The sequence below is a fragment of the Lates calcarifer genome, linkage group LG5 (assembly GCF_001640805.2).
Source record: "Lates calcarifer isolate ASB-BC8 linkage group LG5, TLL_Latcal_v3, whole genome shotgun sequence".
NCBI classification, from domain to species: domain Eukaryota; kingdom Metazoa; phylum Chordata; class Actinopteri; family Centropomidae; genus Lates; species Lates calcarifer.
The window spans coordinates 20,850,157-20,911,013 of record NC_066837.1 but is presented as its reverse complement, the minus strand read 5'-3'; the positions used below and the strand labels follow the sequence as shown (position 1 = coordinate 20,911,013).

General features: G+C 39.8%; 2 protein-coding genes across 3 annotated transcripts; both read left to right on the top strand.

The window, feature by feature from the left end:
• The first annotated feature begins 1,510 nt into the window (after positions 1 to 1,510).
• Positions 1,511 to 16,166, top strand: shoc2 (SHOC2 leucine rich repeat scaffold protein). 2 transcript variants are annotated; one of them, XM_018679721.2, is made up of 9 exons: positions 1,511 to 1,621; positions 5,653 to 6,715; positions 7,132 to 7,269; positions 7,410 to 7,540; positions 7,790 to 7,978; positions 8,878 to 9,000; positions 9,621 to 9,758; positions 10,292 to 10,409; positions 12,291 to 16,166. In XM_018679721.2, exons 2-9 carry the CDS (start codon positions 6,013 to 6,015, stop codon positions 12,497 to 12,499), a joined length of 1,749 nt encoding a protein of 582 aa, XP_018535237.1. In that variant the 5' UTR covers positions 1,511 to 1,621; positions 5,653 to 6,012; the 3' UTR covers positions 12,500 to 16,166. The 2 variants fall into 2 exon arrangements, with proteins under 2 accessions (XP_018535237.1, XP_050926698.1); XM_051070741.1 differs by lacking the exon at positions 1,511 to 1,621 and adding an exon at positions 1,698 to 2,153.
• A 2,350-nt stretch (positions 16,167 to 18,516) lies between these two features.
• On the top strand, positions 18,517 to 24,856 carry LOC108885386 (alpha-2A adrenergic receptor-like). Its single transcript, XM_018679720.1, is given in 4 exon segments — positions 18,517 to 18,590; positions 22,280 to 22,690; positions 22,871 to 23,863; positions 23,866 to 24,856. Coding segments are annotated over 2 exon segments (1,260 nt in total). The 5' UTR covers positions 18,517 to 18,590; positions 22,280 to 22,690; positions 22,871 to 23,077; the 3' UTR covers positions 24,340 to 24,856.
• The last annotated feature ends 36,001 nt before the right edge of the window (positions 24,857 to 60,857 follow it).

Genomic DNA, 60,857 nt, shown 5'->3' with positions numbered 1-60,857 from the left:
ATTTATTATTATTATTATTTATTTATTTTTTACCACAGTTCATTTGCTAAAAGTGAGAGTCTTTGCAAAACTGTCACAGTAACAATTTCTGACCATCTGATATCACCTTTTTATATATATATATAAAAAGAAGATTCATTGTTATCTATGAAGCAGGTCTTTCCTGCCTGCCGTTGTCCGACTCTACAGCAAGCACTCCTCCTAGTAGACCACACAGTCACATGGACCATATCACTAGGTTCTGCACTTTAATCCATCCTAACAAAACAGCTGCTATCAGTCATTCACTGTGTGCAATATCTATATTTAGTTCAATCTGTCTCTATGTATATAGTCTTGTGTATATTCCTCCTTTGTTCATATTTTTATTACATTGTCCTGTTTATACTGTTCTTATGTTTAAATTTGTATAATATTATCTTGCTCATACCTTGTCTTTTACTTATGTTTATGCCTTTTTTTCTATCTTTTCAATATCTGATGCTGCTGCAACAATGTAAATTTCCCAGTTGTGGGACTAATAAAGGATTATCTTATGTTATCTTATCTTAAATTACTCAACACTGCATAAGAAGTTAAAAATAGCCCCTGCTCCACCAGCTTCAATGTGAAAATGCTACTTACAAGTCAATGCATCAGCAATAACATTCCAATAATATAATATATAATAATGTAAACCTCTATAAAGGATCATTGTGTCCAAAGAACACTTTTACTTTTGACACTTTAAGTATATTTTCCTGCCAATACTGAAGGCTATTTTCACATTAATTTGCTGAAGGAGGAAAGTGTATCTATGCTCACATCACATGTGAGTTTAAAGCATGTACATACTGTATATGAACAGGATTTTGCAAAATCTACTTGTTTGGACATCAGTCGTGAGCCAATATTCAATTTACACATATTCCTGTAATCAGGATTTTTCAGCAATGGAGAAGGAGTAGGTTTAAGAAATTTTAAGGTAAAAGAACTGTATCGGTGAGGTACTAATTCTTATTCCAAGCAGGGTAGTTCTAGGGTAGATCTTTAAGCACAGTTTTGAAAGCAGGACTTTTTTTATTTATTTATTTATTTTACTAGTATTGAGATTAACTAGCAGTGTTACTACTCTTACTTAAGTAAAGCAATTATCATATAACTGCTCAGTTCACTATTATTATTAGTATTATTATTATTACCATTACTTCTACTACTACTGCTGCTACTACTACAGTGTCTGAGAATGGTGAAATAAACTATAAAAGGTTAATGTAATAGGTTACTTTATATACATACAGAAAGTGGTTATGTGCATGTACACACGTCTATGCAGTATATAGCTACAGCCTGCTTGTATTTATATTTGACCAATGATGCATGATATGTACATGTTATTGCATGATCTGAGTTTATTGTAACACAATATTTAACAAAACAAGTCCTTCATTTGTTTAGGGTGTATGTATGTAGGAATGAAGCCGGAGTTTATCCAGGATTATTTGATTGTTTCAAAGTCTCGTGATAACAGTGGTAAGGCGTGCGAATGACGCAGTTTGGTGTCAGGGGAGGGAGGGGAGTAGAGCAGCAGTGTAGGAAAAGAGGAGGAAGCAGCAAGGATGGCGGAGTCACACCTCTGAAGGTAAAACAGTTATATTATCACATTAACAGTGGACGTTTTACCCCTTCACAGCACCGTAACGCATCGCTCTAGAGACAAAACACTCGCCAGTCTGTTGTTACGACGTGTGTAACGCTAAAGTGTCATTTTGCGGTAGTGAGTACGAACGCACTCTTTTGTTCAGCTTCGGAATGGCCGCTGTTTTTCACAGTGTTTTCTTTTTTTCCTCGCCTAATATTCAATACGGGAACAGCGCTTAGACACTGTGTTGCAGTTAGTCGTCAGCTCGTGTGCCTTCAGTGGCTGCTCTGCAGGGATTCAGGGTGCCTCCACCGGCTGCGCTCCTCGGGTGTCTGCTGCCCGATTGCGCTCAGCTGGCTGCAGCAGAGGTTTCCCCTCTCGGTCGGACTCACGGCGGATGGGTCGGTCCGCGTCCAACAACCGTTTTGCTCGGGCCTACACACACAGTTAGCTGTGTTTGAGAGAAAGCTAACCGCCGGGTGTGAATAAATGTGCTAGAAGAGAAGCCCACACCCTTTGCAACGCCTGATAGGTATAATAAAAGCAGTTTGTTTCACTATTTCATCCTGACCGTGATGTTACTCCTCTCGTTTGATCGCTCGCTAAAATGCAGTTAGCTGGTGGGCTAACTTGTCCGCTAGCTGACGTTAGCAAGTTAGCAGTCTGGTATAACTGACGTTTGCTCTGCTGTTGACGTTTAGCTTATCTGTTTTTAGTTCCTGCCTTGTTGTCAGTCGTTTTAGTTGGCTTAGCCAGTGTGTTTTTCTCTTTTTGATGATTAGTTGCTAGAGATATGCATCGTAGGTATTTTTTCTCTGTCAGTTTCAAAGCTGGCTTGGCTAACATCAGACATTTTTAGCCTTCGTGAGTTGGCTAACGACCGCTAGTTAGCTAGTTGGTGATAGGTTAACAGTCAAAACGTAACGTGTAGCATTAGGACTGCTCGCGTCCAGGTATGCTATTACTGTCACACCGATATCCGTACAGTAGCAGCAGTCCTGGTGTGTTTTCCTCAGGTGTTCATATTATGTAAATCAATTAATCTCAGAAGGCGACTTGACTTCCCGACCTGGTACCGTTTTGTCGGTAATCTGTTTCCAAGGATTTGTCATTGGTTCACGTAGCCATCGAGCTAGCTGCGTCCCGTGGAGTGCTGTGTAGTAGCAGTAGCTGATAGCTGCCACCTCACCTCTGTTTTGCAATTTTGCCTCAAACATTAACGCTTCACGGATACCCACTTGAACTGACAGGCCCAGATTCCTGGTTTGTTGTTTCTCTTATTGGAGGAGAAACGCGCTGTCAAGCAGAAACACAGGCACTTCATTTTAGATATTTCCTGAATCTGTATTTGTAGTCCATTTTGCCATATCATAGCATTTCAATGCATTTCCTTTACGCACGTGCTTTATTGTAATCTCTGATTAGCTAACGTTGATGCATTTCTAATTTGACTCAAAATGCATTGTAATGGATAAACAAAAGCTGGAGAACATTACACAGTTCTGCTTAGGACTAAATGCACTGGCATTATGAGATGGGTTCAAGATACCCTTAATGGAATCTTCATTAGTCTTTGTGTGGGTTGTATGTGCCATGAAGTCCAAGTGTAAAGTTGCACTCTATGGTGGTGGTGCTAGTATTGATGGATGTGCATTAGAATTTCTACAAAGCTGTGTACAAATTGAGCCTCATATTTACATCAACTAAATGATTAGTCCTAACTCAATGGAACTCACAAAATGAATGCAAGTTTTGTCACAGCTGCATAATTTGGCTGTCAGTTTTACATTATCCCATAACTGTAGCTAGCATACACCACAATGACAGCTTTAGAATGATCCCCCCACACCTTTATAGTACACAGTTGTGTGAATGGACTAGAAAAGGGCACTGAGTGCCCATCAATAGTCCCTTTTCTCATCAGAAGACATTTAATTGTATGGCCGCTGAGTGATTCCACTGTTTTGTGCACAACTGATATTTACATCTCTGCATATCCCCTGTCTTTTGCTCAGACTGCTGAGGCAGTCCAGTCATTACATTCATGAACAACAAGTGGGCACTTTCTTAAGCTTGTCAGGGATGGAAAAGTTACGGGATCTCACGAACCTCTGGTTCTGTGGTTTTCTAATATACTTATTACCCACAGTTTTTTTCTTCCTCCTTTCATTCTTGTGAGGCCAGAGTTTCTTTGGTCACCTGAATATTAAACTGCTTTGTTGTTTTGCAGAAACCACAGCGTTCATTTGAAAGATGGAGCTAAAAACACGTCTGCTTTGGTTTGGTTCATATTTAGTTTTCAGGACCTGGACAAACAAACACAAATAGTTCTTGCATGAGCAAAGCTTGTTATCTTCAATAAAAATGTCAGTATTAATATGATACTTAAAAATGTAAAAAGTTACAAATAGTAAAAATTAATTAGGTAATGAACTTGCACAGTAGAAACTTTTCCTGAGCTCCCACTTGGCCTTTCATTAGGTTTAAGAAAAAGACATTAGTTTTTAAATACAGAGTTAAGGCTATATAGATAACGTTTACATGCAGTTTGTTATAAACAGAGTGATGGACCAGAGCAGGGACAGAGTACGACCATAAAAGGAAGTTGCTTGCACAGTTTGGTTTAGATGGCCCCAGCAATTGGGTTGGCCTGGCTATTCTCATTTTCTGTTAATAATTATTTTGTACACGGGTATGCCTATTACAGCCAGTGTTAGATGTTCATCTTCTTATTTATGACAAGTAAGTGCATGGATACCCTTTTTTATTTACAGAACACACTGTCAGGCATTCTATCATGTAAGGGGTGCTGCTATTGACCCAACATTTCTTTTACCCAAAAGGTCATATGACCTGTTGTTGTGGGGACTTCATGCTTTGAAGGCCACTTCTAAAGATTACTCTCAGCAGTCCTAACCTTTTCACTTAGCTCTGATCCTGAGCCAAACCTGCCTCTCTTTTTGCCACAGCTTAGCTTGTACTACTGCTGGAGAGTTTTACACAGTCACTGAGGTACAACAGCAACAGAGACTAAACAGAGACAGGCTGCCACAGACATTCTGGCTTGGTTTGTCATGTAAAGATCCAAAGGGCTGTGTGTTTCATCTGGCTGCGTTTTGAGACATAAATATTCTGTGTGATTGTTGCATTGAAGACTTTATAGGAGATGGCTAAATAGCTGAATGCATGTTTAGGTGGGGCTGTAGGCTTACAGTAATGTCAACACCCGCTGGGCCATGTTTGTTTAGTAGGAGTAAGTTGGTGTGAGGTTATGCTTAGGACATTCATCAGATTTGCGTGGACTGGCTCAGTCAGTACCACATATCTCATGATAGTGACAACCCACCAAACCTGTTGCAGTGTTTTTTTCTTTGTCTCAGTGTATAAGGAATATTGTTAAGTCTCTTGTTAACCATATTTGTAATTTTTTAATTTTTTGCTACAACAGGGAGTTAGCATTGCACATTTACCCTGCAGTTGGCCCCCCTTAAATCTAGTTCAGTAAATAGATATACTGATAGCATTTTGTATAGAATGCTATTATGCATACTATCTGTTGAGAGAAGAGTTTCACTGAATTTATTGTGGAGGGAAGACTTGAACAGGTTTTTTTCAGGTTCTCTTTCTTTCCAGCATAAAAAAGCCAACAGCAGTACTTTATAGGTGTGGTTTTCCTGCAAAATTTTCGCTGAAACAGATGCAAAAATGAGGAAACTGCAGACCACGTGTTCCTGCATACATTGCCTCCTGCCGCACATTATGACTCTTCAAGTATTTGAAATTGCTCACTTCTATTTGATGTCACTCACTCGTCGTTCTAACTGTGCCATACCAGATTTTTAATAGGGCAACGTGGGGAATTTTTTAATGCTGCCAACCAGAGCAAACAGGATCAGGCTTTAAGACCAGAAACTTTTTTAGGTGGACCGCTGAACTGTTGAAATTCAAAATACTGAGAATGTTTTTAAAGTGTGAAATTGAAATAGTAAATGTGAACGAAATTTCTCTTTTACTCCCCCCCCCCCCAACAGCAAATCTTCGAGGGATTAAAAAAAACCTTGATGACCTTTGCAGCCTGAAAGAACCTCTATCCTGGGATTGTATGCAGTTCAAACACTTAAGCATGTGGCCCATGGATGCCACAATCCAGCTACTTCAAAGGATTTTTTTTCCCATGGCATTTTAACAAAGGAACAAAGTATCAAAAGTATCCAAAAAAACCTTTGGATCACAAGGCCTTTATTTCAAGGATAATCATAAATGTGTGGGCCTTCACAGGGATGTTTTCTTTAAAAGCCTCCTTGCCTGTCTGTGTCTCTTATTTCCCAAATAAGTAACCTGACAAGAGAGACTCCCATGAGCAACTCTGCAGGAGGCCCGATAACGTCGACATGAGTAGTACTTTAGGCAAAGAAAAAGATTCGAAAGAGAAGGACCCCAAAGGTGGTCCAGCGGGGAAAGAAAGGGAAAAGGAAGCCAAGGCTCTGGCCAGCTTAGTCAAGGATGGTGGCAAAGAAACGAAGACCAAAGGGAAAGATGCCAAAGATGGAAAGAAGGACACCAGCAGCTCAACACCAGGTGTTGCCTTCTCTGTTGACAACACGATAAAGCGGCCAAACCCGGCACCAGGTACACGCAAGAAGTCCAGTAATGCCGAGGTGATCAAAGAACTTAACAAGTGCAGGGAGGAGAACTCAATGAGACTGGACCTATCTAAACGGTCCATTCACATGCTGCCCACCTCCATTAAGGAGTTGACGCAGCTGGCTGAACTCTACTTATACAGCAACAAGCTGCAGAGCCTGCCAGCTGAGGTGGGTTGCCTATCAGGCCTGGTCACTTTGGCCTTGAGTGAGAACTCCCTGACCAGTTTGCCTGACTCCCTCGACTCCCTTAAGAAGCTTCGCATGCTCGACCTCCGGCACAACAAGCTGAGAGAGATACCCGCTGTCGTCTACCGGCTGACATCTCTGACCACGCTGTACCTGCGCTTCAACCGTATCACAACAGTAGAGAAGGACATCCGAAACCTATCCAAGCTCACTATGCTCAGCATCCGTGAGAACAAGATTAAACAGCTGCCTGCAGAGATAGGTGAGAAAAACTGATGCATTAAGACAGGACGAATTCCTCAAATTTAGGTGGGGCAAGAGGCAAACCATTCTGCCTAGTGGCCACAAGTTATTGTGAGTTAGTGGGCTACCACTATCCAGAGTGCAGGTCTTCTTGTACTCATAATGTCATCATTCTCATAATATGCATAACTGTGAATCCAGTCAGACATAGAAAGAGAGAGAGTTCTAGTTATAAAACTTGGTAAACTGTGCCAAGCTCTGCATAGATACCACCAAGACAATCTCGGCGTTTGCTACATACAAGTCAGTATTCTGATTTTAGAAATTAGAAATGAAAAATATTAGTTGGCATCTTAAGTACTGAGGATGGGACACTGAAAGCAGTTTCATCTTGAATGAGCTAAATATTTGAATTTTGTGTGCTTCTTTCTTCAGGGGAGCTATGCAACCTTATTACTCTGGATGTTGCCCATAACCAGTTGGAACACCTACCAAAAGAGATTGGGAATTGCACACAAATAACCAACCTCGACTTGCAGCACAATGAGCTCTTGGACCTCCCAGAGACTATAGGTAACTTAGAACTTAAAAGCAAACGTATTGTGTCCTTGATAATGCATAATGTATATTTTTAGTTTTATTATACTAGTCTGACTCAAGCTATATTTTTATAAATGTTGCAGAGGTAAACAACATAACTGGTGTCATTTCAGGGAATCTGGCCAGCATAAATCGTTTAGGTCTGAGATATAATAGATTGTCAGCCATCCCCAGATCTTTAGCCAGATGTCGAGAACTGGAGGAGCTAAACCTGGAAAACAACAACATTTCAGTGTTGCCAGAGGTAAGTAAAACTGGGAATTTAATCTCCCATGTAAATGCAGACTAACACAATGGGAATGATAATTGGTTTCGGACTTATTTTTAGTTAGCATCAGTTGTTTCCTGCATTGCTTTTGAAAATGTTCTCTGGAATACTTGTTGTTTATCATGCATATAGGTTAGCCACTTAAATTCCTGTGTGTGTGTGTTTAAATCACAGTCTATAGTGATAGAATCCTCTTCTCATCATATGGTGTCTGCACTTTACCAGGGCCTACTTTCAAGTTTGGTGAACCTGACAAGTCTAACACTGGCGAGGAACTGCTTCCAGTCGTATCCTGTTGGTGGACCATCCCAGTTCTCCACCATCTACTCCCTCAACATGGAGCACAACCGTATCAACAAGATCCCGTTTGGTATCTTCTCCAGGGCCAGAGTGTTAAGCAAGCTTAACATGAAGGTATAAACATGTGCATGTTCATCTCTGTGTGATAAATTATTCATTTAGCTGTTTTTAAAATTTCTGACACGTGAAGAAATGATCAAGAGACATCATGTCATGATACCTTCTTGACATTGTCTGCAGTATACTTATACTTATATACTTGCATACATTTCTTCTTCTTCTTTTTATCACGGCATCACATTAAAATCTGTGAATCACTATTTTTAGTGATTTTCCTATTGTGACATGTCAAAATATTTCCTGTGAAAAGGGACTGTGGGATTGAATGTGCTTGAATTAAACCATTGTGTCATACCTCAACCACACTGTGTCAAAAACTAAAACTTCCTGAGTAATACAGAAGTTTTAAACATATCATTGTCCTGAGAAATCCCAGGTGGTAAATCCATTGTCTTGTTGATCTTCAGCATTTTGGCCTTGAATACATTTTAATATAACTGAGATGGCACTGTAAAGGTTGATATAACCATACTCTCACATAGAACAAGGTCCATGTAAGCTGCATCTCCTGGTCTATGTGCAGTGTTTATAGTAACTCTTAAATTCAGTTCTGTAGTGTGGAACTGCATTGAGACTATAGAATCCTATTCATCACAACCATTGCTCAGTGCTAAGACTGTCTAAACAACACTTCCATCAAAGCTTCTATTGGTCTCTAACTAGACATGTACAGACAGGCCTTAAAAGTCCTCAACTTTTTACTTGCTGTATTTCCACACTGGATGTAGTTTTAGATTTAAAGCTCCATTGGAAACATTTTATCCTGGTGCCAGGTAACATAGCAGGCATAGTCCACTGGTCTGCTCAGCCTCTTGAACAGCACTGTCCTTGTGCTGATCCTGTGAATTGTCAGTTATTTTGCTATAATAATGGTATGCCATTGTCTTCCTCAGGACAACCAGTTAACGTCTCTGCCATTGGACTTTGGCACATGGACTAGCATGGTCGAGCTTAACCTAGCCACTAATCAGCTGACAAAGATCCCAGAGGACGTCTGTGGTCTAGTCTCTCTGGAGGTGAGACTTGCACACATATATATTGTAGGAATTCAGCTTGCCAGTGCAATATCCACTGAGTTCAGTGAACAAGTATAAAGTCTCAGTAAGTAAGAATAGAAGTGACTGAGCCATTGTGTCTGCACATTACAGCCCTCATCTTGTGAGTTAATCCTTCAGGCTAATGGCTGGTGTAATAAGCATGGATAGCCAAAGGATTTTACTTAGCAAATCTTACTCATGGTAGCAAGTTTTGGGTTCAAAACATAAGCGATCAAACTGTTGTTTGAAGATAGGGTGCTGCAAATATGGCTGAAAAGTTTTACGTTTGTCTCAATGTGTTTTAATCATTATTGTTAAACATGAACATCACCATTGCAGTACAGTGGGTTAGTACACTGTGATGTAGCATACTTGTAGTCTATGTTTCAATGCTTTCACTTGAATATTTTTTTTCCAATTTCATCATGGATTATTTGACATTTAAAAAAAACAGTGTCATAATTTTGAGTCAGGAGTGATTGTTTGATCGCCTTGAAAAAAAACCTGAAAGAAAATTATTTGATTTGATTGTTTGTCATGATGCTGCAGTTTATCTTCAGATCTGTTCCTTAATATGAACATTTTAATTGTCTTCACAGGTGTTAATATTGTCCAATAATCTTCTCAAGAAGTTGCCACATGGTATTGGGAATTTGAGAAGGCTACGAGAGCTCGACTTGGAGGAAAACAAGTTGGAATCTCTACCTAATGAAATTGCTTATCTTAAAGATTTACAGGCAAGTTTTCCAGACATGCAGTTATATCCATAATACTAGTGGCTCTTTGTTGATGGTTTTTATAGAACTCCTATGCTGTAATTTTTTCATTTTTCCAATGTTTTGGGTTATTCTTCCTCTAACAACAGACCAAGAATTACAACCAAGAACTACAGTGAACATGAATCAATAAGGAAGTTAGTTAAGTTACTATCTGTATAATATAAATGTTAGCCAACCGCTACAGGTTACAGGTTCAGGAGTTTTTTCCCCTCTGTGTATTTGCAAATGATTTTTGCTTTAAGGAACAAGTTACTAGACAATGCTGTTATATATAACTCGATGGTGAATGGTTTGATTGCATTAACAACCAGAGGGATAATTTTTATGTCCACTGTATGTTTGGTAACTGGGATTGGTAAATTAATGCCTTCTATCGAAAAACTGTCACGAATCACATCCTGCCTTGCTGATTTTTTTTTAATGCAATATTCAGACTTTGACAGAGTAAGAAGTCCTTCCAAAAACATTCTGTGCTCTCACTCTCTCATTAGAAATTGGTGTTGACAAATAATCAGCTGACTACATTACCCAGAGGCATCGGCCACCTCACCAACTTGACTCATCTGGGTTTGGGAGAGAACCTGCTGCAACACCTTCCTGAGGAGATTGGTAAATGCTCATTTCATTAACTACTTTACTTATATCAATGACGTGCTCAGGGCTGCAAAAAAGTTATTTGACTGCTCACTGCTTCACACACTATTGCAGCAGCCTCCCTCAGTAATAGTGGGGAACCAGAACTGATCCTGAGATGCTTCACTGTGAGTGAACTTGATTCTGAATCTGGGAGATGAGTTGAAATGGAATTTCGGACACCTTGGCTGTTTGTCTAAAAACACAATCTTGACTTTTGGCCCATAATTCTGTCAAAACTGATTATTACTTAACCATACTGTACCATTAAACTAAACAGAAAAAAAAATTCACATTGTCCTTTAAAGTCTTCATTGCTCGGGGCAAACTGAACTAATCAGACTACATACAGCCAGTTTTCATTTTATTATTTGTAACCATTGGCTTTTAGCTCAGCCAGTGAACTGTGTTTGTGTAAAACATGCTGGGAGACTGTGGTCAAAACAGCTGAAAATATCGCTTAACTTTACTGTCCACCGCAGCCTCTCTGCTCAGCTGATCACTGTTTGTGTGTGTGTGTGTGTGTGTGTGTGTGTGTGTGTGTGTGTGTGTGAGAGAGAGCGAGCGTGAGTACGTGCGTGCGTGCGCGCACTTCAGAGATGTTACAAGGGACTGGACCTGAGAACTAGAGGGATTTGCCGTACTAATGCTCCTAGTTATAAAACTTGGTAGCACTATCTCCAAAATGGTCACAAAATGCAACTAAATGGTCACAGTCTGGAGCCCTGATGTTGTAGCTTTTTTAATTTAAATGTAACATTGTTTCCTGATAAAGGCTAAACTTAACCATTGGGAATTAAGAGCTTAACAGTCCACAGTATGTTGTCCCACCTCTGACCCTTCATCCAAGTGATTGGTCCAACCCAGCTAGGCTGGTTACTGCTGAGGTTAAGAGTTAAGCCAAGATTAAAATGGTTGGAGGAAGGAGCTAAAGGTGGTTGTATTTTTAGAGTATTCAGACTCGGCCCAGAATTGAATGCGTCCTGCGGTCTGGAAGTATTTGAGCTGCCTTCTAAAAACACTACAACCCAGTGCATTTTTAGTACGACAGTAGAAGCATCGTCACTAATTCAAAGTTGTTTTTTAAAATTTGTATCCTTACTGATAATCTGAGATGTACCCGAATCCATAGAAAGACCAATGTGGTGTCTCCAGCATCCCCTTAGGAGCATTAAAGGTTCCCTTTGACTGATGCTGTAGTTTAGCTTCTTAAAGATCTCATCCACGCAGCCTTATCATGTCTTTCCAGCGGTGGGACAAATAATTTATACAGCAATACAGTAAATTAGAGCTAAAATGATTAGGTGATGGGCAGAAAGTTAACCACAAACAATACTGACAGCCAGTTAACCAACTGAGTCACTTTTTAAAGCAAAAACCTAAACAGTCAAACTTTGGCAAACTAAATATATTTAGGTTGTGGACAGATAAAACAAGTAATTTGGGCACATCACCCTGGGTTTTGAGAATTGTAATGACCATTTATTCACAAAGCTTTTTTTCATACAATAGACTAAAAGATAGATTAAGGTAAAAAGGCAGAATAATCAGTGGTGATAATCATGATTTGCAGACCTAAGTGTCATGATTCAGTAAATTCTGTTGTGATGCATTAAGATGATTGCTATTTTATTTGTGTTATAACTTCCTCAAAGTTTATGTTTACAGTCATCAAATTGCAGCAAAATTTAGTGTACCTGTAGAATTAAGAGTGGTGAGGGGAATTTTCTCATTCCAGACAATCCCAGTTTATTGACATGTATTGTGTGGAAGATGTATATGTCAGAGCGTTTCCCTGGATGACCGCATCAGGCACAGTTAACACCTTAACTAACACCACCTGATGTCTGTCGTCAGGTACACTGGAGAACCTGGAGGAGCTGTACCTCAACGACAACCCCAACCTGCACAGCCTTCCGTTCGAGCTGGCCCTCTGCAGCAAGCTGTCCATCATGAGCATCGAAAACTGTCCCCTCAGCCACCTGCCACCCCAGATTGTCGCGGGAGGCCCCTCCTTCATCATCCAGTTCCTCAAGATGCAGGGACCATACCGTGCCATGGTCTGAGCCAAGAGCAGCTCAGTCCCAGTCCTACTTAACTCCAAAAACCTTCCACTTGCTCTGCACCCTCTCGCCTGCCGGCCCCCATTACGTGTATCATACACTGTAAAGAAAACAGACTCACCACAATCAGTGTCGGGGGGGGGGCAAATGAAAGGAGGAGGAAGAAGAGGAAAACATTTCTTGCATTATCCTCGGCCAGAAACAAGGTGAATCTTTGGAGACTTGACTTCTGAGTTGCTCCACAGTCGATCACGGTCGTTTTAGGACCCCAGCCACCCCCCACCACCGCACATCTTTCATTCCGAATCATACAAGAGGAAAATATTTCCATCTCTTTGCCAAAACTGAAGATATATAAAGTTATATATATTGAGTAACTGTGAGCTAAGTGGCAAGTCTTTTAACCATATAAACCATGCTCCCATTGCCAATGTATTTACAGTAATTACAAGCATCTATTATGTGAGCAAGGATACAATTGTATGCAAAAACAAACAAAAAAGTCTTTTGAACTTCACATTTACTGCTGCTGCCGTAATTTTAACTGTCATCTTGTTATATTTTCTTTTGATATTCCCTTTTTTATCATCTTCCTCAAGATAACTTATGTTAATTGCTTCTTGACCATAGAGAACAAAGGTCTAATGATGGTGTGTTTATAATTTTGTATTTTTTATTTTTACCTTTAATGTTTTTTTTTTGTTTTTTTTTAAACTGTGCCTATGTTTAGAGTGATCCAGTGGTTCATTTCTAAACACAATTGTCCATGAGAATACAAAGATATAAATTATTTCAATAATTCTTTTTTTTTTTTTTTTTGGTTATACTGCTGTTTTTACTTTTTTGTGTTTCTTTTTGCTGTTGCATTAATCTGTAAAAGCAGGCGATATCAGTTGTAAAATAGGGTGATTGGAGATCTTTTTAACAAATAGCAGCAGCAGTTGTTCAACATTAAGCTAGTAATGTATACATATGAGAAATGCCAATCATACATGCTTGGAGAAAAAAAAGCAAGTTGGACTCACAGGTGGTGCTGTGACGCCCATCTATATTGCTTTTGTGTGACAAAAAGGTATTGAAAAAAGTCAAACATGCATAGGTAATGGGATATATGATAGGAGATGTTTTTATATATGTATACAAATTCTGGTTGTTGCCTTGAGTGCAATTTTTAGTTATGTTTACTTGTTTGATATTATCTTCAGTGTTGGGCTGCATAGCTGTCATCCAGTTGATCATTGACCAACATATCAAGCGTTTTTAAAAAGACGTTATCTGGGTCTCTGGAGCAAGTGGTGAGTGTATCAGAACTTCAAACAAGGTTTGATAATAAAACATTGACAGGTAAATTCTTCTTGACACTTCTTTTTTTGTTAATAACCTTAATTTTTCTGCAGTTGTTTTGTTTGTTTTTTTAACAGGGCCTCCCAAGAATCTTGACTACATGATGAAAGTTCCCTTGATTTAGATTTTTTTTTTTTTTTTTAAATATATCCTCTTGTCCCACACTGTCCTAGCGATGCTGCTGCTCTTATGCACTTTTTAAAAAAAAAAAGACATTGGCACCCTCTTTATTAAGACAAAAACACAGTCGCCTCTCATTGGTTATTTTGAATGGGGGCAATTTTGTTTCATAAATAAGTATTTTATCAGTTGAAGGGTTTATCATGTAAATTTGTAACAATTAAATATAACTGTTGAGTTTTACGGGCTCAGAATATACTAGTAATTTTCTCTGGGGGAAGTTTTATCCTGTCAAACTGTAAAAGGGTCTGTGTGGCTATGATATGGTTTAAAATTCCCATATCCTGCTTTCTCCATCGCAAATGAAATGGCTCATTGCAGATCAGCATTGTTTATTTTAAATCAATTTAAATTGAGTGTTTTCTTTTTCCTAAATGATGAAATATTGTATTCAGTTAGTATTATTTCAAGTGACTGTACATTAAAAGTCCCAACAAAAGGTAATCAAACCAAACATTTTTTTCATTTTGAAAAACGCCAACTCTATATTCAATCATGATTCTGTTTTGTATTGAAATGTGTGGGTCTACTATTTCTTTGCAGCAGCTTGGTGTGTTTTTTGTGTGGGCTGTGGTCTGGTCTCCTCCACAGGAGGCCCTGAGTGATGAGCGCGCCACAGCTCACCTCTGCTGTGGGGTCGGGGGTACTGGGGGTGGGGGAAACAATGTACCGCTGCTTCTAATTTACCAGCAGAACCTGTTGCTGCTTTTTTGTGGACTGAAACATATGCTGTACAAGACAGGGTGGGGTGGGGAAGCAGGGAGCCTGGGGGAGAGCAGGAGGTGGGAAACGATCCACTCCCAACACTGAAACAGACTTCACTCGGAAAAAAAGAAAAAAAAACCTGATGAGGGACAAATCCACTGACCTTATCGATTTGGCCCGGTGGTTTTCTCACAGATCAAATCGTTTGGACACAACGATGAGACAACACAACAAGGTGCATATTTGAGCTTAACGCAGTTACAGTACAAGACTGTCGGAAAAAGACAAAAAAAATTGTAAAAAGGGCTTTCTGTGTTCATGCTCAACAACACACCGGAGGCATTGCATTCCTGGGTTTTATATAAAAGCTTTGGAAGTTTTTTTTGTGTATTTTATTTACTTTTAGCTGTAAACAATTGTGTGAAATATGCCTTCAATGAGTACTCAAAGGTGAGATGTGCATTAGGTATGCAGCATGAGTGCTGTGACCCATTTTTACATTCAGTCTCTTCTGTTTTTACGTTTTTCATGTGCCATTCTGCAAGGTTGAAAATGTCAGTGTATGAAGCTGCAGAGGATGATGATGATGATGATGGTGGTGGTGGTGATGGTGGTGTGGGTGTGTGCAGAAACTGAACTGGGCTAACTGACCAGAGAGCATTTATCAGATCCTGGAATGTAGTTTTAATGTGCTGTGGAAGAGATGGAGATCACCGACTCACCCGTTCAGTTGAAGGTGTGACCTGCGATGACGACGTATTGCATACTGGTGCATCCAGAAATAATGGGAGTATAATTGGTGTTTATTTTTCTATTGTCTGTGATTTTAGGCCATGGAGAGCATCGCAGAAGTCAAAGTCATTTCGCACCTTTTCCTACCTATTTTATTTCCCCCTCTGGATCATACAACGTGTCTTTTTCTTGCCTGGTTATTTTGTACAGGAAACAAGCATGTTAAACACATATTTGACATGATTTGTCTGGGTCAGAATCGGGCGTTTTTGCATAGAGGACTTCGATTTAGTGGCTATTTGGTGTATCTGCAAATGCTCCCTTTTTGTATATTGCAAAGGGTATCGAAGCATTGTGTGGCAATGCTTATCCTACTTAATCTACATTGACAAGCAGCCTTAATGGTCTTTTTTTATGTGTTTGTTTGGCTATTCCTTGTGTCTATGGCCACTGACTGTACTTGATGACAAGCAACTGGTCATTACAATGTAAATTTGGGTCTAGTTTCTTTCTGTCTTATTTTTTCCTTTTACTCTGTACAGTAATCTGACATTACGGTAGACTCAGTATTACAAAATCTGTAATGTGATGAGAGTTTTACAAAAAGACTAAAGAGTGCAATGGAAGATAATGCCATTATGCTACCCAAGTGGATGTGCATTAGCTTGCGTCTCACTTGTCTTTGGCATTAAAGGGGAATTCCACCAAACTGACTTGCATTGTTATTCTGCAGAGGCAGATTCTTTTCAACAGAAATTACCATGATTTCTTAATTTCTTTCTTTCTTTCTCATATGTTTTTTCTTCTCATGTCATACCAGATTTGAGTCTTGAGATTGCAAGATTGGGGAAAATAAAATTATGTGACATCAACTTTAATACAGTGCGTTTGTTGAAAATTAAGCCATACTTTTTCTTTTAACCATATCTGTGTAAAAAAAAAATGCAGTTATGAAAAGGAACAAAATTTGCCTTGACAAAATACAACAAACATGACTTTGAGAGCACACGACCACATAAATGTTCACTTTTTCTGATGAAGCCAAGCCAGCTTTGGTGGAATAGCCCTTTAATGTGAAGCTGCCTGCTTTTCCCACTGCATACCAACCTGAAACCCTGAATCCCACCAACACACACAAGAACACCCCTCTACACTATCTCCATACATTTACTTGACTGCCTTATGCACACCAAGCAGAACCTTTATGACAGTTTGATTTAATCAGCAAAGACAGATAATCATTTTTCTTTTATTTCCTCCTTTAATGTCAGTAAAGGAATCTGGGTCCACGGATAGAACAGACATTGGAGCAAAGTTTTGTGGGTCAGTTGTCTCTTTGACTGGACGAGCAGATGCAGACATGACTACCTCTATGTGAGTCTTCATTGCTAACCACAGTGACCAAGATCCAGTCTGAAGTGTTTCTACCTGTGTACATACTGTACAAAGCTGCAGGCGGGCAGCAGGACCTTGGATTTGGACCAGCAATTCAGCAACTATTTGTTTTATTAAGCATCCTTCTGTTGTTTTTATTTTGGTTATATGCCTTTACTAAGTATTAATTGGCAAATGAAAAAGAGGAGAAAAAAAATACACTGATTTGTGTGCTTGTTTGTAAATGACAAACTTTATCAATGCCGCCCCATTGTAAGACAGTTAACCAACTAGTTGCAGAGTGCTACTTTGCAAATAAGTGAAAATGACCATGTTTGGTGATGTTCTGTATGTACATACATCTTTTTAACTGTAATAAACTGATAAATATTTACAAATTTATTATGTGAGTGTATATTTCGGTTTCACCAAAGACAAGAAACAGCATGGGATGAGATTAAGGAGTTAATAGAATACAAAACAGTTGATGTTGAACAGGTCTGAAATAATCAGGTGTTTTGATGCTTCCTCTTTTCATGCCTTATGTTCACATCTATATTAAGATGAACAATGTGGAAGACATATAGATATTTTCACAATGTAAAAAGAAAAGCTGTGCTTTGTAATTTAAAGGTATAATTTACATTTTTATAGAAATTAAAATGAGTGAATAGTAAAGTAAATACTCAGTTTAAAAGCTTTTAATGGCTTGATGCAAAATATTGATTGATTAAAATATTGACTTTCATATTCATTCATTTTCATTATTATACTTTTTGATAAAGTATTGTGACATTTGCTGACAGGAATGAAAAAATGATCATTAAAGCTTTTTGTCATAAGAGAACAGGTTCAGCTTTACAGTGAAATTTCTACCCTGCTGTCCTCACATTATAAAAACATTACATTATAAAAAACATAGTGTACCTAGTTAAATACTGTAGAACAATAACTCAACAGTCACTTAACTAATAGTTTTTACAGCAAATCCTCATTATTACTGAAAAATCAAAGGGACTACAACTTAAAAAGAAATAAAGAAAAACACTTAAATGTCTTGCTGAAGATTTCAATTTAACTCAGACACTGTCACTGTTTACACTGTCGCATTCAGGTGTTACTGAACAGCTGAATCTGTTCTTGGAAGCATCGTTGTGAATCATTGTTTTCCTCTGCAGTTACTAAAATATCATCCAGAGAGCGAACTTGAAAACACTTCTGAGAATCACATGCAGAAGTAAACACAGCGCTCCATGTCCCGTCTGTCTGTATTCTCCAACCAACGTTAAGGGCAGTAGGCCCTTAAATAAATGTTTTTATATTTATTTCTGTGTTTATTTCATTTCTCAGCAATGGCCTGAGCTGTGTGTGTCTCTGCTCCAGTGCAACACCACCCCCTGCTGGTGAATCAAAGTCTTAACAGTATAGAGAGGTTGAAGCTGCCTTTATTTCTCTAATACGGAGAGCTGTGCCTGCCACGGAGCATGATGACTTCTGTAACACTGCCACCTGAAAGTCAGCTATGTCAGGTAAATGAACTCAGGCTCTCATATTGTCTTGTTTCACTAAACTGTGGATTAGTTTCCTCACTTTTACTTAAAAGAGAAAAGCCCTGAGCGCGCTGACCTCATGACCCTCGGAAGTCGTCATCATATCACTCTGTAAACACCCGCCCACCCCCAACACACAAACACGCGCGCACACACGGACTCGTCCTTCTGAAGCTGGGAGGCTCTTGCAGGAGACGACAGGTGTCACTGTATCCTTGCGCTTTGTCTGCGCCCTCATGCATCAACGAGCGCTAAGACAAGAAATCGTTTACCCAACAACAGCTGTCACTCAGTGCAGTGGATGTATACGGCTGCTGTTATTTCACCAGCCTGGACAGACAGGATTATCAGGCTGATATGAGCTCCGTGTGTGGTATGTGTTTGTGTGTTTGTGTGTGTGTGTGTGAGCGCTGTCTCACAGGTGGGCGCTTTGAATATTGAAATATTCACTCACGTCCAGTTAAAAGCCTTTCACTCGGCTCTCAGTTACTTTGCGGTTTCCGACCTCATCGCCGCAGCACAAATGGAAAGCAAACAACCCATTAGGTTAGAGTTTATGCGAAGAGAAAATGTGCGCCGATTGCAGGTCTTCCCCGATCTTCTCGTTCCCCTCGGGGTCACGTGACACGCCCCCCGTTTCCTGCGGGAACAGGTGTGTGTGACGTCACTCAACCCCGTTAACGCTCAGGTGCACTCTCACTGATTGTAAAGTGTGTCCCTGAGGGAGTCCTCTTTTATTCCTCCTCTTAACTTGAATTATTACGTTCTGAGGTGTAAAAATTACATTGGAAGTATAAAAATTTGAGGTAATGATGTATAGTATTTCTAATTCATATGTTATGCATATATTCAATGTAGACTATTCAAATAATAATAATTTTCAAGGAAGCTTCCTGGAAAGAAAAATATTTATAAAAAATATTTCCTTGAAAGAAAACTTCAGTTTGTTGTTGTTCACATTGTTGCTCGTTAAATATTATTAGGAAATGTCTCAGACTTTATCTGGAAATCCTGAAGTGTTAGTAAGTGTTGGTGCGCTGAACAACATCTAAAAGAGTGATTTTTAAAATACTCTTTCTTCATATCCTTCATGCACACTTAGAGCATAACAGAATATTGAATATTGAGCAAAAATGGAGTAATGTAATGCAATATCAAAGATCCATAATCATGTAAATAAAGCCTATATAAATGAAACACTGCTATGAAGCATTTTAAGAAAAGGAAATAGGGATGATGCACACTGTGACTCTGCAAAGACAAGTCAGGAAATTGTTTCATAGATCCTCTTGAGTACTCATCTAGTTCTTTTTGATCTTTAACCTATAAATTTAGAGAGAGCTGAGAGTCTTTATTTCATATTCAGCGGTATGATAAACACCCGCAGTAAACACCATCAGGTCACCTTTAAATTTTGGAAGTTTATCATGGAGGCAGTGGCAGGACCAGAATGTATGTGAGAGTAGCAGGAACCATGGAGAGACACTTTCATCCAGTGGACACGATACTGACTCTTGTACTGAGTGTGACCACGTCCAGCGCACGCACTGATGACGGGGAGTGTACTCTATGTCCTCCCACAGTTTCTCAGGAATGTGTTCCTCCACATCCAGCCTCCCAGAGTGAGTTTTAACTTTACCACAGAAGGGGAACACAAACAGGACATTAAACTAAGTGACTAAGAGTCAGAGATTTTGTGTTAAGAAGGGGCTTCAGTTCCAGGAAGACTCTATTGGAGCTGGGAAAATGATGAATCCCCTGATGGATGAAATCTGAAGAAAAGTGGTGTCCTTTTTGTGGATTTGCTGAAAGGATGCGAAATAACCATCAGTGTTATTCATCCATAAAAGATGAGGAAATTGGAGTAGGATTGTAATTTCAAAGTGATATTGGCTACAATCTAAAGCCATTAACTTGCTATTTATTATGACCAGTAGTCTGATAAAACTGAGTAAGATTTTAGCAACATCTGACAGTAAATGTTTAACTTTTTGGTGAATTTTACATTCTCTCGCATTCTCAGTTTTATATTCATTTATTTCACATAACGTTTTGGTCAAACCAAACTATATCCAGTTATCAACTAATGAAAAAGACAGTTAATGAACCGACTTCATCTGTTTCATGTCCACTATCACCTCATTTAAATCATGAGGGGAAAGTAAACAAGATGGAGCTTGTTTTTTGTGTACATGATGTACATATCATATGACAGCTAAATGTGATCTGGTTAAACAGTACTGGTCAAATTAATACAGGTGTCAGATAAGGCTAAATATTTGTCTTGTTCCAGCTGACACCAGCTGATACACTCAATTTTTAACTCTTTAAGTGCAGTGAAGAGCTGTGTAGCTTTATAAAGTGTATTCACAATTTATGTGGTTAAAAAGGTGTCCACTGGTCATTTAGTTTATTTCACTTCAGTATGAATATTAAGGCCCCAGACTGACAAAAAAACACGCACACAGGGAAGCTTCAAGACTCCCCAACAAGAGGCTACATTTTTTAGATGTAGTCCTCAGCACAGTGAGCATGAAATATATCTTGTCATCTGCTTGTATCACTGCTCCCAAGTCACATCTGTAAACACCAAAGTACCTTGTCAGATGTTTCCATTGGGGCAAATCTTCATCAAATATAGGACTGTGAATCAGTCTGAGGTCAGCTCCTGACAGTGTCTGGGGACTCCCTGCTGTGTTTCACATGAAGTGTAGAGGGTGGGTAAATAAATTAAGTTTGGACAAAGTAATAAAACGCCTTTGCTGATATCCACGTGGTGTGGCTCTGGCTGCTGCTTAGCAACGGAGTCTAGCTGCTGCACTGCAAAAAATGCCTGTCCCAACTCTTTAAATTCTGTATCTATTTTAAGTCAAGGAGACAGACAAAATTTGTGAACTGCCGCTTTACCAATTACTGTACTTGTCCAGTTCATTTTTATTTTTCTCGGGAATTTTCAGTCTTGAAGAACAAATAAAGTAGATGCTGACAGCTCATCTCAGTTTTGAGTTGTTTTCAGCATCAATTTTTAGGAAAAATAAAATTCAAAGAAAGATTGTGAAGTGGTTAAGTAGAAAGATAAAATATTTGGCAGGGACTGCAGATGAAAATGAGCCTGTATGACTAAATCTGGCACATTTACGTGATGGATCAGAGTGCTTATGTAAATTAATGTGCATTGTTTCTTTTTTAAATAAACATAGACGTGAACTTAAACTTTCAATCAGGATTAAACAGATAAAATTAAACAGTGTGCATCAGCTGACTGAAGACTGACCAGATATAACAATATGATCAAAATTGTAACATATTTCATTCTATTTTACTTACAAATTAACTTCCTGACAACTTCCTTTTTAAAACACTACACTACACTGTATTACTTTATTTGTCTGCCTGTTTTAACTGATGTTATTTTCCTCACAGCTGTGTTTTAAATGTTGCTCTACTGCATTTCTTCACCTTATGTAAAGTGTTTTGCATTGCCTGTCTTTGAAAGATGCTATACCAATAAACCTGCCTTGATCGTGGGATTAGTTTGGATTAGTTAAAATATTATTCACGTCCCGTGAACTCCTCAGATATGACCACAATGACAGTATTATGAGAGTATTAGAGTCATTTATTTTTTCATTAAACTATTTTTCTTATGTAGTCTATGTCAGTATTATGCATGGTAAACACATACAATACTGATAGCTCTGTATATACACATGTATAGTTAATAGAGAGGCCAATTTACACAACATTTACACTGCAGGCTGTATGTGTATCTGTTATTTTGTCCAGCAGCTTTACCTCTATGTAACCTATATCCACGTGTGTATAGGCACATTTTATCTTATTTCTTCTGACAGTGTTCTCCTTTGAGCCTGTCTTTCCTTCACTCTTCCACCTCCAGCTGATGTTATTGTCCCGGTGTTGTTAGACCCACATGCCCGTCGATGTTGACACCCTGCGGACGCACAGTGACCCGATGAGCGGGACACTTTTTGCAGCGTGCGGGCTATAAAGAGAGGGAGTGGCGCACTGGTTAACACTGAGGAGAGAGACTCCACACGCAGACAGCAGCACGGCAGCGCCCGGGATAACATGATTAGCGCTCTATTAGGTCCGCTACTAGATGCAGCGCAGGGATCATTGTGTGGGGAGAGAGAGGAGGCACAGAGGAAAGACTTGACGCTTCATCTGCCACATGGATCTTCTTTGCTTCCTATTGATATGCCTGAAGAAGTTACCCACTGACAGTTTGTTTTTCACTGCTCGTGCGTCTCTGGCACCGGAGAGGTTGTGTCACCGCTTGCTTCCTCAGGTAAGATCATTTCACACTTTTTATGCCCTTTTTTCTCAGTGCTATTCACGGGAGAGAGCTGATACAACGCTTGAGTAAATTATAAAAGTCATAACATAGATGACACGTTATAATTGGTAATATAAAGTGTTTGTAACATTGAAAGATCTGATTTTTCCTCTTGTTTTTTCATATTTACAGATGAACTGACTGCCTTATAAATAATTAGAGCTTATCCTTGTGGAGGCAGTGCACAATGAGAGAGACAGATTTGGCTGGGCGAGCCTCAGAGGAGTGATTCAGTCGCTTCCTTTCTCAGCCCTGTGGGCTACAAGCTCTGCCCTTCCTGGTGGATGATATTTGTTAACCCGAGTTGAACTCGCTTAGGAAGTGGGGCAATCAGCTTCAATGGAGGACAACGACAGTCTCAACAAGACTAACCAGACTCTGGCCTCTTACAGCCTCCAGATGACCCTGCCACTCACTGTGCTGGTGGGGATCATGATCCTGCTGATAGTGTTTGGTAACGTGCTGGTGGTCATAGCTGTGTTTACAAGCCGGGCCCTCAGGGCTCCGCAGAACTTATTCTTGGTGTCTCTGGCATCAGCGGACATTTTGGTGGCTACCCTGGTGATGCCTTTCTCCTTGGCCAATGAGCTCATGGGATACTGGTACTTTGGCAAGGTGTGGTGTGAAATATATCTGGCACTGGATGTTCTTTTCTGCACTGCCTCCATTGCCCACCTCTGTGCCATCAGCTTAGACCGCTACTGGTCCATCACGCAGGCCATCGAGTACAACCTAAAGAGGACGCCGCGCCGCATCAAGTGTATTATTTTCATTGTGTGGGTCATTGCAGCTGTTATCTCTTTCCCACCACTAATCACCATGGAGAAAGAAAACAGCGACGAGAACCCTATGTGTAAGATCAACGATGATAAATGGTATGTCATCTCCTCCTGCATCGGCTCCTTCTTCCTCCCCTGTGTCATCATGGTCCTGGTCTATGTGCGGATCTACCAGATTGCCAAAAAGAGGACACGGGCACCTCCAGGAGACAGGAAGTGGAAGGAGATGCCGAAGACAACTGCCATCGCAGCCGCCAACCCAAAGGAGAATGGCGTGGGCGCAGAGGAACGTCTCTGCCACGAGAAACTGAATGGCGAGCATGGACATCGAGCTGAGGAAGGGAATAGGAAGGAGAAAGAGGAGGAGATGAGGAAAAAGGAGAGGTCAACGGGGTGGACATCGAGGAATCATCGTCGTCCGACCACAAAGTGAACAATCCCTGCTCAATCAAAAAGAAAACATCCAAAGGGAAAACCAAACTGACCCAAATCAAACCGGGGGACACTGACATCCAAAAGCGGGCGCCGAGCACCAAAGGCAGCCGCTGGAAGGGCCGTCAGAACCGGGAGAAACGATTTACCTTCGTCCTGGCCGTGGTCATTGGAGTGTTTGTCATCTGCTGGTTTCCCTTTTTCTTCACGTACATGCTGAAGACGTTGTGTGGGTCCTGCCATGTGCCTGACACCTTGTTCAAGTTCTTCTTCTGGTTTGGTTATTGCAACAGTGCACTGAACCCCATCATTTACACCATCTTTAATAACGACTTTAGGAGGTCATTCAAAAAGATACTGTGTAGGAGGGACACTAGGAGATACGTATGATGGACTCTATCTTTATGTGCATACTTTTTTTTTTACCATGTTGTACGTAAATTGTAAAATACATTGGCCATTGTGCATGGATCTCTGGCTTGTGAACGCTCTAGGTGTAACTGCTTGAAAAGGCTTTCCCAGGATGAGCTTTACGTGCAGCATCTTCTTTTCAAAACATCCACCACCCACAGCTTCGACACTGACCACGATCACACACATAGAGAGGTCTGAACTGAACACCACAGTGAAACCATGTTTTTATTGTAAATGTTATTTTTATTTTTATAAAAGAAACAGACATATTGAAGTCCATGATATGTGTTGTACTTTTACGACGGTATGTTGTGCAAAATGAACATTTTGAATATTTGTTTCCATTTTCATTGTTATGGATACAGTATTGTGCTATTTTGTATGATATGATGATGAAGGTGATGACAATGGTTAGGATGATGATGGTGATGATGATGATGATAAAGTGTGGGAAAAATTATGGCTCTTTAAAGAATAAAATCCATTACCTGAACTGGTCTCAATGCTCTAAAGCAAGTTAAAGCATCAGGTTGGAAACATTATTTTATATACTACACTGCGTTGTCACACACATTCTCACACACATACACACACACACGCACAATAGAGGCTAGAAACAGAGATAAGGGCAGAGGGGCAACAGTAGAGTCAGTTATAGAAAAGTCTGAATTTGCTCTCAGAGCATGAGCAGGTGTTGAGAGAGAGTTCCCAAAATGAAAAGCTGTTTTTGATCCATGTGATGGTGTGAAACGGTGGACGAGGAGGACAAACCCACAAGTCCTCTTGTGCAGTGAATTGGAGACCAGAGTCGGCCCTTTAGCTGTGCTCAAACAGAAAAGTGCAAATTCACCGGTCTGTTGAATCTGACCTTTGCAGGAGATTAACAAGGAGCTTAGCTCTTAATGAGACTGAATGGAATATGTGCAAATGTTCTCGGGTCCTTGGATTAATTGTGTTTGTGATTAGACGGAGGATTTTTTTTATCTGAGATGTCTGATTCCCCAAAAATTAAATTACAGTTTTCTCTCATTGTGTGTTTGCTTAGGATTCAGATTTCAGAGTCAGTTCATGAATCAACTGCAAATGATGAACACAGTTGTAATGCGAGGCAGGAGAAGTGGAAAAGTAACGGTTCATTTGTCGTTCGGTGTTACCACAGTATGCGTCATTAAGTAAAGACATGCAGCCCGTCAAACCAGAACCTGACTGACTGGTCTCTCTCCCCTCTTGACTCCGCTCTCTCTATCGACTCAAAGAGAATAAGCGAATACAAAAGAGTGACTATCATCTGTGCAGTGAATACAGAGAGAATACCTTCTCCCAGTGGAGGGAGCATAAGTAAATGCATTCCTTTTGACAGTCAGGAAGGCAGCTGAACGGTGCTATCCTCAGAAAGCTAAATGGGCCTTCTGGGAGTTTCTCTAACAGTATATCCAGCGCCTTGTCCAGCAGAGCCCTGGTGTGTGCTTGTGTTCAGCTGGTGGAGTGTTTCCCTGCACGTTTACAAAATGTGTAAGTGTGGTGAGCCTGTGAGAAAGAGGGAGCACGTGTGTGAGAATGTGCATGAGTATTTACAGCACATATAAACACATGGGGTGAGCTCCCACCGGACTGACAAGTTTGCTGAAGTCGTGCTGATTTTCCACGTTCAATCTGAATAAGAGGAAAAGTTTTGTGGGAGACTGGAGGATGTTGTCAATAAATAAATAAATCCAAGACTGCTCAACAGAAAAGTCAAACACTTGGATCCAACTTGAAAGGAGATAAAGGTGTCTGACTGATGTTCAGTTATGAAACATCCATAGTCAAAAGAGACACCACCTCAGAAATCCTAATAAAGGTGCAGATATTTAGCAATAAATATTTAAATTTAGCCTTTAAATCTCTTAGTACGCACAAAACTGCCAATTGTTAGTTGTTAGTTAAAGGGTAGTTTCAAGTCTGCCATAATACAATACTCAAATGTCCATATATTTTACATCACATTTTACAGTACATCACATTTTACAGTAGGTGTAATCATTCCCTCTCTCCAGGAAGAGACTTTTTTGAAAAAAAAACTCTGGTTCAACTCTAATGTAACAGGACAAACTGTACAGTCGTCGTTCTGTACAAAAATACTTTCTTAAAGTGACACTGTGTAACTTTTGAAATAAATGATGACACATTCTTCTTCTTATACATGAAAAGTTAAATTTATTTGCATTAAAATATGACATTCCTCAGCTGAGTACACTCTGGGGTTTTGCTGACATAGCCGGATGTGGTCTGGTATGACCAGTATGTTAGCTAATATTAGCTAATGTTTGCAAACTCTGGGCAAATATTGTTGTTTAAACCACATTACTGGATCACTATTTGTGCTACTTGTTACTCTGCATTTTAGCATTTATGAAGATCAAATAATTGCCGCTTGTAGCTTGTGCAGTGGTTGCTATTCAGAAAAAAGTGCTAACTTTATCTAATAAAGCTCTTCTCCTCTTCCATGGACAATGTTTCCTTGCTGACCTATGGCAGAAGAACAATAATTTCATGATAAAAGACTAAAAAGTAACAATAGCTAGCCACCTAATTTGGTTAATTCAGAAAATGAAGCTTCATGTTAGCTTCAGCTGAGTTCATTTTTGCACAGAATGAGGATTTATACTCCCACCTCTTACACTGTCATTGTGCATATAGGCATGAGAGTTTTGTTCTAAGACAGACTTGAAAAAATGTGAACTGATCCTTTAACAATGACAGGGTTTTTCAGTGGACATTGGTTGATGAATGTGTGTGTTTGTCTAGGTCTTGCCCTCCTCTCCCTCTCTGCCTGCCTCTCTGTACCTCACACATCAACAAGCAGCAGTGATATCATTAGGCGCATGTACTTGCTGACAGCCTATTGGAAGAAACCAGTTGTTGAAGTCAGCAGACCCCTTACACACACACACACATACACATACACTTAGCCTCTGGGAATCAGGGCATGGATCATCATGTTAGAGTGCACATCCGTCTCCAAAAGGCTAAGCATGGTGGCTAAGTGCAGCTACCATTCAAAAAGACAGGGACAAAATGTCAGCAGCCGCAACAATCATACAGGACAAACAATGATTTGCAGTTGGAGGATGCAGGCGTCAGGGGGATGAAGTTGTATTTGACTCGACTGACTCACTTTTGAGATGACAGTCAGTGTTTGTTTCTGTGTAAATGTGTGTTTCTGTGTGTGTGTGTGTGTTGGGAGGTGGAGGGGTGGGGGTATTTTTATTTGTGGATGTGGGAGGATGGGTGTGTCTGCTTTGTGTAAGTGTACTGTAGGTGGCTGGGGTGAAAAGGTCAGGATGATGATGAATATTGACTGAGGCACCCACGTATTACCTGTACATCTTTTTTTTTATTTTCAGAGTGACATCCGCCTATTTGAGGTGGCTGCAGCGTACATAATTACTCGCAGCGTTAGTGATGACTCACTCTTGTTTTCTCCTACATTAATTTGCCTGTCTTCAATGTAGTGCTTTGACAGGATGTCTGTATTTGCCATTTAAATGCTACTTTGCACCATATTGAAGAAGGATCATATTTTCTGAGAGTCTGCTCATAGCTCATAGGCTCGCTCCTCTTTGATGGAGGACTCTTAAAGTGTTTCAGAGATATAATTTAAAATGGAGTCCCAGTCTCATTAATGGTGGGCTGATTAGCTGTCAGGCCTCTGGGTCTGATTGGAGACACAAAACAACACTGGGCAACAGATATTTCCCTGGAAAATAATTTGTCTAGACAAATCTATTTTCCAGGAGCTCATTATGATCGAGAGCAATCAGCTCCCATCGTCCCAGAGACCACACAGCATTATGCGGCGTGATTATTAGACCTGCGAGGTAATTCGCTCAGCCTCGGACTGGCTGAGGAAAGAAAAGGGCGCAGGGTTTGACGTTCCACTGCCCTGCGGAAAGAAAACATTTGGGAGTTGGAGGAGCAGGGGCTCAATATCTGAAATGGCCAGTTTTGAGCCTGAAATATGTCTTTTTGCAATCTGGAATGGGAATTTGCAATTATGGCAAAAACATCAACAAATAATTTAATTACAGCGCCATTTAAACAGCTTCCAGAGTTTGAAAGTGATACTGACACACATGGTTCAAGTATTTGAGCATGTGTATGTAATTAGTGTCTCTGTTCTCATGCTGATCAAGCCCAGTTTTAACTCAAAACCGAAGATGTCTCTAAATTGTTTGCTCTTGTCTCACTAACCACCCAAAATACATACAGCAATGTAATATTATTATGCTAATAATTTAAGGTAATTTAAGGGAAAATGGAGCAACATGTGGTCTAATACTCACAGTGGAATTGCCACAATTAACATGTCTCCTATTCTTCTTGTTAAAATGTTGTGATTTTGAGCACATACACTGTTCAACAGTTTTATTGATGCAAACCATGTTGTTAAAATGCAGGGTCTGAAATGCTTAATAAGATAAATAAATAATAATACCTCAAAGTTCACTGACAATTACCTTTTTGCTGCTTGATAAATGACTTAAATGGTGAATCATATATTGAATTTAATTGATCTTGAAATAAAAAGATATATACTGTATATTATGAATGACAATTCAAACCTTAAAACAGTAATGCAGCAATGCCTGCACCGACAGGAAATTAAAAATTTGTGTGAATACATAGACACAAATACATCCATTAATATATAGTACATAATAAACACACTCATGTACATGTATGTGTGCAAGCATTGATACATCCACACACTGATACTCATATCATCACTGTCCAATTGTGTTAGGGAACACTGGGAAACACCCCTTGCTGCTCTTGAACGTAGCCCTTACCAGATCACTAGCTCCTCCTTTCCCTTCAATTAGGGTCAGGGGTATTTAAGACACCAGTTGTGTTTGTGGCCTCTTGCTGTTCCTGCTATGTGCCATGGTTGCAGGCCTACTCATTAATGCTGCAGAGGTATGTAGACTAACACTGTGTTTACTCTAGGAGGAAGCTGTGTTATGATGGGCTAACTATGGGCACTGTTTTAGTTTCTTTGTCAGTGTATTTGAGTGAGGCTTCCTGGTTGTATCCCTTTTTGTGTGACAATTTTATGCAGGGCCTGAGCAACTGTCAGGCTATCTTGTTGTATAAGCAGATTGAGGATAGCACTGTGTTGCTTTGTGGGTCCCCACCTGCTGATGATTTTGCTAAGTTTTGGGTTTGGGCTGTTTGTAAGTTTTGCTATTGCTACATAGGAAGCATTAACATTAACAGCTGTTAATGTTGTTACTTAATAGTCTAAGTAAAATGTTGTGAGTTCAGCATCAAGATCTGTCTGCAGCTATGGAAAGCAACATACAATGTCTTGCACCAATTTGCTCCATCACTTCTTTTCTTCTGCTGAAGTTAGCATGTGACCATCACCTGCTCCTGGTAAAAAAAAAAATGCATTTGCCTGCAGAGAAAACTTTCTTAATTTTGACTGTGTTGAGATCCTGCTTCTTGTAACCATTTTAAAATACTATTTAGCATTTTAACAAACTCATACCTTTAACTCCACGTAGTTCATTTTTCATCAGATTTAGTGTGTAGTCAGCCTGGGCAAGGTCCCCTCACGGTTTGTTATGTGTCACTTCAGTGAGCCAGCCCGTCTGCCTTGTTTAACTGTGGATTTTAGGTCACTGGTATCTGGCAGTACCTACAGTTTTTCCTAGCTGTACTTATTTCCTGAGTGTAATTCCCCAGGTGGTGTAGTTGGCTGAGTTTCTAATGTACCCACTAAAAATATATTTCTCTCCCATCTCTCTCTTTCCACCACACTATCTCAACTATAGCTACAACATATTAGCTTTTCTTGAGCTAATAAATTTCTCTTTTCAGCTTTTACAATACATTTTCCATTATCCATCTGTGTTTAAATAGATTATTTATCTTTAAGAAATATTTGTGAATGACAACCCCATGAAGAAACTTTTTCCCATGATTAGGGTATAATAATTTCACACAGACAAAAAGAAAACCGCAGTTAAAGCTTTACACTAATAAACAAACCAACATACATGAATGATGAGTGACCAGGTCAGCTAGCAAGTTACCACAGATGTGGTTCCCAATGCAGATCAGCAGAATGAAATAAACTGGAATTTTTGTTTTTAATCTTCAGTTTCTGTTAAACTTTTTTCAAAATCACCAAATTTAGGGATACATGATTTTCGCAGCAAACTAAAGCCTATGCTGTATCAAAACATTTCAGCAGAATAAACAATCAAATCTAAACACTCAAACTAATTTTCTGTTGACTAATGCATTTAATGATAAACTATGCAATCCTTTCAGCACTTTATTAATGTATATTGTCTGTACAACTTCTTGTTAAAGAGCCAGTTACCCTGATGGACAGACAATACACATGCATGTCATGTTGTTTTGGCACAGTGGTGGTTAAAATAGTATTATAAGAGTGTTTAACAAAGGTGGAAGATTAAAAAAACAACCAACATATTTCCAGCCCCCAGCACACTGTGTGGCTCTGTAATTATTGCAGATAAAAGCAACAAAGAGTTGAGCGCTTTCTCCTTCCATTATTCAGCCTCTTTGTGCTGGAACTCCCTGCCTCTCCATGAGTGACGGACAGCAGAGAAGAATATCTGTTCAGTGACACAGGAACAGCAAAGTGAGTGTGAGGCAGAGAGGGCAGCTGAAGTGGGATGGTGTAGTGTCTGTAATGACTGTCTAGTGCGTACTGATGGACAGGCCGGTGGGCGTTTTGAAGGAGATTATACCTGAGCGCTCGGCTGTTTCATCGCTGTAGCCCTTAATGATGGTGACTTAATGAAAGCAGCTGGTTCATGAATAGCAGCTGTGTTCGTCATGTTTGTGTGTGTGTGTGTGTGTGTGTGTGTGTTTTTAAAGAGATGGAGACAAATGTAATCTGTTTTGATGTTTATCTTTGACTATATCATGCTGTAACTCTGTAGTGTATCTGCCCAAAAATGCTTGGGTATTGGTGTGTGCTGGTAAACAGATTGGCTGCAGAGAGTGCTCATAATCACATGATCATTGCTAAAGGAAAATATATAGTCTATTTTTTGTCTGTTAAATGTCTGTGACAATATGGTACAGAAGAAAGTAGCCACAACTGCAGTTTGTTGCACTTTTGATGAGTCGTGCTTCAACCTTGTGATGTCTCATGCTTGCAGATTACTTTAGGAGGAAAATCTAATCTGCACTGGCAGCAATGTTCTTCATCATTTCTGTTTATTGATTAACAAACAGGCATAATTTCCTGTGCAGCACTACAACTTCAGGCCACAGATTACAATAGACCAGAGTAAGTAATTATATACACCAGTGGATCTAAAGGGCAGACAACTTTGAGTTCACTTTCCACATATCCTGTGAGATATTTTATGTAAACTGAGCACAGGATACAACCTGAATGGTGTGCAGTGTATTATACCAAACAGAAGGAACATGCTGAAGTTGCAGCCGTGAATGAGCTGGACTCACTTCATTTTTTTGTCAGATCAGAATTATCCATGAACAACACCAGTGTTTCGTTTTTGACAAATTTCATATAGTTGTAACGGATTGTTCGGTTTTGTTTGTCAGACCTTTAAAACCCTTTACAACAATACAGAGGCTACCAGTATGTAGTATGGCAAGATTGAAAGATTGCAGAGCAGCAGTAGTAGCAGCAGCAGTAACACCTCTACTGCTTGTAACCTAAAAGTTTACATTGTTGATTAGTGTTGGTAGCAAATTCACACTTTGCCTAACACTCATTCATATCCTGTATTCTGTCACTCTGCACTGCCTCTACAGTGCATTCTGTCAGAAGTGCCAGATGGTGATGTGTTTGATTGTGTAATTCCTTTGCAAATCCTCTCCCTGCACCTTTCTGATGTTGATTGATACTTTCCAAAAACTCAATTTCAGCTGACTTTAAAAAAAAAAAAAAAAAAAAAAAAAAGATGTTCTGGGTCTGGCGTTTGACGAGGTGTTGCCAGCTGTTATAAATGTTAAAACAAGAGGCACATATGTAACTATGTTTGCATCAAACTTGATCACTGTGACATGTAATAAAACAGCTGAAAATGTCTGAAACATGTCGGACAGCAGGAGAGTTACCTGAGAAACTATTTGATATCCAGAGCTGTGTGAGTGGTTGTAGGGTACTGTGGACCAGGGAAAACACAGACACAGACATCTCTTGTGAAATACCTAAAACCACCTTAACTTTGACAGGAAATTGTGTGTTCATTTAGGAGCCCGTCATCCATAGTGGGAAAGGGTTGAGTGAAAAAAGTTGCCATAGCAACAATTGTTTTGTTCAGTTACTTTCTTTATTCATTGTTCAAGCAGAAGGTTGTAAATTTTAAAGATCCAAGGCTTTATGTGCTGCAGCCTTTTCCAGTCACTCAGTAGGATGTGATTTAATCCCAGAGTCTGAGTGCATCTCTGCTGTGGCCCTTCAGTGATACAATATTATGGTTTCCATCCTCAGCCAAAAAGTCAAATCACAAATTTCCCTCATTTGTACAGAATACGACACCTTTCATCCTTTGACCCTCTATCTGGATACAGAAAAACCTCTAAAAAGAGAGAGATGTAAGAGTAAGAGATGAGAGTGACAACATTAGGTTCACTTTAGTAAATGGACCAGTGGTCATGCAGAAAACTCAAGAGAAGGTGTTTTTTTTTTTTTTCCATGTCCAGGTTCAAACACTGTTTCTGGTGTTTGTTCCACTCCTACATTCTTATTGCTACTTTCATCTAACAGGCAGCAGCCTCACGTGTTTCCCGATCTGCTCTCCTGCAGCTTTATCTTCTAATTTGAGTGATAATCTCCTGGAAGACTGCGTATTATAAGAATGTCATTATACGCACTTGTGGAGACAAGTCAGCTCCTCATTTAATGTCAGGTAGAGTCCTCTCGTTATCTCAGTGACGCACCTGCTCTCATCCGTCCACGTGTCATCCCTCACCCGAGCCATGTTTTTGCATAGGTGCTCACAATAAATGCATGAGCACAATGGGAGTCACGTCAGTACCTGGTGGATATGAATAATTCAGTGGCATGGTATGTGCAGTTTAAACCTCTTGGTAGAACTAAAAGCAGGACTGGCTGCCTGCAAATCATTGAAAATGAAATACATTATAGGTAATTATAAGTATCATGGAAAACTGCAAGGGATGTATCAGTGCACATGAATCCAAATGGTGTAGATTACATTCTAATATGTGGGTGTTATCATGACACAGATTTCATTTGTTTTATGGGAGACGGATGGATGGATGGATGGAAATGTTAGTAGAAATATAATAATGATAAAGAGGAGACAGTGGAAATGAAGAAGAGGGGGAAACATAGTGGGAGAGAGGGAAAAAAGTAGCAGGGTGAACTCCCCGGATGATCTGAAATTGTGAAAACAAACAGCTAATTGAGATTAGAGTCAAAGGTTCGCGAGCAACTGGTGTGTGTTATGTGTCTCAATGAGAGAGTGGGTGAAAGGGAAGGAGAGAAATTCAGAGAGGAGGAGAGACAGAGAAGTGAGTGCACAGGCACCTTGGGGGGAACACAGAGTCCATCTCATGTACATGCTAAAGCCTTCTGCTCTATTTGCATGACAGTATCTGGAAACTGCTACAAGCTCTGCCCTGCTAATTCCTGTATATATTACACCCTACCCAAACTGCAATTCTGACTGTCATCTTCTCATGTAGCAGTCCTCCTTTTTGTCAAAGCTGATGTGATTCTGCCTCTTCCCATCGATGAGAATAATCCTATTTCCCTGAGACAAAAGGCTCATCTTTCATATCAATGCCAGTGGTAAATTACTCTGAGGCCCAGGCATGGAAAATGGACATGATAGCCCATATTTATGGGTGAATTGGGTTATGTAGCAGGCAAACACAAATGGAAGAAAACCACCGTTATTCTCGCTGGAACGTGTCCAGAAAATCAGAAGGCAGCATCCAAGTAGTGTGTACATTAAACAGTGAAGTGGCTAGGAGAGTATGGGTTTGGAACCCCTGGCACAATGCATAATTGAAAAAGTCATTACAAAAACAGCTGCTTATTATGATGTGTCAAAATAGAGTGCCAGCAAATCTGTGCTTCCTCACTTTGACTGACTGCCTCCATTTATTTCCTTCAACATGAAATCACAGCGCCCGCGATGTGTTTTTATAAGAATTTGACAAAAAAAAAAAAAAACTCTTTCTTTTATTCTCTCTCACAGCATGGCCTCTCCCAAAGAGCGCTTACACACAAATTGAGTTTAATGCTCCCCTCAGAGCGTGCATTTGTAAATATTTGAGCAGTGAGACATGAAACATAATTGCTCAACAGAAATCAGGTGGGAGACAAATATTGCTTTGTTGGATCAAGGGAAAAGTGTCGGCTACAGATGGACTTTGCGACCATGTCGGCATTGTTCCTTCAAATGAAGCGATAACGCAGGCTTGTTGCAGCACATTAGACTGCATTATACTGTATAAATAATAGGCTCTTATTTTTGAAAGAGAACATTAGGCCTTGCTACAACAACCCAACACTAAGTAGTACCATTTCAAAAGGACAGGGCCTACTATTACACAATCTCAAATCTTCAATCTTCTAACCTCATGAAAAAAAAAAATGTTGTCACAACCGTATCCGAGAGATTTTCCTCTATGAAGCCTCTGCTCGCTGATCTTTGCTCAGGTTGTGCTCAGCAGAAACGCTTTTAAACTATGCCAATGAATTCATAGCATCTCTTCCCAACAAAGGTCAGCCTTAAAATGGCTCTCTGAGCAAGTCGGCAGGGAGCCAGATTATTTGCTCTCAGTTTCACAGGGCCCTGTTAACACAGCACGGTGTCTTGATGTGTGTGTGTGTGTGTGTGTTTGCCCATTTGTCCGTCTGTGTGTGTGTGTGTGTGTGTGTGTGTGTGTTAACATGAGTGTAGGAGTAAGACACAGACTACCACACATTTTGATCTCAGTAGTAAGAGAAAGAGGAGAGTCTGCTTCCCAGATCTGCTCTGCAGGCTCCACACTGTATTTCCCCTTTAACCTCTCCTCCATCTGCCTCTTCCCTTCACATCCCATGTGGATATATTCTGAGCATACGCCAAAATACCCAACACATACAAACACAAATTTTGTGTCAGACCCCTGAATTAATTTAATTCTTTCATTCTTTAATTTATTGAGCCTTCCAGCGGGGCATTGGAGGTGGGCTGGAAAAGAGATGCAGAATGTGAAAAACGAGACAGAAAGGAACGGCTGTGCATGGGCAGCAGAGAGGTAGACGGCAGCGGGGGAAAGGGCCTGGCTGTGAATACTGATGGGATGATCATTTGTGTTTCGATTGTGCATGAAAAAGACAGTCGGCATTGGTGTGGTGAGGAGGAGAAAAAAAAAAAAGAAAATAGAAAAGAAAGTGGGAGCTGAGCTTCGGGGAGGACGACATCTGCTGTGGTCTCTCTCTCTCTCCCCATCACGTGTTTTGGGTTCTTGTTTGTTTCTGGGGGAATTACTCAGGCCGTGGGGGAGTTATCTGAGGGAAATACAGACATCAATCTCCCATAACATGCAGGAGAAATAGAAACACATCAAAGTAATACTCTCAGTGCTATGTTGGGCATTAGTCAAGAGTTCTGTGATATGACGCTCAAGATGCATGCCTTTGTTTTACACATGCATGGGAAACAGTTCACAAACTTTGCTCCCATTTCATAAAACATGTCACAAGTCGATCAAGCTTGGTGAGCGGATGTTTACATTTTGGCCATCAGTCACTGTTATTCATCATCAAGATCCTGACAGATACAAGACTCTGTTTCTTTTGACTAAATGCCTTGATAAATCTGTCAGTAAACATTTCTATGAATATCTCTGCCGTCAGAATGGACTTAGACTGAACAGGTGGCAAGCTGCTGTGTAATAGTCCTCAACACTTTGTGCCCTGCTGAGTTATGATTGTAGCTGGCTCGTGTGTATGTGTGTGTGTGCGTGCATGTGCATGTGTGTGCATGCGTGTGTGTGTTGCCTCTCTACATGGAGTCTGTCCAGGGTTCCACAGTAGTCAGTTCTCACAGGATTTCAACGCTCCTGAGGGGATTAAGTGATAAACAGCCAAGCTTATTCTGGAACTGCCCACCCCCGCTCCCCATCTTCTCCTCTCCTCCCATCTTCTCTTGTTTCCTCCTCTTTCCCCATCTCTTCTTTTGTTTCCTCTTCTCCTCTCTTTCCTTCTTCCTTCTCTCTCTCTCTCTCTCTCTCTATCTCTCAATATATATTTACACACACATATATATATAAACATCATCCTCTCTTGTTTCATTTACTCCCCTATCCTTTCCCCTCTCCTCTCTTGTCATTACTCATTCTCTTCATTCTCTCTTCTTCCTTTTCCTCCTCTTGCATCTGGTGACCCCTAGTCCCCAGCGACCATTTTACTAAGTGGGAACTTGTAGCAAAAATATGAAAACAACAAGCCAGACACAAGGCAGGAGGATGTTGTCTGGAGATAAGAGACAAACTGCCTACAATTTTTGGAGTCCCTCCACACACACACACACACACACACACACACACACCCCTCACCCTTGACCCCTGTCTCCTGTGGCAGGCAGGTAATGGCAGGCAGGTAATCGCTGCTGTGTTTCAATAGAAGGGAATTATAGTATTACCAGAGGGGGATTCAATTACAGAGACCTTGTGCATAATTTCAGGGACCTCCCTAAGGTGTTGCGTCCCTACTCCCATTACAGTGTTATTTTGCAGGGGGATGATGAACTTGTCATTCTAATGTGACACTGGGGACATACAAAATACAAACAGGAACATTCACAAACAGTACAATTAATATTGTAGCATTTCACCGTGCTAAATCTGCTGCTGTGGAAAAATACAAGCAGCTACATGGACCCAGGCATTAGAAGGTTACAAACGACAGACCAACAAAGACTGAACAAGCAGGAAAATCTTTTTCTTGTTGTTTGGAGCTGACCCCACTAGGAACACTGGGGTTATTAATTTGTAAATGAAAAGTAAACAAACTTGGGTGGACAGGGCAGTTTTAAGACATGTGGAGGTATGTTCCTCGGATACATATTCGCCCACGGCGATATTTGATTGGATAGAGATTATAGTGTTTACTCAGAGGAAGGTCTGTCCATCATAAAACAAAGGTAATTGAGTGAGTGAGGGACAGGAACTGAGCCCCATCAAAGACAGTAACAGTAAGCGTGTGTGTACGTGATTGAATGCACACATTGCTGTGATGAGTGTCTGTGAGTGTGGATGTTTTTGTTGCTGTACATAAGTGTTTTCCTGTCACTGTGACTGAGTGCAGGTGTGTCTAAAAGACACAGTGTATAGAATACCCTCTTCATAATAATTTTTATTTCACTCTCTATTTGTGGTTTTGCCTGCTTGTGTCTGTCAGTATTACCCTGACTTTAACTGGATTTCTTCAAATGGTTTTTGGTTTTTAATTATATTCTGTAGTGTGCTTTTAGCCTAATTATATTAGCGCTGGTATACCTCCATGACTCTGTGAAGTAAGCTGTTAGTTCGTTAAGGAAATCACTGGAGTACTGAATAGAGTATTCATGCAATGTGCACTTTGAGTCCTCAAGATTCAATTAAAGTCTTAACAGTAAGCAGGAAAAGCATTTAAAGTATAGATGAACTGCAGCAGCTATACTGAGGTCCTCAGATAAAAGGAAACTTTTGTAAACTGAACAAGTGAAAAGATGTGACTCATTTCTGTGCTGGTTTAAATAGGAAGCTACACCTACTTGATTATCGTTTATATTTACTCAGGTACTTAGGAACTATTCTGGGATTGCAGGTACATTTCTCTACAACTTTATATTTCAACTTCACTGAGTGTCATAGGGAAATTTTGTAATTTATTCCACTGTGTGCAGAAGTTAAGAGAATACTCAACAGGGGCCATTTTATTGTGTTTCTGAGACATAAATAAAAACAAAAACTTGCAAATGCAGCAAAGTGAGAAAAGGCAGCCAAATATGGAAAGCACTCACTCACTTTTTTTCCTAAATACTGAAAATTGATGAAGATTTTTGTTCGTTTGATCTTTGTTTGCATGTTTTCTGAATAAATGTTTTGTTTTTGGCCACCGGGGGGGCAGCAGAAACAGGCTGTGAACAGTACAATGACATATCAATAGTCTTTAAGTGGATATGACAAACTTATTAGCAAATAGTATTCGCACATCTAGCAGCTACAAAGCAACATTATCATTCACTTGATGTATTTTTGTCCACTTGGTGAACCAGTTTTTACTCTCTGTTTAGCTCTGTTTGGTCTCTACCAAATATCCGACTCTTTAGTTATGCGCCACTATGTTCACTCTAAAATTCTCTGGCTTTAGTTTGGTGGTGAGCAGGTAATCTACGGTGAGATTATCAAAGCTTTTTCACAACAGTGAGAGTAAACCAAAATAGTAAAGTAGTGGCCTGTAAAACCAAAATAATGAGCTACAAGATGCTATAACGCTCCACAGAGCTGAAGGCAACTGCAGCTAAGGGAATTAACTTGCTAGTTTTTTAGCCAATTAGAGGATCTGAATGCTTGTTTCACCTCTTTTTTTGATTTGGTATTCAGATGTTGCAGCTTGTTTGCAAAACAACTATCACTATCTTATTTAATAGAAAATGTTGCAGCAAAGTGTTGTAGCCGTTTTGGTTGTTTAACAGAACCTTTTTCCACTTGCAGACATTCAGAGTGACACTTCAGTTAGAGGGCATGAAAAGGTCTAAAACACTTCTTTTGCTTAAATTACTACTTATGCTTCCACAGATTTTTCTTGGTGACTTTCTGTATTTTACGCAGTTATGTGCTGTTTGTGTACAGCTGGGTTTTCACTGGACCTCTGTGAATCCACGGGCTGTTGTTGCTAAGAGTTTTGAGATGCAAGTGTAAGAAACTCTGGATCCTAACAGGAGACTGCAACATGAGTCCTAAGCTGACTGTCAAACTAAAATAGTTGACCAAATTGGTACCAGGAGCAAAGGACTGATACTGACCTGACATGAAAACCACAGGATTAACTGCTCCAAAAAAGGCAACTGCAAAATGTATTTATTTATTATTCAGTTGGATGCAAAATCCTGTTTATATTGTTTGCTGTTTATATTGAAATTCTAGGTTTGTCACAATACTATCCTCTACTCCATAATACATGTCTGTGATATGATAAGACACAGTGAGCGCAATAGGGACAGCATTGCTGTGTGTTCTGAACCTGACAGGAACATCTTGTACCATCATTTACTCCAAACACTAAGAAAATAGACTATTTTTATTAATGGTAGTCATTTGTTGGTTATGGTTATAATGTTTTTAAGCTACAAACACACGGCTGTTTAGTGCGAGCCAATCCCCTGGGTCCGCTCTGAATTTCGACATTATTGTTAAACACTGTGCTGTGAATCCACATTACATCAACCCGTACCTATCTGCTTGCCACTGTTTTTCTCCCAAAGATGAGTAAATATCTAATTTGCAGAAATGGTTTCATCTTCTAACGCTTTGGCCTTTGCAATATCCGCTTGCCACTTGATGCATTGTGTTTCATTCACTGCCCCAATGGGAGATTTTTCCTGATTAATGTTTGCTCCTAGCATTAGCAGACCCTCACCCCTCCCAAACCTCCCCCACCCAACCCAATCTCCCCAAAGTGCGCAGAGGACATACTAATAAAACACCTTGTTATGTAAAACGGCAACAGCCACATGAATCACTCTAGTGCCTTCGTCCTAAATGGAAAAGTTGTCATGACGCACAGATATTGAGAGGGAGCCGATCCTCCCACAATTTTACACAGATGGTTGCGTTTTTATAATGGAATAAGAGGCCATTTTATCAATTTTTTTATCTTGATGGAGAAATGAGAATGAAACCGAGAGCTGCACAGAAAAACAATATGTTTCCTCACAAGTTGTAATCCTGGAGGAAAAACAGGGAATTCTTTACTCTGAATACCTGAACACACAGATCTCAGCTCTTTATGTGTAAAACCTTTGTTGCATTGTCAAGTTTTATTTATATAGCCCAATATCACAAATCGCAAATATGCCTCAAGGGGCTTGACAGTCTGTACAGCATTACCCACTGTCCTTAGACCTCAATTCAGACAAGGAAAAAGTCTCCCCAAATATAGAGGAGGATCTCTCCTCCAGGATTGGATACACTATATGCAATAGATGATGTGTGTACAGAAGTCAATTATTGTCAATTCTGCCATATGTTCGCACATACAGAGGATTGAAATTGCGTTATTCTAAGGTAGGCACCAATGATCTTCTCAGCTGCTCTCACTATGTGCTGGAGAGTCTTGCGGTCAGGACACAGTGCAAGCACCATACCACATGGTGATGCAGCTGGTCAGGATGCTCTTGATGGTACCTCTGCAGAAGGTGCACATGATGGAGGCCGGGGCGCTGGCTCTTCTCAGCTTGCGGAGGAAGTAGAGACGCTGCTGAGGTTTCTTGGCCAGTGATGCTGTGTTGATACTCCAGGAGAGGTCCTCTGTGACATGCACACTTGGTGCTGCCCACTCTTTCTACAGTAGCACCGTTGATGGTCAGGCTCTCCTCACTCCTGTAGTTTGTCTCATCTCCATTGCTGATGAGACCCACCACAGTTGTGTTGTCCACAAACAGTCATGGGTCAGCGAGGAGGGGGCTCTGCACACATCCTTGAGAGGCCCCTGTGTTCAGAGTGATGGTGCTGAATGTGTTGCTGCCAACCTGTACTGCCTGTGGTCGCCTGTCGCCAGTTGTACAGCGAGGTGTTGAGCCCCAGCTGGTCCAGTTTGTGAATGAGCTGTTGGGGGATGATTGTGTCGAATGCTGAACTGAAGTCTATGAACAGCACTCTAACATACAAACCCTTTGTATCCAGATGTGTGAGGGCTGAGCGGTTGGACTGATATAAAAACCGGAAGGGGTCCATGGAGGGGGGGAGAGCAGACTTTATATGCTGCATGACTAGCCGCTCGAAGCACTTCATGAGTGTGAAGTGCTAAGGGACCACAGACATGCTGCCTTTTGTGATCTTCGATTGCTTCATCCTCAGGTTATGTAGTGTAAAAGTTGTTCTGACAGACACGTCCAGCAGAGATAACATGTCTGCAAAAGCGGAAGAGTTGCTAACACTAAGACTGTTTCAAAGTAGAAAGTAGCAAGTCCTAAATGATATGAGTTAGCGCACAGTGCGCAGCAAAAGTAGATTGCAAGAAGAATGTAGGGATTAAACAGAAAGGAGGAAAGAGACGGAGCAGAAACAGTTTTTGGCCTGACAGAAAATCACAATGTGCGATGTTACTGTATTCAAACTGTCCAGGAAAAAAAAACAAAAACAAAAAAAAAACAGAATTGCCTGTAGAAATGTTTCTTAAAGCAATAAAGAATGCAAAAGGTTTTTGCACAGATTTTCCTATTATTTTCTACTCTACATATTCTCTATAGCTCAAAGCAGACAGTTAAACAGTACTCTATTCAGCATTTGTTGTCGAGACATTTTCCTGAAATGACTCAGCATTTTCAGACAGTGTTGTTTTTGGACAATTAGATGAGGTCTGGAGGGGGAGATTAACACAATTAATTGCCTTGCTGATTGTGTATTTATTGCATCGTAGCACTTTTCAGCCTCTGTTTAAGCAGGCACTGGCAAAGAACACCTCATTATGTAGGGCAGCAGCCCAGGGGAGACACATTCATACCTGGGAGCTGCCCAGTATAACCAGTCTGACAGTTGTTTACTGGGTGGCTGCAAATGCTGTGAGCACCGATGATTCACCTCTTTCTCATGCGTCTCATGCAAATGCGTAAACTGAAAGGAAAAACACTTAATAAAATATTTTGATGTGATTTAAAACATCAGTTGTTGGCGTATCATGAATTTCAATCGCTCAGTTTGCTGATATTGCTTATTAGTGTACATTTTTATTCCTGCAGAACCAAACATATGTGACACCACACCTGAAATCGTCACATGGAGATGTAACAGTGTTTAGTGGTGTTTCAGGAAAACCTTTTTTAGGTCACTGGTTTGGTCACAAGGCATTTAACCCTTAACTGCAGAGGAGCTGTGTGGCAGGTCATGTAAAATGCAATGTGAAAAATACAAATTGCAATTCATTATGTTTTCTATTAACTTAATGGGTAAATCTTAATTAATGTATCTGGCAAGTGACAAAATGTTGATACTGAACATATCAGTAAAAATATTAATTTGTATTTATTTAGGGTTTTTTTTTTTTGTTGTTTTTTTTTGTCAAAATGTCCAATCTTGCAGAAGAATATTTGCAGGTAGTTACTACTATAGTCATGTTTAGGCACTGACATGAAATTGGAGGAGAAATGAATAAATGAAACGTTGACAGTGACTTCAAATTACAATCATTCCCTAACTTTACCAAAGTGATTTTTCTGCATGAACCTAACCACAAAGTCTGGATAAGAACCCTGGACTCTCCTGTCACAGTCCCACACATAGTAAACCCACTATCCACCCTGACCACCATCCTACAAGTAAATAAATGGAGGAATGAAACAATAAAATTGCTTCTGAACATAATTTAACCACTCTAATATTATATTGTTAGCTGCAGATACATTTTCTATAAATTGAATTTAACTGGAGCAGAGAAAATGCCTCTGATAAATCACTAAACTAACTGAAACAGAACAAAATTCAAGGCTCCATTTTCCCTAGAATTACCACCTGATTACATAGTTTTTAGGAGAGTGTGGATAGAATAAGAATTAATGTTTCATCTCCCAACATAAAGGTCGAAAGTGCTCTCAATGCTGAATGTTGATGGAGAACTAGTCAATACTGACAGAAAAAGAAAAAATACTGGGTATATAAATACACTGGACCCAAGCTTTTACAGAACACTACTTTAAATATAGAAGCTATATATAGCTCTAAAATTCATTATTTTATTACACCCCATGTCCATGAACCCACCTATAAGTCACAGGTTCATACAAATCAAGAAAACACACATGAAGTCATTCTGGGACATGCAGGAAATGACAGACTGATATAAAAAAATAAATAAATAAATAAAAATCAGTGTAGGTTGAACAAAAGTGGGTGCACCAGAAAATTAACACTGCATTAGAAAAAAGATCAAACATCACAAATTGTTCATATGAATGCAAGAGTGAGGTTGATAGAGCCTCTCTGTTCCCTGTGTGTCTTTTTTTTTAAAAAATATGACTCATCCTCTGTTATCTGGTGTTTTTAACATCAAACAATCACAGGACAACAATGGAAATTAACTGAGTACAGTGCTTGTTTGCTGATGCTTATGACATGGCGATAGGCTTGGTTTGGACACTCCAGATTTGCTTTTATGACTTATTGCTGTACACGCATTAGACTTTGGTCAGAAGTGCATTGTCTTTGTATAGAACATAAAAGCAGAACCACACGGGTAGAGGAGGGTAAATAAGGTGTCAAGACAATGTGATGGTCCTGAGCAGCAGCAGGGGTGAGCTGACTGTGGACAAGCTGAAGGGTGATTGTACAGTTGTTTAAATGGACTTGCACTGTTTGTGATGATTACTGGTTGTTTACAAATGAATGAAGTAGATTTTCTTTTGCTGATTATGAATACAATAAAAATGTCCTGTGATGTCAGATTTTCTCTCTCTCTCTCTCTCTCTCTCTCTCTCTCTCTCTGTGTGTGTGTGTGTTGTGTTGTGTTGTGTTGTGTTGTGTTTGCGTTTGGTAGCTAGTCACATCAGTGGGCCTTTGTCATTCATGTTTCACCGAATTATATCCCAAAGGAGCAATCAGAAATATTAAAGGCTGACTCGGTTAAAGTGTCTACTGCCCTCCGTGAATACTATAATGGTTAGGACACTTCAGCAGGCTCTTCAGCATTCACATGCAGTTATCATCTATGTGTTGTATTGTAAATACGGTCTGTAGATAAAATTTTATGCCAAAAATGGTCTTCACCCAAGTGTGCTTGGATCTATACTCTTCCTTGTCGTTAGTTGATTCACTACTCGGAGTGAGATGGAACTATTTGGTAATGTGTTAATATATGGATCTCAACGACCATTGGGAGGGTAGCCAATTCATTAATCATGAATTTACATTCATGATTCCCTTGAATGTCATTGAGATTCCTCAATTATTTTGGTCATCCTCTGATATTTCCTCTATCTTCACTGTTAGGTTCACATTTGTGGTTTTAAGTAAAATGTCTCAGAAGTTGGAGGGGTTGTAATGAAATTTAGTTCAGTCATTCACGACACCAGTTGGTGATCTCTTTTTGTCAAGTGCCATCATGAGGTCCAAATTTCAGTTTGTCCAGTATGTTTGTTCATGACTAAATACCCACAAAGTTAATGTCATTCCCATCAGCCTCAGCTGTACCTTGTGTGCTGATGTTAGTGTGCTAACACACAGAGAACTAAGATGAAGATGGTAGACATTATACTTCATGAATACCAGCATGCTGCATGCTGATGTTAGCACTTTGCTAAAAGCACCGTTATGCCTCACCGACCCACTGGCATGGGGATGTCTACACTTTGGACACTACAGAAATGTAACTCTACATTAAACTATTGAAAGGTTTAGGAGGACACTAGAGTGTGGTTTTGGCAGATATAGTCTGTTAAATAAAAATAAATAATTTAATTGCATTTCAAACCAGGTTTGGTTAGTAGAAAAACTGCAGTAGGCTAATGTGTTAGGCTAATGTGCTACTGCAGAGTTCATTTGTGAAATTATGAGCCAGACATAGCTTCGTGGTTTCAAGGAGGATTGCATACAATGGCTAACAAAAGGGCAATGAAAAGCTTTTTTTCCCACAATCTGACAAAAAGTTCAAAATGTCAAGGAAAAATCCCTACAAAAAATGCCTTGTCTTGATTGTACCACTACTATGAAAACCTTTTAGCTCTTTTCCTTTATTTTCTGGTCGCTTCTGTGTTCAGTGCTTCAGTGGCTTGAGGGCCTGTGACGTACAGTAACTGACAAATACAATCTTTTCCATCATCTTTTTAACACCGTATGACACACTGTTGCTGACAGATTCATGTGTCAGACGCATCACGTCGATATTACGGGCTCTGTGTAGGAGAATCTAAATGTCACTGTGAAATTTCAGCCATACATCAATACGAGCACATGGCTGTTTTCTCTGGTTGTGGCTGTGGAAGATGAGGCCTTTTCACCTGATAGAAAGCGGCAAGCCATCGCTACCTTCAGAATGAGTAAAGTTAATGCTCCAGAACATTGTCTGTGTGGTGTGCGTGGTGTGGTGCGCTGAAAGTTAAGTTTTCTCCAAGCCACAAGGAGACATTTAAAGAGGGCTAAACCTAATAAAGCCTGAGCTGTGAAGACTGCCATTTGTCAGCTGTGAAGTATTTCATTACCACAGGATGGTTTATCTGCCCTCGGCATCACTCATATGCATGTGAACCAAACCTGCCGGCGGGCACATAATCAGAGGAATTGAGATGAATATAAAATTCAAAGGATGAGAGAGGGAAAGCCTTTTGTTGACACATCAAGTCTTTTCTGGAAATGATTGTTATTAGATAGAAATGAATCAATAATGCTTTGACATTCAGCATTGCAGGGTTTTATTGTGTTTGAATAATGGCCTCTGAAACTGCTAGATGATTTAAAACAAATGAAATTGTGCTTTTGATCACTTGCATGAAAACTGGGCTTCCATTAAATTAAAAAAAAAAATGGATACAAGCTTCTTTCTGCAGAGTTAAACTTTCAAAGTTTACAAAGGTCATGTTTTTGCCTCTTCGCTGTAATCTTCCATCAACAGTTTTATGACAACTCGATGGCCTGTTTTGCATAAATATTCACTTTTTTGTCTTATTTTCAAAGCTAGCTGTGAGATGATGGTGCCTCAGGGTTCACCTGTGTCCATCTTTATTCTCTTCAGATGAGTCTTGCTGTGATTCTCTCTCAGCCTCTGCCTCCTCTTCTCCTTCTAACACTGGCAGACTCAGCTCTGGGAACTCCTGGGAGGCAGCTTGTTGGCTAATTGCCCTTATCAAAATCATGACCTGCTAAATGATGGCTGTCTTTAATTGCCTGCACCCTCGCCAGCCGCTACTGACATTTAGTACAATTAATTAATGTGAAGACAACAGGGAGTTGGTATCTGCTCTGCTTGGCTAAGATGGCAGCTTTTCTTATGTAACATGGCCAAGGGGGGCGTCAGAATGGGGGGAGAGCTGGCAGTTGATATCTCACTACTAGAGGTTGGGCTGAAGCAATGGAGATGCTCAATTAAAAGCTTGTTGGATTGAAAATAAGGTAATATTGGAAGAGTTGCTATGGGAAAACCGTGTTGAGTCTTTGATCTCATCATCTCACAACATTTTACTCAGCCTTTTATCTATTCTGAAAGTGCAACAGTGGTAGTGATCTCCAAGTCCATCCATCCATTATCTATACTGCTTATCCGTTAAGGATCATGGGGGGGCTGGAGCCTATCTATCCCAGCTGTCATTAGGTGAGAGGCAGGGTACACCCTGTACAGATCGCTAGTCCATTGCAGGGCCAACATATACAGACAACCAATCACACTCACATTCACACCTACGGGCAATTTAGAGTCACCAATTAATGTAACCTGCATGTCTTTGGACTGTGGGAGGAAGCCGGAGAGAACCCACGCAGGCACAGGGAGAACATGCAAACTCCACACAGAGGAGCTCAAACCGGGGCTTGAACAAAGAACGCTCTTGCTGTGAGGCAACAGTGCTAACCACTGTGCTGCCCCTGATCTGATCTATTCATTGAATGAATGTTCAGTCATAGCTTAGCAACCAGCAACACCACTTCCAATCCAGGACAGTGTGCAAGGGTTCGTAGCACTTTCAGACTTTGGATGATGTTGGCTTTTCTCCAAAACCAAGAACATCAGAGAAAAAATGTTTTTTAAAAAACGAACAGTATATTTATATGCTCTGATGTAAGCTGCAAACATTAGCATGTTAGTTCTAAAGGGGCTTATTGTTGGTTAACTACATTATTTTGTGGGATTACAGGTTCTGTTTGAAAAATCAGGACTGGAACATTGACTGTGTGGAGGCCAGTAACGCTGTTCCTTGAGAGTGTAGCGTAACGTTAGCATCTGCACTCTGGTCTTTATTGAGTTAGGGGAGGTGAACACTCTTGCAAGTCCAGCCAAACCTGTTAGCTGAGGTAACATTACATTTGCCAGACTCATAGATTATTCCTCACCTTCAAAACCCTTTCTATTGTAAAAGTACATACAGAAAGTGAATAAGAAGAGTTACAAACACATAAAATACATTTTTATTGATGATATCATACTATAATTCTAAGGCTAAATAGTTCTACACAGCAATATAAAACAGTCTTTTTCTTTTGTTTCAATATGAATCATGACTGGGCAGGGAGCTTAGTTAAACCACCGTCTTCTAGCATAATATCTTCTGTGCAGCCATCTTCATGTGCATATTTTTACAGAATTCTCATTTACAACGAATCAGCTGGAGGCAGTGTCTTCAGCAAACTCTGTGTTAATTATCCAGCCAGATACAGCAGATGAAATCTGAGTGACTTTGAGCAGACAACACTGAGAAGCCTTTTGCTTTTGTTTACTTTTATGGGAAATCAAAGACCGTCTGTGTCAGAAATCATTAAGAATCCACCACCTTTATTGCTGTAAACTGCTTATGTGAAGAGCACAATGGTCAGAGATGTAGTGCTTTGAAAATACTCCTCTGATCTGAAACTGATCAGAGAAAAGAGACGTGAGGGAAATAAATGTGGAAAAAAGTGGACAAATGGAAGCAGGAAAAGTAATTTTTAGCAACGTTAGAGTAATTCACATGGGCTGTCTGAGAGAACAGATATGGCCGAATAGCTATGATTCACTGCAGACATTAATGTTACTCCTCAGCCCTGACAGTGATGGGATGCACATATTTGTTCAGAAAATAAGGAAACAGCAGCTGGAAACCCAGCGAAATCCAATTAAGTGATTGTAGACTGTTTCAAATGTTGAACAGGTATAATTAGTCATTAATGCTTCACTGCGTTTTGTGTTTGTTTCACCATGTTCTGGCTGTGCTTGCCCCTGCTGTTCTCTCGTTCTCCATCTGTCATAAACAAACATATTTTCCCCTCAAGTGTAAGTGGCCTCTCAGGTTATTTGTGTTTGTGATAGCCATCTTCTGCGGCTCCTTTTTATTCTGTTTTTTCCTGCCTTATTGCTCATATTTGTGCTGCTGATCTACTTTTACTGTTTTGCCAGTTGCCTCATTGCTTCATCTGCTACTCGTTATGCGCTCTGTCTGCTCCGCGGTACCCATCTCCCTCTGCTGAGTGTTTTATTGGTCTTTTATTTGAATCCCAACATGCTTCCCCACCATGAAGAGGCCTTTTGCCTCCCTGGGCCATCTTTACCAAATAACAATTTGTTTTTTAATCTACTTGCCTGTATGCTTGAAAGTTTTTTAATGTTTCACAATGAAAACAAATACAGAATTCACATCTGTGTCTTGTCTCCAAACAGGTTCTATAACCAAAACAAATGCACTATTAGAGCTCCTTTTCTGCAGTTTACAGTTACAAATTCAGCCCCAGATGTTGTTATAGTTAAATTGCTAGCTGAAAGATGTAATCATAGGCCACGTTGCATCCATTTCTCTGAGCTCCTGTTGTCTTGCACAGCTAACCAAAGAAGAAGCAGCCCATCCTGCACATATTCCACAGGAGAGGGGGACAATCCTGGCTTGAATGTTTCAGTGACACAAAACTCATATTTCTAAAATCACTGGTTGCCAAGTGATTTCTTGTCATAACTGAAAAGAAGACAAAATGAGGGTACAGTCTGGATTTCACAAAAAGAAAAACAATCCCTGCACTGCGCAATAGTAATACAACAAGCAATAGTTGCAATCTGTATAGTTGCAGGGCACAATTCTTTAAAATCAATACGCAACAAACAGATGTGTAGATACAAAAGTTTAACTTAGTGAAAAAGCCCACAGAGACAGACAGCATATATACAAAAAACATGATCACAACTGTAAAACCCCACTAGCCTCTAGCTGCATCAGTAGTGCATCAGTAGTGCAGCTAGAGGCTATCATAAAATTTGTCTTGACAAAATGTGTCCCGCGGGATAATTAGAATCAAAATCACATTGTGCTGTGTCTGTTGTACGCTAACACATATCAACTTTATAAGGTGACAATATGCCATTGTTGTGTTTACAGCCTGTTTCAAGATCAGTCAATGCAGCCTTAATATCTTAGCCAAAGGGTGGTGTAGGACTGAGGGAAAGCTCATGCTGTGACCAGTATGGAGAATGTTAATCATCTTGGGGCTCAGTAAATGTTATTACTGATTTCTTTTACACAAATGGAAAATGAGGCCTGGTAGTGGTACAAGAGAAGAAGTCTGTGGTCACCAAAAGCATTTGGGTTCATTCTCTGCACACACACACACACAGATAGTTTCACAGAAATAAGGCCATAAAGTTTTTGAAATAGCTTTTCATGGTACAAAGTATTTACTGGGGGGAAATCTTGACTTGATGATAACATTACATAAAACATCAGGGGATCACTAAAATTAGGAATAATTGTCTGGAGACCATGAATGTCCACAAAATATTCTACCAAAATCCACCAGTAACTGAGATACCAGAGCATTGGACCCAATGTCTGGACCAAAGTACTGGGCAGATTGAGGAACTGACCAGCATTAGAGTGAGATGATACAGAATATACAGTATATTTTGTAAAAAGATTTTTTTAGTTTAACATCCCAGTCACATCCTAAACTATTATATACAGCACCATACATGATCATAACAATAACGTGTATGACAAACTTTGCAGTCTGTGATCTCAAATCACAGTATCTGCTCTGTACCTGATAGCTTGAGGACATGTGAAGACAATGTTACAATACCATCCAAGGCCATCCATCTTAAGGTTTGCTCCAGCAATGTTGTCTTTGATGTTGCCACCACCCTCTTCACAATTTACCAAACTTAAGAGCTCTTCAATTCTGATGGGAAAAAAACAAACAACCCATGATCAGTCCTGAATAAGTCCATGTCTCTCAACAGTTGTTTTTCTTGATGCTGTTATTTCACCAGCAGCCAAAACGGACTAATTTTTTTCCAAAAGCAAGACCTCAGGGAGAACTACATCAGGAAGAAACAAAACAGTGAGAGAATATAAGCAATTGCTGTCCAAAGTGGATTGCTTTTTGCAGTTGGGAGGCTCTTGTGTTAGTTTCTTTGATTTCACTGGCTTGTGGCCAGTGAAATGAGTCAGATACTGTTTTAGGTACTTGGACAGCTAATGGCTACATGAATATTGAACTTACATCCATCAGGTGGCAGGAAAGACATTTCTCCTGGGATGATAATATTGCTTTGTTTCTGCTGGAGGACCAAGTAGGAAATTGTTTGCTAATGCATTACTTGTAACAACCTGATATGCTAAAGGCTAATAGCTGTGAGTGTGTATTGCTTTCTAGAGGTGAGAGATTTATTAATGCAGTTTAAACAACCAGAGGCAATTTGTTTCTACATGATTTAACTAATAATGCAAAAGTTTGTCCTTGTAAAGCCACCCAGCTGTGTTACTGCCTTTTGAAACAGTTTCTCTTCATTTATCAGCATGCAGAAGTTCATGTCATTCAGCATATGTCATTATTAAATTACCCAGGGATAAAATTTCCACACCCGTATTCAGAAGTTATCTTTAATTCTCAATTGGTTCTGTCAGTCCACCCTTGATTTACTCCTTCAGAGGACTGTGTACACTGAGCCACTAACCATGAGCGATGATTTAAAGGCACAGTTAATGCTGCTTGTGCACTTGATGGTTTTGTATGAAATACATGTGTATCGGAAATTCCACAGTATTTAGTGTGTATTGAATCCGATGGATGGCTGCAGTGGAGCTCAATATGTCCAATATGGCCTTGGTGAGGATTGCTGGCAACAACAGAGGAGACATCCAGCTGCCTTTTAATTATGTCAATACATCTGCCTTTGTACTTTGGCAGGCACTTCCTCTCTCCTTTCACCACTTTTGTGGGCTACTCTCTGCCTCTGTTTCTGTCGCTCTTTTCAAAATTTCAAATACTTGTGAAACATGAACATTCCCTATCAGATGTTGGCACTTTAAGCCTGTTGGTCGTTCACAAATGTGACACTGATTAGAAATATGACCTGTATGATGCCACAGAGCCTTGCTGAGGCTACATCAAACCCTGCATGCTGATGGAAGAAAAAAAAGTATAAAAATGTGAGTAAAGGTTTAGTTGAATAAAAAATCAATACATGTCTACACAGAAAGAAAAGGAATGTCTCCGCTGGCAGAACAATGACAAATTCAGGGAAAAAGTTCTTTTATTTGTCTGACAGAGAAGAAAACAAAGTTTAAAAAATATCAAAGTTATTTCACAAACAACAAAGCAACAGTAAGTCTGTCTGCTCATTGAAAACACAAAAAAATCGCCTCAACATTTTCAAAATGACACTTCTAAAACTGTAACTGTATTTCAAAATGAACTGTATTTCAGAATTAAATTAATGAAACGTGTAATGATTTATAAATAAGATTATAAATTTAACTTTTCAATCACAAATAACTTAGTAATAACGATGTATTTTATTTCTTCAAACGCTATGTAGCATTTTTTTTTTTTCTATTGGTGATTTAAAGAAAGCCCCCTGGCTTCTAAATCAGGCTGGTGGAGAACCCCACAGTGACCAGTGAGTAGGTCAGCACCACGGGTCTGCAGAGAAAAGCTTTTTTCCCAGAACGCTTCGAATCGATCTCAGAGAGGAGGGAGGGGCAGAACAGTGGGGTGGAGGGATCACAGAGACTGGGAAAACAGGTGGGATGGGGGGAAAAAAAAGGTTCATTGTGGTTTCATAAACCCAGAGTGAGCATGTATGCCTCTCACGTGTTGCCGGGTGGCTCTGTTCTCACTCTGTCTGCTCTGCAGAACACTAAACGGCCTATCGCTGCATTATAAGCTTGTTGTGCTCTGCAAAAGCCCCGTGTCTCACAGAGGTGAAGATCAGAGGAGCTTCTTACACAATACAAGGTTATTGTGAGCTGCGAGTTGCACAGATATAGGATACAGAGAACATGTCTGGAATAACAATTGTGCAGTAAAACAAAATCGTTAAGTGTCTGGAAAGCTTTGATGGAAGAAAAACTCTTTCAGTGAAAGAAGGTTTGAGAAGACTCTCTAGGATTGTTGTTATGTATCTCATATATCAGGTTTACATTTATGAAACCAATTTACAAGGTACAGCATGTGGGCAGTTTGGATGGCATAATGAATTTTGCATGAAAGAAAGAGTTTGACATTAGTTTAGTTTAGCTTAGCATAGAGACTGAAAACAAGGGGTAATACCAGAAACTTCCTAGAGTCTCTGAAGGCCAACTGGTGGCATTCAAGAAATCGTCTGGCACGTAAACCCCCATAAAACAGAAAATTGTTGCTGTAAGACTGAAGCGTTTGTATGGATTAAACTAACAAGATATAGCATATTGATTAGTGAGCTTTAGAGGTGCTGGTAGGTAACTCACAGTCCAGCTGTGTTTTCAAATATCTTGTAGAAAAGTCACCAAAGTGGATCTATAAATGAGAAGTCTGCAGCCAGTTAAACAAGCAGCTTAACCAGACCTGCAGGATGGAGGCTTCATCTGCAAATCAGAGAAGAAAAAGGTTTCCAACAATATCCAACAATAGGGATCTGAACCACTGAAAACAACACACTAAAATGTGACGTTTTCTTTTTCAGTCTCAGAGTCCACACTGCACTAAGGTGGTCATACACTCCCCTGCAAACACATTAGATGTATTAAAACTGGGAATGTAGGAGGAGGAGATGATTCTGTAGAGTATAGATAGAACTGTTTTCCCACCACAGAAAAAGTGAACTTTTATTTTGATGTAAATGAAAGAAGCTTTGAGACAAGAAACAAAGAAAAATATAATTTTATGATGAATTATCTGCAGTTCTGTGTTTTAATTAAATGTAATTTATGGCATGACACCCTTGAGAGGTAATTTGTAAATCATAGAAACACCTTCAACTCTAATGTAATATCAGAAAATATGTAAATACGCTGTCACAAACTGCAGAAATCTATCAAAATAAATATTTGCATATTTGCAGTGCCTCAAATGTTATGCATTAACACTTCTTTGTATTCCCACAGAGAGAGAAATAACATCACTCACACCTCTCTCCAGCAGAGAGCTGTGTGTGTAGGCCAGCTGTGTATTCACTGAGAAGGCGTCATGTAATTTAGTATCTTGTTTGTGATGCTACGCCTCTCACTGGCTAAAGTACGGTAAAATGGAACATTTACTTATTCACTTCTTGAAACACTCTCCACCCTCCACAGGTTGAGAGGTGAGCTGCTTGACTTTCTGCCAGAAAACCTTTACAGACTAAACCTCTGATGTCATGTATCTGGATCATGTGGGATGAATATAGATGATATAGACTGTATGTGGGTGGCACGGTAGTTAGCACTGTTGCCTCACAGCGAGAAGGTTCTGGGTTTGAGCCCCGGTTTGAGCTTTTCTGTGTGGAGTTTGCATGTTCTCCCTGTGCCTGTGTGGGATCTCTCCGGGTACTCCGGCTTCCTCCCACAGTCCAAAGACATGCACATTGCTAAATTGCCCATAGGTGTGAGGTGTGAATGTGAGTGTGATTGGTTGTCTGTATATATTGGCCCTGCGATGGACTGGCGATCTGTACAGGGTGTACCCTGCTTCTCGCCCATTGACAGCTGGGACAGGCTCCAGCCCCTCCACGACCCTTAAGGGATAAGTGGTATAGATGATGGAAGGATGGATAGACTGTATGTGTACATGTGGAGGAAGATCATTTGGAAGTAAATGTTGTTTACTCGCTCTTTCATGTGATATGGCTTCTACCCAGAATACAATGGTTTTCTCTTCTCTACAGTTTTGCATTATGATATACTCTAGATAATGATCCATAATTTTTTTAATACTCCTCTCTTGCTGTAATTTATTAATCCCGAGCCAGTTTTCTGGAACTTTGGATGGTATAAAAGTGAAGTATGAATCATTTTATTGCTTTGTTGAATGCTTTTGTTTTTCCCTGCCTCTGTCATCACTCTTACTTATCAGTGCTGTTGAGCACACTTGAACACTCTTTGTTTTCAGCTCATGAATTTTTAATTCACCCGTGGTGAACCTAGGAGAGAACATTGACTGAATTACAACCTGTTAAAAAAAAAAAAAGTAAAACATCAGAACATTTGCTCTCACGTGCACTGGATTAACTTCGCATTAGGATTCCATGCTCTCGTTAAGTTGAGTAGACAAGGGTTGACTGCAGTGTCATGAGTTTTGAGCAGCTGACACCTCGGCTCAACATTCAGATTTACTTAAAACTGTTAAAATTCACTTGACTTACAAATCTTTCAAAGTATTTGCAAATTATTATCTACAAAAATAATAATCTAATAAATTCCCCTTGCGCCAATACAGCAGTACTGACCAACAATACATAGCATGTAGCAAAGTGGGTTGAAGATGATGATTGATGATCATGACTGCAAATTTAAGACCCTTCTTACTTCACCTGAATGATTTATTGTCTCTAGTTGGATAAAATGTGTTCAGCCAGGAGCTTTTGATATAATTTCTTCATTGCATATTTATTCTTATGTGGCATTTCAGCTGCACTAATCCATATTTATATGTTTATAATGGATCAAATTATTATGCATAATGGTAAAGTAGTCACTTGTTGTGATCCACCCAGAGATTTACAACTGACTGCACTTCCCTTAAACTAAGTGGAGCATCTCTCAGCTCATTGTTTTGGTTTAATGGGCTGCAACTCAACTGTTTACTTGTAATGCTTCCCTTCCCGTTGTTGTTTTAAATGTATTTGCTGCGATCATTGTAGAGCAGGCTTTGACGTTACCACAACAGACTCTGTTATTTGTCTTGTGATTGCGATTACTTGTGTGTGTTTGCACTTGAGGCATATTGTTGTCTTTGTAATATTGTGGCATAATGTGGGTGTGCTCAGTCAAATCACAGAAGTTGCCTGTTATGATTCATAACTGCAGATACTGTAGGTGTCTTGAAGAACTCTGGTTAAAGATGGTTACATTTTTGGTTGGAAGTCTGCACAAAGATCAGGATGTTCAGAGCAAATGTTGTTAGCTGCAAAACATTTATTTGGCCTTGCTGATTAAGGAAAACAGAACCCAAACATAAAGAAGCTTTCACAACTGAAATGATGTCAGAACATGTCCTCGACTACCAGGATGAATCGATTTTCTACAAGCATCAATTTTAAGACACTTTCACATAGTAAAGGGAACATTTGAATGGTGGTAATCAAGTTCTTGTTGCATCATTAGACAAATTTAACTGGCCTTAGGTGGCGGATGTCAGTAAATGGCTTGATAGCAAGTCTGAAAACAGCTGTAACAGAAATGAATGGACCTCTGGTGGGATCTTCATCATGTTTCTCACAGCGTGATTTCACAGCAAATATCCTGTGCATAGATAAATAGTTGAACACTCGGACTTTAAAATGCAAATTAATCTTTTTAGATTCTCCTTTTTTTCCACAACTTAGTGAAAAGGACTTGACCTCTTTGCTATTTTTAGCTGTTGTTCACATGTTGAAAAGGTTCTCGTACATGACGAACAGTGACATCTTAGTGCACAAATCAAGTGTGGATATCCTCTTCAGGCTTAATGTTCTTGCTCACATGTACTCTAACAAGTAATCATTATGCAGGGTCAAAATGGCAGCTCAGGAAACCTGACATGATGGATCTGCATCTATAGTGAGTCCTCTAAAGAGGCCAAGGGTTAATTGGCTGTAAATATGGCATATCAGTGATTTCGTGACTCTGATACTTACATGTGCCAGATCCAATGATGCATATATGAGTTCATGCCAAACTCATCTATAACGTTGTTAACCTTTGCAAGCCAAGGCTGAAATGTACTGTAGGATGGAAACTCGCAGCTCAGAGCTGATCTGTCTCACACACTTATATTTATATTGAAACTCTGTCATTCAGTGGAGAAAAACCCATTCCCCAAATCGTCTCCTCTGTTTGCTGTGCTGCTTCCTGTTAAAATGCAGCTCAGGTGAGAGAACAGTCTATCTCTCTCCGTCTCTTTCACAGCGGGAAAACTGAATTTGTGGGAATAAAGAATGGCGTTAACACTTCGATGAATCAAAGTTAGTCTCAAAGTGTGTGCACAAAGAGGTAACCAGAGACTTTTGCTGTGAGACTCTGCCTGGAGTATCTCCATACCTCTCTCCTTGCAGTTTCCATGACAATGATACACTTTTGAGGGATAAATGAGAGGGAGCTTGAAAATGAACTTTCAGATACCACACACACACACACACACACACACACACCCCACCTCCAGGCAATGAACTCCTCTTGATTGCTTTTGTCTCTGTGTGAGGAGGAAGAGAAATGTTTAATTTGCAATCACGATGACATACTGTAGCTTCAGAGGAATCTATGCATACAGACGTTTTCAAAATTGGTTTTCATCTTAGTTTTCTTTGTATTTAATCATGTAATGCTGTCTCACTTTAGATCCTAAACAACTCCTGTCTGTTCTGCACTTAGATCTTAATCCTGAAGTAAAAAGGAAATGAAACAATTGAAAGCAGCACTAATCAGTATTTTATATCAACAATGGATCAAATGACAACTGTATGTGTAATGTGAAAGGTGTTTCTTTTAGTCAGTGGGGCATCTGAGGGGGGATGCTATATTCCTTGTTCACAAAGTAACCAAAATGCATCTCCCTTGTTAACCTGCCATTCCCCTTTCCTTCCCCTAGTAGCAGAGAGAGTGCAGGGGCAGAGGGATTATTTGATTGAATATGTAAATCTCATCTGTCTCATTGATCCTTTATCTGAAAGAAGTTCATACAAGTTAGAATCTGTGGCCTGACCATGGCTCTGGAATGTCAGTAGCCTAACTATCCTGTGTGTTGATAAATCCACAGTACCATAATTTATGGTGTCCTGTAACAATGTCTCCTGGGAGCCATAAATGGCTGTGTGTGTTGGTAGGTGGTGTGGAAGCAGGGCGGATGCTCCCACTGGGCCATACCCCTGTTAAAAAATAACAAATCACCTACTGCTTGTTGTGACAAACCACAGAAAATGACTCTGCAGTTTACTCTGCTCATGAGCACTATAGTGTCTTTAAGCTCACTGTTTTGGTTTTACTGCTCACAAATGTACGGTTTCTCAACATCCTTGTTTCCAGGAGCAGGCAGCAGTTTTCAGCAAAGGAGCACCAAGCTGGTGATCATGGTGGAGCATTTAGCAGAGAGAAAAACAGAGTTAAAAGTCAAGTGAAAACTAGACTCTGCCAGGCAGCAAGAAACATGCTGAATACTACCATGTATCTCCAACAGTTTAGCTTTACCTGTTCCACAACATTGTCAACAACACAACACTTTTCTTGGTTCTGGTTTCTTGGCAAATGTGACCTCTTGGGAGAGAAAAGTCTGCCTGAGGACTCAGAAAAATGAGATATGGGAAAAATGGGTTCCAGTTTCTCAGGAAAAACCATCTACTAAGACATGGAGAGCAAGAAAATGAAAAAGAATTGGTGAGAGAAAGAGCATGAAAAAAATGAGAGAGAAAAAAGGAGAGAGCAAGGGAAGCATCTTCACTGTGCCACCAGCTATAATTTCTATACTCTTGGCAAAAGTGTGAAAAGATTGAGAGGACAGCAGGCAAAATGAATACTTTGAACCTGTGTGTGTGTGTGAGAGAGAGAGAGAGTGGATGATCAGAGATGGAGAAGAAAAAAATGTGTGGAAGAGAGAGAGAGATACTAGCAGAGTGGCTTGTTTGTAAAAAAAAAAAAAAGAAAAGAAAAGAAAATACAAAAAGGAAAAGACACAGTCAGAATCAGTCAGAATATGCAGAAGAAAAATGGAGGCAAAACCTGTGGACTAAGAGTCACCACATTAGCCGACCATCATCCACCTCAGCCGACCACACAAGTCTCTCTACAGGAGCTGTCATTAAACCCTCCCAACAGGTGTCTGGATGAGTGATTTTAACCAGAGTAAACAGAGCAAGATTAATGGTGCGAAATAGCACACAAGGGCCACAGAGCTGGTGGCGCAACAGTGACCGTGTCGATGAAAAGGTTATTAATGTTTGGGAAGGTGCAGACAATGTCCCCGTCTCTCCGCTGTTCAGCGTTTTTTCTTTCTGATGTAATATGTTGCATTGTTTGTCTGTGATTGTGTAATAAAATGACATATTAGGAATATATTCAAGAAAACTGGAGCTGAAGGAACACTGTTAATGATTTACAAAACATGATATGCAGACGTCTCATTCAAACACGTATTATTCCACGATTTTTACTCATTTTATTAAAGCAGTAGACCCAAAAAATCTGTTGTTATAGCAAAATTAATCAAAACACTTTATCATTGTTCCCTTCCACAAACCTCCAGATTTCACAGCAGCGTTCCAGCTCAGCCTGATGTGTCCAAATCAATAGCAAATTTAGGACGTCGGTGCTCAGCCTGCAGCTCATTACATGGGCCAGTGTTATTTACTAGCTTTGGGCTGCCTCCACCTCCCTTCCACCCTACCTCCCTTCCTCCCTACCTCCCTTCCTCCTCCTCCTCCTCTTCCTCATGTTCCAGGATAGTATTTCATACAAATACTCCACCACACAGTACAACCTGCTCCCACTCAGTGTCACCAGGAGACAGGCACAAACATGCAGAGCTTTGTCTGTTTCCATAAACTAAGATCTCAGTGTTCCCAGAAAAATACAGCAGGGAATGTGAACTATTTGTATTGTTTTATTTGTCAAATAACCTGCTGGTGCAGATGAGATAGAAATAAAATAAACTGGATGTAGACAAAGAGCTGTGAAATCAGCAATATCATAAGCAAATGCTACACTACAAAATACAATTTTGAAGAGGGTTCCAGAAAAGGGAGGAGCGGTCAGACAGCAGTTGTTTAAATTCAGCAGGATCAGGAGCCAGAGACACACAGAGCCTGACTGAAAACAATAACTGTCTTTACTAAGACAGGCAAACATCTAAATCTACAGAAGCCATGCTGTTGCACATTGGTCCCTGTTAAGTTACAGTAATTACTGGCAGCTACAGTTGTCAGCATGATGCTGTTATTCTACAGTGTATCTACTATAATCCATGACAACAGTTTATGAATATATTAAATATATTGCAACACTGTGCTGTATAGAATACAAGTTTTACAGTATAATACTGTCATCTCCTTGGTTGCCATTGTACTGTACGGAGATTACTACTGTAATCTCCATAAACCATGTTTTACTGTAAGTGTATTGTAGACTGTGATCTATGCAAGATAAAATGCAAACCCCTGAAAATTGCTAGAACTGAACAGAAATGGCCCAAATAAGAGATGGACATACAACATTAGGCTTTTATAAAAGCCAGTGTCATTCCAAACAAACTGGGTAACAGAAAAATTTTAAAATTAAAAATTGAAAAAAATAATAATTAAATTTTAGTAAAACACAATGATTAAAAACACCCCTCTTCATTCCAAGCAGGTTCTCAATCTGCATATCCTCGTCCATGTGCCCTGAATTCAGTTAATTTTTTTACTTTAACTATGTTAAGAGATAGCCAAATAACATTACATTTATTAAAGCCACTGCAGCCCACACATTCAGTAGCTAACAAATTTCAAGTAATGAAATTCTTATATAATCCAGTCAATGAGAACAGTTATTCATGTCAAAGGTCTGGTTTCTCCATCTTCTTGGGCACAAACTTCCCCTGGCTGGTCTTTGTTCCCCTCTCTGGGTTGATAGTAATGAACAGCCTAAAAATGTAATAACAGAGGATGCATACAAGATATTCGATGTGGTAAGTGAAAATGATCTGCACTTAATATGGAACCCCATCACATTCACCGGGTATAAAGATGTTATCTCATGATAATGACGATTTTTTAGGATGGTAAAAACAACATTGTTGAGAGAACTGTATCCATTGGAGATTCCTCCGTCCGCTTTGGTCCTGGCAGGGTCAGATTCAGGTTCACCATTGTCGTCTTCAGTTCCTCCTTTTATTATTATTCTTCCTTCTGTCTTGAATTAAATCACCTATCTGCGATATGTCTGCAGGTTGACTGTGTGCTAAATGAGTTTGGTGGGCTTCAGCAACTGAAAGAAAAAATACTCTATTATACTGTAAGATTGTACAGCAGCTTGCTGTTAATATTTTGTTTCTTCAGAGGCATCAACATTCACAGTATTCAACTGTATTTACAAAGAAAGCTATTATTGTACAAAATTGTTGAAAAATACATATTTTCTATCTCACCACTGCATTGGTGTTTACTGTTTACATACAGTATTGATTTTGAGATGTGTTTATGGTAT

Excerpts from the sequence above, each read along its gene's own strand:
- shoc2 (XM_018679721.2), top strand. The coding sequence starts at position 6,013 with ATGAGTAGTACTTTAGGCAAAGAAAAAGATTCGAAAGAGAAGGACCCC. Across the intron at positions 7,270-7,409 it reads GGACCTCCCAGAGACTATAG|GGAATCTGGCCAGCATAAAT; the intron begins GTAACTTAGAAC and ends GTGTCATTTCAG. Across the intron at positions 9,001-9,620 it reads GTGGTCTAGTCTCTCTGGAG|GTGTTAATATTGTCCAATAA; the intron begins GTGAGACTTGCA and ends TTGTCTTCACAG.